This window comes from Eubalaena glacialis, chromosome 4 (assembly GCF_028564815.1).
Source record: "Eubalaena glacialis isolate mEubGla1 chromosome 4, mEubGla1.1.hap2.+ XY, whole genome shotgun sequence".
NCBI classification, from domain to species: Eukaryota; Metazoa; Chordata; class Mammalia; order Artiodactyla; family Balaenidae; genus Eubalaena; species Eubalaena glacialis.
Window position 1 is genome coordinate 128,689,855 of NC_083719.1, and position 71,546 is coordinate 128,761,400.

The following is a 71,546-nucleotide window of genomic DNA, read 5'->3' on the forward strand; positions in this document are numbered from 1 at the left end:
TTTCTCTAGTTGCGGCGAGCGGGGGCTACTCTTCGTTGCGGTGCGCGGGCTTCTCATTGCAGTGGCTTCTCTCATTGTGGAGCACGGGCTCTAGGCGCGTGGGCTTCAGTAGTTGCGGCACGCGGGCTCAGTAGTTGTGGCTCACGGGCTCTAGAGCACAGGCTCAGTAGTTGTGGCACACGAGCTTAGTTGCTCCGCGGCATGTGGGATCTTCCCGGAGCAGGGATCGAACCCATGTCGCCTGCATTGGCAGGCGGATTCTCAACCACTGCGCCACCAGGGAAGCCCTGGAGTCAGTTTCTGTTGCTCACAACTAGAGAATCTTGACTGATCATTGACTTTTAAGGAACAATATCCTGTATAATTTCTTTAACCACAATGCCCCCAAAGAGCTAAAATAGGATTTGATTTCTTAAAATGCAGTTATCCAAAAGTTGAAGGACATCTCAGATTCATCAGTTGAAATGCTGCCTTCCATGCCTGCCAATGCGGACACACCGCCGGGACCACCATTATCCTTGTTTCTTAGTTCAGCAAATACCCCAGCCCTCCCCAGCTGTCTGTCATGCAAGCCCCTTGCCCTCTCTGGGTCTCAGTTTCTCCATCTGTAATATGGAGGGAGTGCACAGTCATGGTGACTCAGGTTCCATCCAGCGCCAGGCTTTTATCAGGGTCTCCTACTATGTGCTCAGCACCGTGCCTGCAAGGAGCTTGATGATGAACTGGGGAGAGATGTAAGGCATTGATAAGCAGTGGTGACGCGAGGCTGCCTGTGCAAAGTGCCAGGTGAAGAAAACAGCCATTGGCGCTCAGGGGGAAGAGAGCTGCTATGGGCTGGAAAGGACTTTAACTGAGGCTTTAAGAAGTGATAGCTTTTGAAAAGAGAGAGAAGAAGGAAAAACTCTATGCACTTTGGAGGCCCCCTCAGCAGCCCTCAAACTAAGGTCTGGCAGCAGGTCCTGGCTTCATTTCCCTCCCTGGAGGAGCAGAGGATGAATGGAACAAACCAGGGGATGCTCAGGTCCACTTCCACTGGTGATATTATTTGTTCCATTGAGTTTCTTATAGGTGTTTCTAGCTGTTGACTGCAGGGAGCCGGGTGTGTACAGTTCTGAGCTTTTTAGCTAGAATATCAAAGTCTTGCTGAACTTGCTTGTTTTCTGCCTATTCCAGCTGTCCAAGCAGTTATAGACAGCCCCCTGCGTCCTCCCCACCCCACCCTCCAGGAGGGCAGGAATGAAGAGGGGCTCTGATTGTGTGGTCCAGCCCCCCAGGAGGTGCCTCTGATGCAGACTCTTCCCTCACCACAGGGATGCTGGGCAGGGTGGCACAGGGCCGTAGGGGACGACCCTCTCTCCTCCTCAGCTTTCTAAACGCCATCTGTTCCAAAATCCAAACCTTGCTTTCCGCTACACCCAAACCACCCGTGGGACTGGTTATCCCCAGTACAAACACCTCTTTGTTTGCTGCTTGTGTTTGTTTGTCGGCATTTGAACAGTTCTCTGTGGTTCAGCTTTGAGGCCAGCCTGAGGCAAAATGAGATTGGCAGAGGTAGGCATGGGTGCCACACCTCTCTTCCACTCTCCTGCCCAAGTCTAGACCCCAAGCTCCCCTTTATAACAGACACCACGACCACCACCTTTGTAATGTCCTCCCCCCTCAGGGTGTCATTCTTTGCTTTTTCACATGGCTTATCTCAGAAACAAATCTCTTCTAAGAGATGAAATTTTGAAAAAGTGTTTCTGTTTCAATAGGAATCTTCTGGAGACATAATACCCAGGCACTGTGACAGGTTTCTCAGGGCAGATCAGGTTGCCCCTCAAGTATACTTCCCCCTCCGTTCTTTGTCTATGCAATGGACACTGGGGAGCTCTGGCCCAGCAAGAAGGGGACCTGAGCCCCTAGTCTCAGCTCAGCTATCAACGTTGGTATCTTCTGCCCCTTGGGGAGAGCCTCAGTTTTCCCATCATTATGGCAAAGGGGTTGGATGGAAGGATTACCACCAGCCCCACCATTTACCAGCCTGTGTAAGTGGGGCGCTGGCGGGGGGGAGAAAATGATGGGCTGACCTCCCCCCCGACCCCGCCACCAAAAAAAAGTTCTCTGCTTTTTAAGAACTGCCCATGAAACTAGGAGACGGTAAGTTTTCTCTAACACTCATTGCTTTTCTGCTACTTGGGATGGTTTTCACCGAGGTGTAGCACTTTACAGCTTCCAAGGTGCCATCACTGCCCTGATTCAATTCAATGCTTGTTCTGTAAAAAATCAATAAACAGAAGCCTTAATGAAATAGAATTTGGAGACCTGAAGAGGGAGCTCTCACACCCAGCACCACTGCAGAGCCCAGCAGGAAGAAGAAAGACTCCTCTTCTTTGCTAGCAAGGACTCAGCCAATGAAAAGCCATGGACTCTTGTTTAACTACAACCCTTCCACCTGCCTTTTCCCCTCTGTAGAAGAGTTCTTCTCTCCTAGCTGTGCAGGGACTTGCACATAGCTCACCATGGTTGCAGTTCCCAAATTGCAATTCTTTGCTGATCCCAAATAAACTCATTTTTGCTGGAGAACTATCCAGCAGTCTATTTGTTGTAGGTCAACAGTTCAACAGATAATTTTGAGCATCTGTAAGGTGTCAGGCATTGTCTTGGCTCTATGGATATAAGCATGAGTGAGATAAGTGGTAGGGAAATAATATGGTAGGGAAAAGGAAAAGCGAATTGGGAATGGTTACTTGTGGCTCCTTGTGGATAGAACTTTGAATGTAAGATGAGAGTGAATAGAAAGAGCCCATGTCCGAAAGCAAAGTAAGCATTTATTAACAAGAAGCAGCCAAACTTGGGAAGGTCTAGAGACAGCTTGTGCAAAGGCCCTGAGGCAGGAACTAAGTGGGCCACTGGGCCACCAGGGATCAGAAAGACGGGCAATGTGTTTGGAACTTAGGGAGCCAGGGTGATGGCAGGACATGAGGTTGGAGAAGAAAATGGGGCTGGATGGTGCAGAGAGATGTATGGATTTTGTTTTGAGTATAACAAGAAATCATTAGAGTTCTTTTAACATTAAAAAAGTCACGCTGGCTGCTGTAGTGTTGTCATTAACACCACTTTGTACCTCTCCAGGGCACCATTCACTGTGTAGTTAATGTAAACAGAGCCCCCTGGAGTTGTGCAAGGTGAAGCAGCCCTGACTGCATGAGCAGCTCAATCCGCATGAGCCTTCAGGCTCTTAGGATCCTGATGCTAAGTGACTTAGGAGTAGAAAGTCTTCCTCAGGGGCTCTGATGATGTCAAGCCTCTGTCATCTTTGAGAAGCCCAAGGGGAACTCTGGCCCCTCTAGGGTGTCTGCACTGATCCCCAAAAACACTCCCTTCTCCCAAACTCTTTCATCTGAGAGGTCGAACCAAGTGGCGGCAGACGCTCCCTCACTCTCTCCTCCCTTCAGGCTGACACTCTCTAAGCCTTTAAGCAGCTCATAACTCCATCATCTCAGTGCCCCTTGGAAGGGAGCAGCCGGCAGATTAGGCGATTCTGGGATCCAGGCGCTGAGGAATTCGGGGCCTCTCAGGTTTCTTGGCAGGAGTTACAAGTACATGCAGAGACTCTTCTTCAGAACAAGTGAAAATAATTCCTTCCAGGGGCAGAAAAAGGCATGCTTTTGGCACAGGACTTCATAAGATGTTATCTCAAGAGACCCGCATGGGAGCCCTGGGAGGGAAGGCAGAAGTTGCTGAACCAGGTGGAGAAATGGACAGACAGGCGCAGAGAGTCTTACAGGGCTCCTTCCCACAGCGATTCAGGGACTGGGTCTGCTACCTGGCAGCCTCTTGCATTTTCCACTCTCCTGGGACTGGAGGGAGGGAGGCGAGGGGAGTGGAGAGGAGCAGAGACCTGCTGAAGTTCCAGGCTCAGTCCCACTCCCCAAGCTGGACATCTTGGAGGAAAAAAAAAAAAATCACAGATTTAGAAAGTTAGGGCTGCAAGGGACCGTGGGTATCATCCAGTCCAACCTTTATCCCATGGATGAAAAGACTGAGACCCCAAAGGTGAGTACTTCCCCTTGCTGGCCAGCAGGGGAGGTGGCCTTCTATGCCAGAGGAGGAATTGGAATGGATGCATTTTCAAGGACACTTTGGCAACATCTGTCAATGTTTTAAACACACATATATTCTTGGACCCAGAAATTCCACTCTATGAATTCATCCTACAGAAATCCTTGCACGTGTGCACAGAGCTGTATGTACGAGGTTCACTGTAGTGCACACTTTGTCAGTGCAAGAACCCCAGAGACAGCACAGGGTGTGGGTATCGGTAGGTGCAGCATAACCTGTGGGGCATTCGTTTTATGGAATAATGTGCAGGCACTCAGAGGAGGAAGGATGCAAATATACATCATTGCTATGGGAAGATTACTAGTGATATTTTAAATGAAAAATAAAGCACACAATAAAGCATATGGTATAACCCAATTTGTACAACAAAAAGTATATATACATATGTATGTACACACATATATTCTTGTGTGTTATTATGATATTTCCAAAAAGATATATAAAGAATATTAACAGCTGAGGAAATGAAATGGGAGCTGAGGAGAAGACCTTTTAATTACATTTTATGTCCTTCTGCACAGTTTGGAGTTTGCTGTTGGGTAGGTTTTTATTATGTCCATGATACTTCATGATACTTACAGGCACAGGAATGATGACATTATAGGGCTTTGGGATTCTGCTTCTGGAATTCCTTTTCTGGCTGTGCCACTAAGAGTAGATATGGAGCCACTTTCCCTTTTCCTCCCTGAGACTCAGTTTCCCCACCTGTAACATGGTGTGTTTGTGTGTGTGTGTGTGTGTGTGTGTGTGTGTGTGTGTGTGTCAGGGAGTGTGGTGGAGCAGGTGATCTCTCAGTGTCCTAGGGGCAGACAGGCCAGGCTGCTCCTGGCAAAGCTCCAGAGTTGGGGCGCACCAGCCTGGGAGTTCCCATTTGTTGTGTCAGGTTTCCCCCTGCTGGCCTCTCAGGAAATGCTCAGGAAGCTTCCAAGAAAGAGGTTCTCAAGGGTGGTTGTACAGCCCCTTGGGTGTCCTTTGGAGATGTGTGGAGTTGTTTGGGGATGTGGCGGTGTTGGGGGGGAGGGAGCAGCTGGCATTTAACGGGCAGGGCTGAGAGACCCTAGACATCCTCCAAGGCTTGAGACAGTCCTGCACAGTGAAGAATTGTCTCACATCCTGCATGGCTTTTGAATGAACCAATGAAGAAATCCTGTTCATAATTGTCTGAGCCTGAAACTCACTCTCCTTTACAAACATTAACAAAGTCTTTTGCGTTTTTGTTTGTTGCTGTTCTGTTTTGCACTGTTTTAGGGTCTACTGAATTGCAACCATCCTGTAAATCAATGATGCTTGCTCTTTGCTTTGTCTAGAACTTTACCAAGAGTTGTTCACCATCTCATAAAACCACGTCACCAGGGACACCTGTGTGGTCCCCATTTCCACCCACTTGTATCTGCGTGCATTTGTAGCCATATCCCTTAGCAAATCCGTAACCAGAGAGACCTGAGACTTCTTTTAACAGATGGAGAGCTAAATGTTACTAAATTAGCAGAGGTATATGAAATGCAGAGGTTTTATTTTGTTTGTTTTTTATTTTCTAATTTTTTCCAGCTTTATTGAGATATTACAGATATATGACATGTAAGTTTAAGGCGTAAATGTGATGATTTGATATACGTACGTATTGCAAAATGCTTACCACACTAAGGTTAGTTAACACCTCCATCCCCTCATAAAATTACCTCTTTTTTTGTGTGTGGTGATAACATTTAAGACGTCTGTTAACAACTTTCAAATATATAACACGTTTTGATTATATTCATCAGGTTGTAGATTAGATCCCCAGAACTTATAGCTGGGGGTATGTACCCTTTGACCAACATCTCCCCATTTTCCCCAGCCCCTGGCAACCACCATGCTACCCTCTGTGAGTTCAGCTTTTTTAGATTCCAGATAGAAGTGAGAACATACAGTGTTTGTCTTTCTCTGTTAGATTTATTTCACCTAGCATAATGCCCTCAGGGTCCACCCATGTTGTCACAAAAGGCAGGATTTCCTTCTTTTATGGCTGAATAATATTGCAGTCTGTGTGTGTGTGTGTGTGTGTGTGTACACATTTTCTTTTCTTTTTGTTGAAGTATAGTTGATTTACACTATTGTGTTAGTTTCAGGTGTACAGCAAAGTGATTCGGTTATATTTTTTTCAGATTATTTTCCATTATAGATTATTACAAGGTATTGAATATAGTTCCCTGTATACAGTAAACTCATGTTGCTTCTCTATTTTATGTATAGTAGTTTGTTTCTGTTAATCTCATACTCCTAATTTATTTCCCCTCCTCTAACCCCCTTTGGTAACCATAAATTTGTTTTCTATGTCTGTGAGTCTATTTCTGTTTTGTATACAGATTAATATGTATTATTTTTTAGATTTCACATATAAGTGATATCATGTAATATTTGTCTTTCTCTGTCTGACTTACTTCACTTATTATGATATTCTCTAGGTCCATTCATGTTGCTGCAAATGGCAATGTTTTATTCTTTTCTATGGCTGAGTAGTATTCCATTGTATATATATACCACATCTTCTTTATTCATTCATCTGTTGATGGAGATTTAGGTTGCTTCCATGTCTTAGCTATTGTAAATGTGCTTCTGTGAACATTGGGGTGCACATATCTTTTCAAACTAGGGTTTTTGTCTTTTCTGAATATATGTCCAAGAGTGGGATTGCTGGATCATATGGTAACTCTATTTTTAGTTTTTTTTTAAGGAACCTCCATATTATTTTCCATAGTGACTGCACCAACTTACATTCCCACCAACAGTGTAGGAGGGTTCCCTTTTCTCCAAACCCTCTCCAGCATTTATTATTTGTAGACTTTTTGATGATAGCTATTCTGACAGGTGTGGGCTGATACCTCACTGCGGTTTTGATTTACTTTTCTCTAATAATTAGCTATGTTGTGCATCTTTTCATGTGCCTGTTGGTCATCTGTATGTCTTCTTTGGGGATATGTCTATTTAGGTCTTCTGCCCAATTTTTGATTAGGTTGTTTGTTTTATCTATATTGAGTTGTATGTGCTGTTTGTATATTTTGGATATTAACTCCTTGTCGGTCACATGGTTTGCAAATATTTTCCCCCATTCTGTAGGTTGTCTTATCGTTTTGTTGATAGTTTCCTTTGCTGTGCAAAAGCTTTTAAGTTTGCTTAGTTCACATTTGTTTACTTCTGCTTTTATTTCTTTTACCTTGAAAGACTGATCTAAGAAAATATTGCTACAATTTATGTCAGAGACTCTTTTGCCTACGTTTTCTTCAAGGAGTTTTACGGTGTCATGTCTTATATTTATTTATTTATTTATTTATTTTACTATTTTTTTTTGGCTGCATTGGGTCTTTGTTGCTGCGTGTGGGCTTTCTCTAGTTGTGGCGAGCAGGGGCTACTCTTCGTTGTGGTGTGCGGGCTTCTCATTGTGGTGGCTTCTCTTGTTGCGGAGCACAGGCTCTAGGTGCGTGGGCTTCAGTAGTTGCAACACGCGGGCTCAGGAGTTGCAGCACACAGGCCCTAGAGCATGCAGGCTTCAGTAGTTGTGTCACGTGAGCTCAGTAGTTGCGGCTCACAGGCTCTAGAGTTCAGGCTCAGCAGTTGTGGCACATGGGCTTAGTTGCTCTGTGGCATGTGGGATCTTCCTGGACCAGGGATTGAACCCATGTCACCTGCATATAATGACACTTTTACCTCTTCCCTTCCAATGTCATACATTTTATTTCCTTTTCTTGTCTGGTCATTGTGGCTAGGATTTCCAATACTATGTTGAATAGAAGTGGTGAGAGTGGGCGTTCTTGTCTTGTTCCTGAATTTAGCGGGAAGGCTTTCAGCTTTTCACCATTGAGTATTAAGTTGGCTGTGGATTTGTCATAAATGGCTTTTGTTATATTGAGATATGTTCCCTCTATATCCACTTTGGTGAGAGTTTTTATCATGAATGGATGTTGAATTTTATCAAATGCTTTTTCTGCATCTATTGAAATGATCATGTGGCTTTTGTCCTTTCTTTTGTTAATATGGTGTATCACATTGATTGATTTGTGTTATGTTGAACCATCCTTGCATCCCGGGAATGAATCCAACTTGATCATTGCGTATGATCCTTTTTATGTATTGTTAGATTTGGTTTGTTAATATTTTGTCGAGGATTTTTACGTCTATATTCACCAAACTTATTGGCCTGTAATTTTCCTTTTTTGTAGTGTCTTTTTCTGATTTTGGTAATAGGGTGATGGTGGCTTCATAAAATGAATTTGGGAGTGTTCCCTCCTCTTCAGTCTTTTGGAATAGTTTGAGAAGGATAGGTATAAGTTCTTCTTTGTATGTTTGGTAGAATTCCCCAGTAAAAGTAAAAGTAAAAGTAAAAGTCCAGTCCTGGACTTTTGTTTGCAGGGAGTTTTTTTGTTTGTTTTTTGGTTTTTTTAAATTACACATTCTATTTCACTTCTAGTGATGAATCTGTTCAAATTATCTGTTTCTTTGTGACTCAATTTTCATAGGCTCTATGTTTCTAGAAACTTGTCCATTTCTTATAGGTTGTCAAATTTGTTGGCATATAACTGTTCATAGTATTCTCTTAATGATTTTCTGTATTTCTGCAGTATTGGTTGGTATTTCTTCTCTTTCATTTCTTGTTTTGTTTATTTGGGTCCTCTCTCTTTTCTTCTTGGTGAGCCTGACTAGAGGTTTGTCAGTTTTGTTTATCTTTTCAAAAAACCCACTTTTGTTTTTGTTGATCTTTTCTATTGTTTTTTTTAATCTCTATTTTATTTCCTCTCTAATCTTTATCTTTTTCTTCCTTCTGTTGACTTTGGGTTTTGTTTGTTCTTCTTTTTCTAATTCTTTTAGGTGATAGGTTAGGTTATTTATTTGAGATTTTCTTATTTCTTAAGAAAGGCCTATATTCCTATGAACTTCCCTCTTAGAACTGCTTTTGCTGCATCCCTTAGATTTTGTAAGGTTGTGTTTTCATTGTCTCAGGTATTTTCTGATTTCCTTTTTAAAAAAAATTTATTTATTTATTTATTTATTTATGGCTGTGTTGGGTCTTCGTTTCTGTGCGAGGGCTTTCTCTAGTTGCGGCGAGCGGGGGCCACTCTTCATCGCGGTGCGCGGGCCTCTCACTATCGTGACCTCTCTTGTTGCAGAGCACAGGCTCCAGACACGCAGGCTCAGTAATTGTGGCTCACGGGCCCAGTTGCTCCGCGGCATGTGGGATCTTCCCAGACCAGGGCTTGAACCCGTGTCCCCTGCATTGGCAGGCAGATTCTCAACCACTGCGCCACCAGGGAAGCCCTGATTTCCTTTTTGATTTCATTGTTGACCCACTGGTTTTTCAGTAGCATGTTGTTTAGTTTCCATGTTATCATTTTTTTCTACATTTTCTTTATCCGTTCATCCATTCATGAACATTTAGGTTGTTTCCATGTCTTGACTATTGTTAATAATGCTGCAGTGAGCATGGGGATGGAGATACCTCTTTGAAACAGTGTTTTCATTTCGTTCAGGTATATACCCAGAAGTGGGATTACTGGATAGTATGGAAGTTCTATTTTTAGTTTTTTGAGGAACTTCCATACTGTTTTTCATAGTGGCTGCACCAATTTACATTCCCACCAACAGTGTAGGAGGGTTCCCTTTTCCCACACCCTCACCAATACTCATTACCCTTGTGTTTTTACTGACAGCCATTCTAATAGACATGAGGTGATATATCATTGTGGTTTTGATTTGCATTTCCCTGATGATAAATGATGCTCAGCGCCTTTTCATGTATCTGTTGGTCATTTGAATATCTTTTTTGGGAAAATATCTATTCAAGCTCTCTGCCCATATTTTAATCAGATTGTTTGGTATTTTGCTATTGAGTTGTATGAGTTCCTGGTATATTTTAGATATTAACCTTTTATCAGATAGATGGTTTGCAAACATTTTCTCCCATTCTGTAAGTTGCCTTTTTATTTTGTTGATTGTTTCTTTCACTGTGCAGAGGCTTTTGAGTTTGATGCAGTCCCACTTGTTTATTTTTGCTTTGGTTGCTTGCACTTTTAGTGTCATACTTAAAAATTTTTGCCAAGACCAACGTCAAGGAGTTTTTCCCTGTTTTCTCAGACCCAGTGTCCACCTGCCCTTTTCCTACTCTGACCTTGCCCCACCTCTCATTAATTAATTAATTAATTATTGTAACAAATATTCACTGAAATCTTAATATGTTCCAAGAAATGTGCTCAGGGTTAGGGGCGCTGCAGTGAACAAAAGAGATCAGGTCCCTGTTTTCATGGACCTTACATTTTCATTGGGAGAGGGATGTCAGGTAACAAAAGTTAATAAACAAGACAATAATTATAAATTGTGATTATTGATATGAAGGAGAGGCAATGGGAGTAAGAGGGGTAGACCTGAAAGGTCTCTCTGAGGAGGTGACATTTGAATTGAGTCCTAACAGTGGTGAAGAGGCAATATTTTCATTACTAATGAAAAGCTACTAATGAAAGTGTTTTAATGTGCCTACTAATGAAAAGCTGGGGAAAGAGTGTAGTTCCAACGGCAGGGACAGCAAGTGCAAAGGCCCTGAGGCAGGGCAGACCTCGGCTGTTTCAGGAATACAAAGGAGGCCATTGTGGCTCCAGTATAGTGGCTGACCGGTGTGTGCTAGGAGACAGGGCTAGAGGGGTCATTTATTAGACACCATCTGTAAACAAGACACAACCCTGTCTCCTGGCACTTACTTTCCCATCTGCTCAGACTGCTTGCTTCCTGACCATGATACTTCCCTCTACTTCTCTGAATCTTATCCACCTTTCAAGACCAGCTCCTATCCATCTCCTCCCAGAAACTCCCCTGATTCTCCCAGCTCTTACACATGGGGGATGGGGGGGACGCCTAGTATGTGTTGAAGCAGGTGGCTCTGTTCACTCTCTTGCCAATGTTTCTCAAGGTCTTATGGTTTCTTATGGTCTTCAGACCACCTGTATCACAGTCCCCTAAAATGTTCCTAAGTTTTGAAAGTGTTTTTAGTGAAATGTTTAAGTTATAGCAAATAGAATTACGTATATTTATATGCTCACTGTCTGCTTTTAAGAACTTTACCATTCGTCCATATTTGCTACAGTTCTGTTTTTGTTTCTTAAGAAATAAAACACGTTACAAATACAGGTGAAGCCTGAGTGCTTGTCGAAGTGCAGATTCCAAGGCCCTAGCCTGGGTCTACTCACTCAGAATCTCTGGAAGTAGAGCTGGCAATGTGCATTTTTAACAATCCATCCTCCCTCTTCCTGTCTCACCCACCACGATTCCTATGCATAGAGAAGTGTGACAATTACTGATATATGCCAGTTAAAATCTGCCCCATCAAGCAGTTGCCTGTTCTTCCTTATAGCCAACTCAGGAGGTCTTAATCTTTGCTATGCATCAGGGTCACCTGGGGAACTTTTAGAAATGCAGATGCCCAGTCTCCTCCCTAACCTTGTAAATCAGATTGGGGCAGGGATGTCAGGCAGTTCTATGACCCAAACCTCAAAAAGGTGGATTTTTGATGGTTGCCAGGGGTGGGGAGGAGAGGGGCATGGAGTGGGGAGGACCCATCTGCCTTGTTCTGTTTGAAACACTGCTAGGATCATCAAAGTCATGTTCAGATATCCTTCCACTTGCTCTCCCCCAGAATAATGTCAACAAGTATTTTCCATGCGCCTGAGTGCTGGACAGAGCTGCTAGCAAAAGACGTTGGTCAGGTATTTGTGGGGAAGAAGACCTGACCCATATCTGGGCTGCGGTCCCAGCTCAGACATTAACTCAATGGGTAGACTGGAGGTTGAGTTGCCAGATTTAGCAAAGAAAATGACAGTACACCTGGTTAAACTTGAATTTCAGATAGCTAATGCATAATTTTCTAATAGAAGCATGTTCTAAACATTGCATGGGACATACACACACACAAAAAAAAATGTTGTTTATCTGAAATTCAAGTTTAACTGGAAGTCCTGTGTTTTATCTGGCATTCCTACCTGAGGGGGTTCTTCCGCTCCTGCAAACCTCAGTTTCCCCGTTTGGAAGATGAGGGGGCCTGGGCTAGATGACTTCTGTGGGTTCTTATGGCTTGGATGCTTGTAGCAGTCAGTTTAGATGCATCCCACTGTTCTGGGAGCCCTTCTCCCCTGCTCCACCAGAGGGCGCCCTGCCTCAGCTCAGCGGGCTCCAGGCCTATGGCTCAGGGAGCAGACTGCTGGGTCCCTCTGGCTCTGGGGGGCCATCTGGAAACTGGGTTGCGAGGCTTCGATGGCCCCAGGTCCTTACTCATCCCTAGGATAGCTTATTCCGAAGGAGAGATGGGGAGATCTCATAGAGTCTCTGAAGATGAGACCATCTCACCCAGCTCCCCCTCTACCATTATATAGAAGGGGAGACTGGACCCCGGAGGGGAAGGCACTTGTCCAGGCTCACACCCCTGTCCTGGAAACCAGACTTCTGATTCCCTATCCAGAGCCTCTTTACCTCCTTAGGGTGACCTTATTTCTGCTTCCTGCTGGACATATTTTAACCCTTGCAGTCTTAAAGCCAAAACCAACACAGACGCCAGGCAGCCCAGCACAGCCTAACAGCTGTGACATGCCTGAGTCCCTTCTCAAAGGGGATGTGGTCTTGAAACCTTACAAATGAGAGAGGACCAGGGATAAAGGACCAGTCCAGGCAGTGGGGAAAGAGCAGGCCCCTCACATTTAAGTTGGGAATATCATCATCATCATCCTCCTCCTCCTGACCGTTATCATCAGGATTTTACAGGTGAGGAAAACAAGCTCAGTGTTTGGTCATTGGACTGAATGGGGCTCAGTCCAGTTCTGCAGCAGATGTTGGGAGGGAGGGAGGGAGGCTGGCTTCTGTTACCAGGATCTAGATGATCTCCAAGGGACCCATACCCCCTTCAAGGAAAAGAGGAATTGCTCAAAGGGAGAGATACCCACCACTTCGGAGCAGGAGATGGTTTTAGGAGACTTACAGATTTGGCATGAATTAACATTGAATTAAGTGTAATTCAGTTCTCTTCTGGACCATTGGATTATCAAAGAGAAAGTCTCTTAGATTTCTTCTTTTGACAAGAAACAGAGCATCCTTCAAGCACAGGGGACATTCATAATTGGGTGACATTTTTTTCCATTGTATTTTTTTACATTTATCTTTAAGGTTTATCTCTATTTATGGTAAATGATACTGGTTTTCCACCCAAGGTAATGAGATAATTTCCTTTAAATAGTAAGTTTTTGTTTTGTTTTGTTTTTTGTTTGTTTTTAAGAGATTTGACTTAAAGGGAGGAGAAGCACAGATAGAAGGAGAATGTGAAAACACTGCCTTTAAGGATTCTGAGGGCCCCTCTCACCTCAGCTGATCAGTGTTGCTGCAGCCAGCAGGCAGTGAAGCCCCACCCTGTCCTCCCAGGGCCCCAGGCTGATTCATGCTCCTTGCCTCTTTCTGATGCTGCCTTTCCCTTGAAAACTCTGAGAAACTCCCTAGAGGGAGGCATCCAGATATGGGGGAGAAAGCTCTGGATTCCAGTTCCCCCCATTTTTCATTGCCTCGTCACATGGTCAAGTCACTCAATCTCCCTGAACCTCAGTTTCCTCATCTGTGAGTAAGTTGGTGGCAGAGCTGTTGTGATAGTGGGTGCTGTGTGTTGCATGGGTGATCTGCCCCAGGCTGACCAAGGCACAAGGACTGCATCCTACAGTCTCAGGGAAAATGTCACATCACATCTCCCGACCCAAAGGAACAACCCATCTAAGCCATGTTCCATCAGAGCTCTTTGCTTTATTTCCCTTACAGCACATGTTTCTACCCAAAATGGTCTGACTTGTGCATTTTCTGCTTAGCCAGGATGAAAGCCCCAGGGCAGCGGGGGCCATGCCCGAGCTTACTCATGAGAACATAGAACATGCCTAGCTAGTGCAGGCATCTGGTAAACATCATCGAATGAACGAATGAGCCGTTACCGAAATTTACCCTATCAGTCTCTGCCTAGATTCCCAGAGATTATGAGACTAGTGCTGGTCTTGAGTTCCTCAAATGGCCAGAACCAAACTGGCCAGTCTCTCCTCCTTCTGGTGTGAAAACAGAACACCAGAATACAAGTTTATGAGATGAGTTTTATGATTTTTTTAATGAGTTTGTATTATGTTAGTAGTTTGAAAATAATTTAAAATAAGTGAGGAATAAACCAGCTCTAGGCTTGGCATCTGAAGACCTAGCTCTGTGGTCCATTGCAACGGAGCACACTTCCTGGAACTGTTTCTCTGTCTCGAAGGGGTGCCTCAGAACACCAGCCTGAAATATCACACCAGCGTGGTGGGCACACAAGAGCTTTGAAATGTGCTCTGTGGACTTAGGATGCCGTTATCTTTCCAGAACCAGAGTGTTATTTTTAAAGCCATTCTAATCTTGTCTCTCTCTTTCTCTGGTTTAAAACCCTCCAACAATTTCCCATTGCAAACAAAAAAATAAAATCCAAACTCCATATCATGGCCTACCAGACTGCAGGGTCTGGCCTCTGCCCACCTCTTCAGCTTCATCCAGTATAAGCCCTCGTTTTGCACACCAGCCACACTGGCGTGGGACTCATAATGCTCCCCATCCCCTCAAGACCTTTGCCTGGGCTATTCCCCCTGCCTGGAATGCCCTTTCCCCAACCTCTCTCCTCTCTCACCTCTGCCCCTCCAAACATTTCATTCCTTCTCTTCCTCTGTGACTCAGCTCAAGTTTTCTCAAGGAAGCCCTAGAACAGCCTTGTCCAATAGAACCTTCTGTATTGATGAAAATGTTCTGGATCTACCTGTTCAGTAGGGTAACCATTAGCCACGTATTGCTATTAAGCACTTGAAAAGTTTCTAGAGTGACTGAGGGACTCAATTTTAAATTTTAATTAATTTAAATTTAAATCTCAATAGCCATGCATGGGTCGTAGCTACCATATGGGATAGTGGGACTCTAGAATAATCCCGTGTCCTCCTGTGACACACACTCCTGGTTTCTTATACTCTCCCTTCAGTGTACCTATCACATCTTGTAATTTATATTTATTTGTACATTTTTTAATCCATTCCATATTAGACTGTAAAAGCCAGAAGAACAAATGCTTTGTCTGCTTTGCCACATTTGTGCCTATAGCACCTGGAATGGGATCTGTCCAGAGTAGATATGTCATAAACATTTACTGAATGGATGGATGGTTGAATGAGTGAGTGGTTAGTGAAGGGAGAGAGTTGCTTAGCCTGGTGCTCTGATAATGAAGTGCAGTGATGAAAAAGGTCAGCCCCCAGGTCATAAAATTAAAAGTAAGCTAAATCTGTGCTTATAAGCACCATACCTTCCCTGTGTATAAGCAAGCCTGTGTGTGTGTGCACGTGTGTGTACAAAAGCATAAAAGTGTGTTTGCAAAACTTTGCATTTGTACAGTTGTGTATGGACACGTATGTCCATGCGTTGGCATGTCAGGGAAATGAGGTCACTAAGACACATGCAAAATCACTCAGGAAGGCAGTTTCTAAGTCAGTACTTTTTATTTTGAAAGATTTGTCGAACTCTTCACATCATGGTGAGAGTTTACATGATTAATAAGAAGCAGCTTTTTCATGAAATGCTTGGAGGTGAACGAGTTCTCAGCCTGTGAGATCTGACCATCCCATTGACTTTGAAGTTTCTTTTGATTAATAGAAAGAAAAGAGAGGGGTGGGGGAGAAGAGGAGCAACATGCTAGCAACCAAAGGAAAGATCCCTCATGACAGCCATCCAGATGTGAAAAAAGAGGAAAAAGCCAAAAAACCAAAAAAAGCCCTAAACAAAACCAATTCACCAGCTGCACTTTTTCTGTTTTACAACATTCTGAGCCTCACTTCTTGATTTTGGCCTTTCTGGCTGAAACACCCTCCTACTCCTGCATCTCCCAAAGACAGTTCGGAGGGGAGCAGCCCTGTACAATGTGGTGATCTGCCCCCCAGAGGTGTGGTAGATTCTAGAGAACTGATGGTCCACGGCTCTGAAAAGTTTGAACAAACAGCCTCATATGAAAAGAAACCACTGAAAAGTGAGGGGGGTGGGGAATGGTGAGGAACCGGGTTTATGTGAGAGTTTATGTATTCCCAGAACACAGTCTTGCGTTCTTTCTCTCAGTTACAGCCCCGGGCAAACAAGATTTGTTATCTGCGGTTCTAGCTGGTGGGTTCTGCAGGTTTTCCCCACCACTGATCCTCTAGCCCCAGAAACATCCTTGCCAACGTCACATGTCTATTACTTCCCTTTGCCCACCTTCAGGCTGCGTAGGGATGACCCCCTGGCAGCCAATACCCTGAAATAAAATTAACACAAAGTCTGATTCGGTGAGTATTAGTTTCAAACAGAAAAGTAGAAAATCTAAAGATGCAATGTGTGTTGAAGGCAGACTTGAACAGATCAAAATTTCCACATATACGCCACTAAGACGATGGGCAGAGGTGCAAATGTTAAGACAAAAGTGGGACCATTAGTAGATGAGCAAGAGGCCGTGATAGCTGAGTTACAGCTAAGAGTGTCATGACTTGGGTTAAAATTTCCATGTTTAGCACCGTTAATGTACTCATTTAAGTCTATATTAGCACCTTGACCCCAGGCAGAACAACAAACCATCCAAACATTTTAAACATTGGGGAAAACAGGAGGGGGAAGGTCAAAGAGAAAGAATCTGGTTCTGCAGGTGGAGATGTGGATTTAGATCACGAGATCCTTGTCGATGTCCCCTGTAAAGCAAGAAGAAGCAGCATTAGACTTGGAGGTCGGTGTTGATGAAGATGTGCTTCCCAAGGAGTTGGCGGATCCCACCCATCCCCGGGACCAGGGGCCAGGTGACCAGTCCAAAGTCACCCAGGGAGCCTATGACTGAGAACTTTGGTCTCCCCCTCCCTGGCCGGTCCTTGTCACTTAACACCCACTGCCAAGTTACACTCCCTGTCTCCTCTCCAGGTGCCTGCCACTTCCCAGAGTAGTGCTAGACACAGAGTGCGTGCTGATGCTCGAGGAAGGGAGAGAGAAAGAGACACCCGATGGATGGACAGAGAAGGATCAGGAAGCCTCCTGAGAGAGCGAGGCCCACCCAGGCGGGGAGAGCAGACAGAAGTTAATGAGGCACAGAGAGCAGAGATGGGCAGAGAGGGCAGCGAAGAGGGAGGGAGAGGACGGCAGCTCCTTTGCTCAGACACTCACGCTCCTTGATGCCGAAGCAGCCGGCCCACTCGTCCAGGGCGATGTATTTGTCGTTGTCCAGGTCACAGGTCTCAAAAAAGCGGGTGGTGCAGTGCTCCATGGGGATGAGGGGCGCACGCAGTGGGGCTAGCTCGGTGTGAGACAGGTACCTGCAGGGGATGAGGTGGGGGAGAGCCTGAGAGCCTGAGAAAGCCCCACACCCCTGCATGGGGAGACGGGGGCAGGGAGCCTGCCCCTCGGGGCCGAAGGAAAGGATGTTCAATGCAAGATGAGAAGCCAGAATCCTGGGTCTCCCCCCAGCTCTGCCACTGACCTGCTGTGTTTCTGAGAGCACAGCCCTGGCCCACCCTGAGCCTCGGTTTGCCCCTCCATCAAAGGGGGAGGAGTTGACCATAATGTCTAAGGGCCCTTCCAGTTCTGATGTCCGTGGGTTCATAACACAGGTCTCTTGGTGCATTTGTTTCCTAATTGGCTAAGATTTGAGGGCACAGAAACTTAAGCTGAAAATATTCAGCATTTCTGCTATTGGTAGATCAAAATCTGGTATGGAACAACAATGCATGTTTTCTGTGGACACACATTTATACAGCTGCAAATGCACATTAAAGAGGCTAAAAAGACATGCATCAAAATGAAGAAAGTGCTGACTTCTGGGGAGGAGCGTGGGAAGAGACTGGGATTGGCAGGGAGGGTCGATGGAACTTTATCATTTGTATACTGTGTCATGTGTGAGAAGGAGGCCTTTTGATTTCTCTCCCACTGTCCTCCATTCCTGTCCTTCCAGCTGGCCTGGACTCCAGAGCACATGTATGATTTTTTTCCTTGTTCCCCAGAGCCCTCAATTAGTTGTCCTCAAAACACTCTTCCCCAAGGGACTACAACTTGACTCCAATTTTCTCTCTGACCCCCAGGCCCTCCTGCCCCACCCAACTCATGGAAGGAGTCAATGTTTGAACTGAACCCTCCCCCCTTCATTATATACCAGTGAGAAAACTGAGCCCCAGAGAGGGGCGGGAACTCAAGCAAGGTCACCAGGCAGCTCTGGGACAAGGAGAGGGGAAGGATGGATCCCCTGACCCAGGCTGAAGCGCTTTCCCAGACTCAGTCCTTGCAGCTCCATCCAGAAGCCTCCCTCCTGGCCCCTTCCTTGCTCAGCCTGAGCTCCAGATGTTCCCCTGACTTCTCCCCTCCCCTCCACAGTGTGACTCAGATGGATCCCAGCCACGGAAAGAGCCTGGGAGAGAAGCAGCAGGGAGTTTCCCAGTGCTCAGGAGACCCCAGGCCCCCCGGATCACCCACAGGGTGGGCAGATTCCAGGCACAGGGGCTGGACCAGGAGGGAGTGGTGAGCTTCCCCGAGGGGAGCATTCCTGGGCACAGCGTGCGAGCAGGGTGGCCTTCCTTTTCGTGCTGCTCCAAGAACACACAGCAAAAGAAGGCCAGAAGGCGGTAGTGAGGGTGACCACCCCTGCTCAGCTGCAGGTGCGCCAGCTTCCACCTGCAACTTCCAGGAGCCTTCTTTACTTTTTCCTTCGATTGTGAAAAACTGATCATCACCCAGAGCGTGAGCTCCATGGGGGCAAGGGCCATGTCAGTTCTGATTACTGTTCAATCCCCTGCCTAGAATCGTGCTGGGCATGTAATAGACACTCAGTAAGTGTTTGTTCACTGACCAACTCCCTGCCTATCCTGCAGGGCAGTTACACAGCACTTCCTAACTCATTTCGACAAGGGGCAAGAGCGATCAAACCAAGGGCCTGCCTCGGGGATGGGGCTGGCTCTGTGAATTTCTTAAGCACTTCCAGGGCCAGTTTGCCTTGTTAGGGCTGGGTCTCAGGGTCTTGCTGAAGGACCGTGAGCACACAGGCTGCCCCACCTTGGCTCTGCTACCCCGAGGAGTCTGGCATTCCTTCCTAGCTCGCTCTCCCTCCGTGAATGGATACCCCAGGCCAACACTCACCGGGTTAAGGAGGGGTTTTCAGTTCCAATGGCTTCTGCCTCTTCTGGCAGGAGGGAGTGTCTCATGGCTTTCTTCCCCCCGGTCCTGCATCCTTTCTCCTACACCTCTCCCTTCCTGCCACAGCCCTTAGGCAAACCGTGGACTCTAGGGCTGGGAGCAGCGGAGGCCCCTGGGAGGGTTTCTGACCACATCTAGTGCACCTAGCAGCGCTGACCCACGACTGTCCACTCCAGGGCCAAGCCAGAGCAGCTCCCCGGGATCCGGGGGGCCTAGGGTCTTACCCATCGATGGGGTGCTGGTCCAGCTGCCCGAACTGCCAGTGCACAGGGAAGATGTACATGTTGTAGTTCTTCTCGAAGTCCCGGGCCAGCAGCTCCACAGGGTGGTCTCCGGCTTCCAGGCGCTTCTCATTCTCGTGGATCTTCTTCACCTGTGGGAGCAGAGACGTGTGTGACAAAGAGTCCGGGGAGGCTGTCCAGACCAGTCAAGGCCCCTGCCCCCTCTGACAGGAGGCCAGAGCTGGCAGAGACCAGCCAAGGCCAAGGTTCAAAATGAGGAAAGGATGTGGCATAGATGGGTACCAGCATCTCGTCCACAAAAATGAAGGCCTGGGGCGATCTCAAAGGGCTCCCCATAGGGCTGCCACATCAGAATGACTGGGGAATATGTGCAGATGCAGCTTCCCGAGGCTTGCTTCACAGAGACAGTGATTCAGTGGGTCTGAGGCGGGGCCAGGGAAGCTGCATTTATCAGTACTCCTAGTGCTTGGTATGTCCATTAAAGTTTAAGATCCACAGACTCAGAGGGAAAAAGGAATAGAGTTATTTATGTCCCTTATGGAGACAAACAAAGTGAGCAGGTCTTTTTGTTACAGGACTTCTCAGAGCCTTTAAGATGTGAATGTACTCTAGGAGCCTTCAAAGGCAGCAAGGAGGGGTCTGTGTCCTAGCGCCCAGAATACAGGCACTCGTTGGAGTGGGGATGTGGGCTTACGCTTGGGGATCTAGATCTAGGAATGGGACTGTGGATTCCAGCCAGCCTGGGGCCAGGAGGCGTCCAGCTCAGGTGCCCTGGGACAGGATGAAAAGATACCACTCACTCGCAGCTTCTGCTTCTCGGTCAGAAGGTTGTTGTCCTCATCCCTCTCGTACAGCGTGACCAGGACGTTCTTGAGCCAGTCCCGCATGCGCAGGGGGAATTCAGTCAGCTCGGAGTCCAGGCAGGGAGCGATGTCTAGGGCCCAACACACAAGGATGGTCAGCACAGACCCTGATTCTCCCTGTCTGAGGGCCAACCTGCTGGCTGGGCGGCTCTCCCCGCCCCACGCCCTCCTCCAGCAACAAGCTTCAATCAGCGACCTTGATTGAAGCACAGGGCTCAGCCTCTCTGGGCCACAGTGTCTTCACACCTTTTGAACAAAAGAGATTGTGTGGGGGGAAGAATACTCTGCAAGTGGACAAGTGCAAAGGCACGTCTGCTGTCCCCTTGGCCTTCATCTGATCCGCGGAGGGAAATGGTTCCCTCCAATGGCTCTTGCATTTTTCTGGGTGTTGCGCCCTGAAAACAGAGGACAGGACCCACGATGATGATGTTGACTCTTGAGGGGTGTTTGAAGCTGGGATACTGAGGAATAGCATCCACCCAGAGGCCCCGCTTAGCTGGGGTGGGGATTCAGGTATGCTTAATCACCAGAACATTCTTAGCGATACGATTCCATCCTGGTCTTTGGAACTTAGCATCCCAGAATGTCAGACCTGGAGATTTCATCCAAGTCCACCCTCTTGTTGGACATATTAGAGGTCAGTGTGGAGAGAAGGGGCTCGATTAAGGCCACACTGTCAGAGCCTCATCCAGCACCAGAGCATGTGGGTGCCTGAGGGCCTAGGGGTCCATCCTTCCCTCATCCTTTCACCTATGGAAAGCCCCCTCTGTGATTAGGACCACAACCTTCTTCACCAGCAGCTGGGGAAAGGAAGAGAAGATCTGGGTTGGAAACGCTAGGAGTTGGAGGGAGTGAGTGATACGCCCCAGAGGACGGGAGAGCCGCTCAGCACGTGTGTCAGTCTCACTGCCCAGGAATTCCTACCAGCATTCCTCCCACTGCCCTCCTTCTCCAGGCTGTGCCTTCTCATTTCACACCCTTGGCCCCATAACTGGGAGAGCAGGGCTGACCACAGGAGAATCTGGTTCCCCCTCCTCCACCTTTCTGCATGCTGCACACCTGAGGCAGGTGAGGGGCCCTCCCCAGTGTCATCTGGTGCCAGGATGTACCAGACACACCGCATGGATGTTGTCTTGGAGGGGAGCAGAGGTGGCCTTGGGTGTTTCAGATGATAGGGAGGCAGCCACGCTGAAGCAGGAGCCTGGGCCAGCTGAGACTGCACCTGGGATCACTAACAAAGGGCCAGACGACACCCTGGCATCCCTTCCGCCAAACACCTGGCTCCCAGGTTTCTAGAAGAAGGTGGTGAATCATATGTCTTATGCAGGCAGACAGGAAAGTAATGGAGTAAAATGGCCAAGGATATGACAATATTGAGTAACCGGGCCTAAGGGGAACTGACAGCCTTGCCCCAATTTTAAAGCATTCAAATTCAAGTATTTTTAAAACACTTTATAGGCCTAGGTAGAACATCACTTTTGCTTCACAATGTTGAAGCAGGAAAGATTGTGGTTAGCCCTATAGAAGAACTTCCTCACCTTTACAGAAAAGAAATGAGCTGTCTTGGATGCTAGTGAGAGGCTCCAGAAATCCTCCCTGATCTTGTGCTCCCACAACTGCTCAGTTCTTCCCTGGACATGTCCTGAATGCAGATACCTACTCATAGACAATCATCTCATTTTATAAATGGGAACCCTGAGGCTCAGGGAGGGGAAGAGATTTGCCCAAGATCACACAGCACAGGAGTGGCAGAGCCAGCCTTAGTGCCAGTTCAGTGCCTTCTCCCTGAGATGGGAGGCTTGGCAGGGTCTGAGGAGAGACTCACATTTGCAAGGCCCGATGTAGTCCAGGTGGAGTTTGTGGCCCTTCTTGGTGCCCTCCAGTGTGCACTTGGTGGCAAAGAAGTGGCAGGAAGAGTCGAAGGTCTTGTTGTCATTGCTGCACACCTGGCGGCAAAGCATAGAGGGCCTCACCCTCATTCCCAGAGCCCTTCGCTAGTACCACCATCCTTGCCCATTTCAGAGATGGGGACACTGAGGGCCAGGCAAGGAACGTGATTAGCCCAGGGTCATACAGTGAGTTAGTGGTGGGGCCCAGACAAGAATCTACTCTTTGGGCTCCCAGGCCAATGTTCAGCCCATGCTGAGAGCCACTGCTGGTCTCTGAGCAGTGGTATGACAGAGTCAGGGCTGAGACATGGGAAAGCAAACCTGGGAGATATGGAAAGGATGAATTGAAGGTGAGGATGGGAAAAGGGCAGGGTGTGCAGAAGAGTTAATACAGCAGGCCTGGGATTGTTATCCTTAGAAAGGCGCACTTATGATGTTGGCCCTTGGCTGGAGTCTGAAAACGTGGCTGGTAAACAGTTCCCTGAACTGTTAGAAAACTGTCCACAATGATGAAAGTGGCTCACTGTGCCTAGATTGCTTGTACAAATAATATGGTTCATGCTGAACATCTGTTTTCCTGCTTGGAGTCTGGACTTTGGGTACATGCTAGGGCGGGGATGTCTGTGTGACCAGCCCTCAATTAAACGTTGGGTGCTGAGTCTCTAAAGGGCTTCCTTGGGCAGAAGCCTTGCTCACATGTGGCTACATCTCATCTTTGTAGCTGGGGAAAGAGTGGGTTCTGTGAGACCCCTCATGGCAGGGGGAGAGTAAGCAAGACTGTGCATGGATTCCTCCACTCTCTGCCTGTATCTTGTTCCCTTTTCATCCAGCTACATACCCTTAAGTCTTAGCGGTGAGTGCAACTGTGTGCTGAGTTATGTTGGTCCTCCTAGTGAGTCTCTGCATGAGGGGGTGGCCGAGCAGAGATGCCGTGGGCTGAACAAAGGCAGTGGCAGAGTAAGTGGCTGTGTCAGGAGGAGGGGAGCCTTGCGTTGAACATCCTGCACACGCTTATTGCTTATATATCACTGCAGAGGGAGAACTGATGGGCATTGGTGACCAGTGCGGTAGGGGGTGAAGGGGTGACGAGGAGGGAAGAGTTGACAAAGATGCTAAAATTTGGAGCCCAGAGGATAAGTTGTACTGGGGAGAGATTGAAGATGGAGAAGCCAGGTGGGAGGTTGTGGGAATGATACTGGTACTCGATTTGTTGCCCTGAGCTAGATTACCACTAGCACAATGGTTGACATGCATGGGTGCTCAATAAGTATTTACTTGGATGGATGGATGGATGGATGGATGGATGGATGGTTGAGTCCTACTGGAGGTATAATGAACAGGTTTGAAAGATTTTTAAAAATAGCACATATTGAGAACTTAGTAAGTACCAGACATTATCTGACAAATCCCCACAATAGTCCTATGAGATAAAGTCTATTTCTGTCCCCTTTTTAGAGGTGAGAAAACTTGGAGAGGAACATAGCTAAGATCCCACACTAACAACTGGTGGAGATGGGGTTTGATGTCAACCTTCAGTCTGACCCAGAATGCACATTTTTGGACCTGATGCTTTGCCAAGCTGCTCTCACATATAGAAAGCCCCTCTCCTGGTGCCTGGTGGTGTTGATGTATTCCCTTTGGAGTCTGAGTAGAGTTGGAAGCTGGTGGCGCCATGTAAATTCTTGCTGGTTGCTGGAGTCCAGTGACGGGAAGAGCCTCCCCCCCCGACTCGCTTGCTTGCTGTAACTACACCTAGCGAGTGGACTTCTGAGACTGGAGCTGCCCCGTGGGACCACCAAGCAGCAGTGTTCTGGGCAGATGCTCTGTGTTCTGAGGACCCCAGCCCCCTGCCCTGCCCCTGTCCCTCAGGCTCACCTTCTCAAACTCGCCAATGGGGGCAGGGCAGGTGGTGGGGTCCTGGCACACGCACATGGGGGTGTTGTTCTCGTCCAGCTCGCACACCTTGCCATGTTTGCAGTGGTGGTTCTGGCAGGGGTCTGGTGGAGCGCAAGGGCACCCGGTTAGCATCACCCGGGCTAGCACGTCCACCCCACCCCACACGGATCCTTGGACAGAAGTCCTAGGCTGTGGCCCCCACTCGGGCTTTGAGCAGCCCTGCGTCCTCCCTTCTCTTCGGCTGAACCCAGCAATCGGCATGTAGGGGAGCAGCTGGCTCAGCCTGGGGATTAGAGATTCAGTCTGAGGTCAGGGCCAGGCACACTTGGGGGGCTGGGGGCTCAGTCTGGGACCCAGGAGCGCCAGGTGCCATATAGCTCCCCCAAGGATGGAAGCAACCATTGCGTCCTCAGCTGTCGGTGGATCAATCATCGCAAGGCATTTTGGGATTTTAGAATAGACTTTCTAAAATGACTTGGAAAGCCAGCTGTTGTCACGGAGCCAGGGAGCTGTGAGGCCCAACAAAACAGACTTGAGTGGCTGTAGCGGAAAAGGGAGCAGAGCCCCAAGGCCCACACTGAACAATAGAGCCTGCTTGTGTCTGGTAAACACTGGATGAGGGGCATGGAGGGGAAGGAACATGACTCAGTAGACGCCCCTCTGGTCCAACGAATATTCTGTGCCCTCAGGATGCGAGCCGTCTAGCCTTTTCCTCCTGGTGCTTGTCTGGGGGTATCAGAGTCATCCTTTGTTGGATGCCTGCCCTGCCAGGCCCTGGGCCAAGGGCGCTTCTGCTTTATCTCATAATCCTCTGACAGCCCTGGGGCAAGGATCTACCATCTTCACCCTTCCCCAAGTAAGACATGAGGAAGCTGGGCTCAGAGAAGCTTCGCAGGCTGTCGGAGGGCATCGCAGAAAGAGGCGGCAGTTTGGAGGCAAGCCTTGTTTGGTTCGCCTCCAGAGTGTGTGCTATTAGCCCCTGGGGTACGAAGCATCTCCACTGTGTGGGATGGGAATGCTGGCACTGTGGGTGGGAGACAGAGGCCCTGGGTCATTGCGGTTGCTCTGGCGCTAACTCCACGGGTAGCCTTATATGAGTTGTGTCAGGTTTCTAGGCCTTATTTCCTCACGGCTGTGTGAAAATCAAATAAGCTCATGAGTGTGAAAGCTTCTGGGGCCATCGAGTGACCAGATGGGACTGGGGACCTCAGTGGGAATGTGCAACCCAACTTTGGAATTACAGTAAAGAGCTATAAGGGGAGAAGGCCATTTGCAGCTTGAGAACTTCCCTTCCTGACACTCACGGCCCGGCTATAAATAGGTCTTTCCAGATTCCAGAAAATAATCCCAACCTTTCAGTCAAGGCAGTTTCTCCTCCACGGCCCATCCTGCAGAGAGGACCGCACCCTGCATTTCCTTGGGAAGGAACTTCATGCACGCTGGACCCACGCTTTAGGCCCAGGTGGCAGAGGGCAGAGGCTTCATGTGACAAGACACGGGGAAGGGACCTACTTTCAGCCACCACCTCCTCCTCGGCTTCCTCAGCACCTTCATCAAATTCTCCTACTTCCACCTGGACGGGGTTGGTTCCCACAGGTACCTGGGGTGGAGGGAGAAGAATGAGTCAAATGGCCCTACCCCCATCCCAGACCTGGAAGAAAGGGGCAAAGGCTGGAGGGGGCTTGCCTGGAGCCTCAGGTACCCACAAAGGGATGGGGAGAGACAAGCTGGAGAAGGGCACTGGGCCCAGGTCACAGAGAGTGCAATTGCCAGGTCCAGAAGTGAGACTGAATCTTATAGGCCGCTGTGACTCTAGGGCCCCAGAGCTCTATGGAGATGCCTCAGAGGCCACCGGGGGGGTCAGGGCAAGAGGGGGTGCCAAGCTCTCCACCCTTCCAGCCACACCAGAGCAGCTCCGCTTTCATCTGTTTGACATATGGGGAAGACCGTGGGTGATCATCTGCGAAAAAATGTCCCACAGCTTAAAAAGTAAACAAAATTCAAAATCATAGCTCCCAACTGTTAGGTTCCATGGAAGGTTTGGGGAGCATTCAGGAGTGTGTCAGGATTGGGGGATACACAGGATTTACATCTGTGCCATGCCCGTTCCAGCAGGAGACCCACAGCACCTGTTTGGCTTTCTCAGGGAGCAGATGTGGGCAAAGAGGGGCCGCAGGTCTGGGGTCCCTCCCCACCTACCTCGGACACCTCAGCCACGGTTTCCTCGACCACCTCCGTCTCATCAGGCAGGGCTTCCTGTTGCTGTTGGGAAGTGAAAATAGGGTTTGGAGAGGTCAGGGCCAAGGCCAGCTTGACTGCTCAAGTGCCTCGGCCTGGACCTCTAAAGCTGGGGAGTTAGGAGAGCGGCTCGTTGGAGACCCCCAAGGCTGTGCACTTGGGGGTCTCCAACGAGCAGAGCCCCTCAGGGACTTCTGTGAGTAGGGATGAAGGCACAGGAGAAGCCAAACATGGGGGCCCTGTGGGGCTCTGGAGCACCGCCCTTTATATTTATATCTGGAGCTTCTATCTAAGATTTGGCTTGGAAAAGCATTTCCGCTGCTTAGGCTCCTATAAAGTCTGAAAACCGCTAATGCAGAACAACTCCCTTCATCTTACAGATGGGAAAACTGAGACCCAGAGGGGATGAACACTGAATTTTAACAGAGGTCATTATCTTCCCCACAAGCGTGATATCATCATCATCATTATTATTTTTTGGCGATTCCTTCTTGGAGTCAACTTGTAGTTAGAAGAAGCAAGATAGCATATGACTTTGAGGTGCCTGGCTGGCTGGGGCTTCTTCTAAAAGTGATGCTAACTTGCCAAATCTTTTGCCAAAATCTCACTGCCTGATCAGGATTGCCAGCATCTACCATCGTCACACCTTCTAGTGAAGAGAGGGTGAGGGAATCATAGGTGAAAGAAACTTTTCTTTGCCCGCTTCACGTTTCTTCCTCCGTCTTCTGGTAACAGCTTCCAGCGTAGCATTGGATGACCCCTGCTGGCCCTCTCCATGCGATTCTTGGATGGCCTGTCAGTCAGGGTGCCTCACAATCCCTTGGCCAACAAGCAGGCCCAGGACCCAAGCTCAACTAGGTTGGCTCTCCTTGAATTTTTTTAATCTTCTTGACACATTTTCTCAAGATGTGAAAACTGTCGGAGTAGAGACATTCAAATGGCAACACCTCCTTGACCGTCCATTAGATCTTACCTCCCAGATCCCAGAGCTGCCCTTTTCTAGTTCTCCCCAAGGCCTTGGATTTTACAATCTACCCCTATATCCTTTTCCCTCCTAATTTAGTCAGATTGGAGTCTGTTGCTTGCAACCAAGTAGCCCTCACTGATTCAGAAACTAACACAGCCCTCTCTCTGTGGCTTGAATCCCTTCTAACATCATCCCCATCAGCATCCCCCTGCTCTGCTAGAATTCCTCATATGACAAACAGGTCACTTCCTTCTAAAGCAATTCTAGTCCCTTTCTGGGAAGCTCTGATTGCTAAAAAGTGCATCTTCATGTTACATGGAAATCTCTCTTCTCTGGAACCTCCACCCAATGGTCCTCATTCACTTTTTCTTCTGAGCTTATTAAAGAAAAAAAAAATTTTTTTTTTTAAATTAGACAGTTAACTCAAGATGGGGAAGTCTCTGTCCCTTCTGAGCATCTAGGGCTGGCAGATTCGATGCCCCTGGGCTGGTGGTGGGAGGTAAGACCAAACAGATGTGACCTTTAGGTACTTACAGGGGCTGCCAAGGCCCACCCGGCCAGGCAAAGAAGGAAGAAGATCCAGGCCCTCATGGTGCTAGGAACCCTGTGGGGAGGAGAGAGATGGAGAGTTCAGCGAGGGGGATGTTCCTTTTTGTTTGGGATCTTAGTTCCCTGACCAGAGATCGAACCCGCACCCCCTGCATTGGATGTGCGGAGTCTTGACCACTGGACCGCCAGGGAAGTCCCCAAGGGGGAGGTTTCTTGATGGAGAGTCCTTGACGCTGAATTCCTGTGATATGCAAGGTAATTTTAGATGGTCCATGTTAAAGGATAGTGAAAGACACGGGAGTAAGTTGCTTCTACTCATTTCTCTTTCAATCCTGATTATATGAGAGAGTCTCAGTTTGGTGCTAATGTGTCTTTAACACCTAACACTCATCCCTTTTGAACTGAGAGTATGCCTCTGGCTCAGAGCCTCCACAGGAAACTACATCCAGCTGGAATTCAATAAATTTGTTTTGTCTCCTTTGTGTTTAGTTTTACAGTTTCCTTCTATTTATGACAAAGGTACACAGATTTTTCCATTTATGGTAGTGATCTTAAGTCTCCTTTCTCAATACATTTATTTAAGTTTTTAAAAAGTGATTCGACAAAGGTGATTAGCTAATTAGTCAAGTCTTGGCAATGCGGAACCAGATCATGTTCAAGGGTCCCTTCAATCCCTGGTGTTATAGGATTCTTTTCTTCCTATACCCCAAACTCTCCTCCCCTCCTCCTCCACCTCATCCTTTTCCTCCTCCTCCTCCTCCCGTTCCTCTTCCTTCTGCTTCCTACCCATCTCTAATAAGAGAAGCTAATGGGCAGCAACCTCTTGCCAATTTGAGACAATGAGATCTACATTCTAAACAAAGAACAATAGTTTTTGAGTGTGGCCAGTGGAAACCTGTGGCCATACTTTCCTCCATTTACCCAGGAGGATGGCACTTCTCTGGATCCTGTGTGGGAACTATCCAAATGCTTACATATGTTGCATGTTACCTTCCCTTTCCCCTTCACAGTTAAAGGATGTTAGCTGAGATCTAGAAAATTCTCCTGCCCTGGTCACTGCTGTGACCTTCCTCTAGATGCTGAGCTCTCGACTCTAACAATCTCATGACTGGAAGGCATCTTGGAACAGAATCTCCTCTGATGGTTCACTGCCAAAATGCCATCCCTAACTGAGGAACTATGGTGGGGACATTTCGTTTCTTGTTCTAACTGAATGGACTTCCATTTCCAAATGGCTTTAGAAAGTTCTTCCTTATACTGTTCAATTTGGCTCCCTCAAGCGTCTCCTGGTCTACTCTGATGGTCCTTCTGTGGCCACACAGAGCAAGCATGCTCCCTCTGCCCCCAAGCAGCTTTTAGTCAAGGTGAGCAACAACCATATCTTCCCTCGTTTGTCCCCCAAAACTTCCATATCAGTCCCATTATCCCTAGTTCCTCCCAAGACTTCTCAAATGACCAAGCACCTTGGTGGGAGGTACCCTGGCATCGTGGAAGAAACACTTGGCTTGGAACTAAATGCCAGGGATTCTGGTTCTGTCTAAATACTAACTTGGTGTATTGGTTCAATCCTTCGTCCTCTCTAGACCTTGGTTCCCCCTTCTATTGAGAGGGTTAGACTAGGTGAACATTGAGGTGGTAGCCTGGGCCCTTAAGATGCCCTTAAACTGTCACAGCACATGCTGGTCTAGGCATACATCCTCCCCTCTGATATCCTCCATTTTAACTTGGATTATGGTATTTGGGGAAACAGACAGGGGAAGGGCAGACTTCATAATGATCCTTTATTGGATTGAAATAGACACTAAACCTCACTATTTCATAGAGTATACAAGAAATAAAACCAACAGAAATTTAAAAAAATCAACCTGGGAGCTTGGCTTTGCTTCACGATGTCCCCAACTCCCAGAGGAATCCAGTCTTCCCTTTCCAGGCAGTTTTGGGAATGTTCCTCCCCTCACACAGCTGTATGCTTTCCTTCCCCCCTCTCCCCTCAAGCCTTGAGGTGGAAAAATCTCCCTTCTTGCTTCTGCATTTGGAAGATACAAGCAAAACAACTCCCACATGTGGCTTTGGACGAAGGGAACAGGAGAGAAAGCATGAATGAAGGGCTTGTCTGAGATTGTTTGAAGTTGAAGGGTCAAAGTGAGACTCGTAGCAGGAACAAAAAAAGTCATCTCGTCTGGGCTCCAATTGCAGAGAAGACATATCGTTAGAGAAACAGCCCAACTAGGACTGGAAAGGCAATAAGCTTCAGGTTGGAGAGCCAGGAAGACTGATGTCTCCAGAGCCTGTGTCCTTCGTATGAGCAGAGGAACTGCCCCTTCTCTTTGACCAGGGAAGGGTTTGTGGGTCGGCTCTTCTGTCTGTCCTGCCTCACCACCTGTGCTCTTTCCCAGTGGCACACTGACCCTTTCTGCCACCCCCATCCTAGGTGCTGCAGCCGGAAGAGAAAAATAATTCTACATCTTACAGTACGTTATAGTTTCTAAAGGCCTCACATATAGTACTCTTTCCCCTTGGAGCCTCTGACACACTGGCAGGCAGGCATGGGAGGGCTCTGAGTCCTGCTGTCACGATGAGGAGTCTGAGGTTGAGAGGGAGAAAGTCACGCAACATTCAGGCCCCTTCCAAGCTGACAAACTCCCTTCTCATGGCGTTGGTTTGGGCCTCATAGGGGTCATGCTCGGAGACGGGAGTGGGGTGGGAGAGAGAAGCGGAAAGTGAGAGTGTTAAGAAAAGGACACAAAATCTTGGAGGAGGAGTTATTTTCCAAATTTGAGGTTTTGCCCAGTGCCCAGTGCTACCTCACCAGTCCCAGAACCCTCTCCCTCCAGATGATGGGATGGGAGGGAAGGGGGGCAGCTGGACTGTTCTCGGATGCGTGACCATACTCCCTGCATACCTGTGAGCTCCCTCTTGGAGGTTCTGTAAACCATCACTGGCCGAAGAGGCAAGGCACCCATCCTGCAAAGCTAAGGGGGTGCATCAGTAACGCCAGCAAGGTCAGAACACAGGGTCAAACCCCAGCATCCAGAAATTATCAGCTGTGCACCCATCCTTTGCCAATCAAACCTAGGTCTGGTGTGCCCAGGGAAAATAAAAATACTTTTGTATAAATGAGCAATTTTAAATGAAAACTCCCTTCTTTGTATCTCTTTAGTTTGTAATGATACCTGTGTTTATCCTTTTCAAAGTGTCTTCATAATCCGGCATCCCATTGGGGGCTGAAGGCATGTCTTTCTGCCTTATAGTACGGGAGAGAAGGCTGAGGCTCGGAGCATGGAAAAAACCTGCCCAGAGCCCCAGGGAGCCAGCGGCAGGGCTGAATGAGGACCCAGGCTGCCCCCCTCTGCCACTGGCATGCCCTCCACCTCACAAGCTGTTTCCCTTTGTGGCAGCTCCCTCCCTAGGTGCTCACCTGAAGGGGGCCCAGTTGGGCTGCCAACTGGTCCAAGGTACAGGGAAGGAAATGAGCCTGGGGGGGTGGGGGGATGAGGGGGGCAGGAGGTGTGTTTCCCTTGGCTCAGTGGTCATCAGATGCAGACACCGCTCACTCCCACCCCGCCGCCTGTCCTGCCTCCTGTTCCGTACATCCAGTCCCTTCCTTTTGCCTTTATTTGCTCTGGAGATGGCTGAAAACCCATCCTTGGCTGCCAGCAGGACCCGAAGCTGAGGTCACTTCTCTGGGGATGGAAAAGTACAGCCAGCGCCCCCAGTTCATCTCCCTCAAAATATAACGGGCCTCCTTTGGGCTCTCGCTGGACACTGAAAAGTCCCTGAACATCAGAACTGGGGGAAATCTCAGAATCATAAAATTTTAAATCGTGGGTCTTGGAATCATAGACCCCTAAGAACATGAAACACAGCATCTGAGATGCAATCATCAAATCTTATTTGAGTAGAAGGGTTTATGGAGCAATGCAGTCTAATAGAACTTTCTGAGATGATGAAAATATTCTATATCTGCATTGTCCAATATGGTAGCTACTGGCCACCAGTGGTTATTGAACACTTGAAATGTTGCTAGTGCAAATGAAGGGCTGAAGTTTTCACTGTGTTACATTTTAATTAAATCTGTGTAGCCATATGTGGCTAGTGACTACCATATTAGACAGGGTGGTTATCAACTTTTATAGAGGCAGTATGGCAGAAAGGTAAGCCCAGGGGCTCTGGAGACAGAACATACAGGATCAAATCCTGGCTCTGCCACTTAGCATTTGTGTGACCTTCAGAAAGTGACTTTCCCTCTCTGGCCATCTGTAAAATGCAAATAACACACCTACCTTGAAAGGCTCATGGGTGATTTGCCCGAGAGAATACAAGAGGTTAGCAATGGAAGAGCATCTTAAAATCCAAAGATTCCAGAATCTCCATCCCCCTTGAAAATCCAGGGCAAGAATACCAGCTCTTTGTCTGTGGCCCAGGGAGAAAAGGTGTTGGGGTGGAGAAAGGAGACATTGCTCCTCTTGGTCTCAGGCACACCAGCCCAGCCCCCAGTGGGCACAGTGACAGAGCCGGCCCCAGGCTGCCCTCTCAGTTGAGCTGCTGACGCAAACCAGGCGTCTTGCTTCCACTGTTTGGCTTGCAAACAAGGGTTCCAAAAAACACATGTTCCTGGTAAACAAGCCCAAAGAGAGGAAAACAAGTCTAGAGGCTAATAAAAGAACCCGTGAGTGAGCCAGACCCGCCAGGGAGCTGGGACTCAGAAGGAGGGCTGAGCCAGGCCAGAGAGGCACCATCACGGCCAGTGTGGCTACATGGGCACTCACACCCCAGGGGAGCAGACGCAGCCAGTCAGAGGTGACGTGGAAGTCAGGTCCTGGGTTCGAGTTTTGGCCATGTTGCTCCCAGCTCACCATGCAGATGAGGGTAGCCTCCTCTACTCCCTGGACCTCACCTAGCACCACTCATCTGCACAATGAGGGGGATCTTTTAGACCAGGGTGTTCAACATACAAGCCAGGAGCTCTTTCTCTCAATGAAGTCTTCTGCAAAAGTCCAAATTTGAAACAGCTAAGAGCCTCTTGCATTTGTTGAACATGTGAATGTACTATTATCTATTCAATGAATTAGCTTGAAATTTTAAAAAAACAAAAGCAGGTGAAAGCGGTGTTGAGTTGGGGGCTGGAAATCCTGTACACTTGGACACCCCGTGAGACACCTTGGAATGCCTCTAGGTTCTTTCATGAACAGAGTTTGAAGACCTTGGGGCCAGGTGGTCCCTAAGGTTCCTTTCAGCCCTGACATTCTGAGTCAACTGAGGCAGAAATCTTTCAGAGTACCACCTTTCCCAACTTGCCCCTTGACTCCCTGCTTCCACTTCTAACATTTCTTGCTGGAAGGGAAGAAGCTAAGGGAAACTTTTATGGTATTATGGGCGCTCAAGCCTAGCTTTGAAAAGGTTCAGAGGCAACTCAGAAGTAGCCCCAGAGTGTGAGACTAGAATCAATCTGACTGAGGTTCTATAAACACATATGAGATGCCACGTTTCACCGTGGTTAGGAGAGGCCCCAGGGTGGAGCTTCAGGCTCTCCTTCTTGGCTCCCCCTAGGGGCCACTGCTGCATCTGGGTGACCACAATGAAGGGGATGAAAAATAACATCAAAGTGTCCAAGCTGTCACATCCTAAAGATAGCAAATCTGTGGCATATATGCCTCCACCTGCCCCTCCTGTGCATGTGGCAGACATTACTAATCAATCATATGACCTTTTCCTCTAAAGTCCAGAGTGGCATTCAAATCCTGAACACAGTTCTTCTGGCAGCTGCTACCAATGGATTGGCATTGTCAAGCCATGGGAAATCTCTTTGCCATGCTTCTGATTTTAGAGATAGGGAAACTGAGGATCAGAAAGGGAAAATAATTCACTCGAGGTCATATGGCAAGCTAAACTTCCAGATGTTCAGAAACATCCAGATGTTTGCGTTTTTATTTTTTCATCTGATCAAGTCAGGATCCTAAGGCTATAACTAACACAAGATGGCCCAGAAGGATCCACAGATGAGATGGGTTAATACCAAGTTTCTGAAAGAACCCAGCTCTGGAGAGAGTTGCTATTTCCATTTGTATTTTCCCTATAGATATCAAGCTCTATAGCTTGATGAGTGAGGGCAGAGTTAATTTCCTGTCTAAGACATCTTCTGGGTGAGAAGGAGGCTGTTTTTCTAAATAATTCTGTCAAGTCACTGGTTGCTGGCCTTGGGCTTGCACAGCCCAGCTGTCCCTGAGTTCAGGGTTGGGGTCAGGACCCAGGCTCTGTGCTGTAGAGAAAAGGTAATTTCTTTCATCCCCAGGGTTGGCTGAAAACTCAGCTCCAGCCTTCCCTTTCCTCCTTTAAAGGAGGTTAGGGAGGGAGCCAGCAGGAAGCAAATGAGCAGCTGCCTCTTAGCCACATCCTGCTGCCCTAATGACAAAGCCATGCGGGCTGGGTTAGGCCATGGCAGGCCAGCAAAGGAGAGAAAGAAGTCCTGCTCATCACTTATTATTCACAGGGCTCATTGCCTCTAGAGAGAGGAGTGTATGGAGGATGCCAAACTGCTCAGATGAAACAAACAAAAAACACATTGAACATCTGGATGTTTCCAAACATCTGAAAGTGTGGCTCAGGCATCAGTTTGCTGTGTGACTTTAAGTGAGTTATTCTCCCTTCCTGAGTCTCAATTTCTGTCTGTAGTATGTAACAGGTGGTCAGGAGTCTGTCTCCCTGCCATGGCCTATAGTTAGATCTGGCTGTGCACATCTGTGTGTGGCTACGAACAGCAGTTGTGTATCTGTATGAGTGACCTATGGACCTGAGGACCTCTGTGTGAAGCTGTGTATGCGACTCTGTGCATGTCTACCTGACTCGGCATCTGTCGGTTTCAGCCTATGTAGGTGAGGGTCAGAGTTTGCATATGCATCAAAATGGACCTCTGGGACTTGTCTGTGAGTCAGGGTATCGTTCAGGGAGAGCTTTGAGTGCATGACCTTCTGTGTCTGCTCATGTATTGAGACATTTATTTTTAGCTGTGCCAGTGGGTGCCTGCTGGTGAAATCAATGTTTATATATTTGGCATCCTCGTGGGTTTTTTATCTCTGCACACATAGCTACCTATCTAAATAACCTCAAAAATAACATATTTTTCTGTTTACCTCACATCCTCAGCTCTTTCCTTTCCTCCACCATCCTTTTCTATTTATAGCTTATTTTCAGCAAGGAAGACTGCTCTTGTGAATAGCAAACCCCAGCCATGCTATTGGTTGACAAGTCTCTACGGATGTATAAAGATTTTAGCAGGACTGTTATGTAACCCAAGACCCCCAGCCCCTCCTCTCTTGTTTCCTTTTCAACTAGGGGGCCAGGAGGTGTTAAAAATGTAGCCCAACTATTCCCTCTAATGAAAGCAGCACCTGGCATTTAGGTTCACAGGACTTCAGAGCTGGAAGGGTACCTGGAGACCATCTAGGTTACATTCTCCATTTAATAGATTGGGAAACTGAGGTCCAGAGAGGGGAAGTGTCTTTCCAAATGTTACTCACTGTGAATTAGGATCCACCCCTGCCATTGCCTTGGCCAATGCTCTTTCCACACTGGAGGGTACAACACTCTTGGGAAATACTCAAGAAGATGCCCAAATCAAAAGACTTTGAACAATATTTATTTTGTTTAAATGTGCCTGTCAGCACTTTTAGGAAAGGGAAGTTATATCCAAACCCCAAGATGATGAAGCTGCCAGACAAAAAAGCTGGGGATGATTTCACCAACTCTTTGGATGCCATAAATTCATCAGTTCTAAAAACCCATCTCATTAAGTGGGAGGGCCACAGTGTAGCAAGTGCTTCGCTGTGCATCACCCTGTTTTGTCCACACAGTATCCCTTTGAGGTGGTGCTGTTATTGCTTTTTAACCAAAGAGGAACCTGGGGCTCAGAAAGGAGAAGCCATTAGTTCAAGGTCAAATGGCACCTTTGAGGCAGAGGTGGAATTAAAACTCAGGTCTTCAAGTTGCCTGTCTAGGAAGCGGGAAGCATATCACAGCCTCACAGCTGCCCTGGGGTGCTGGGAGATCAGAAGGGCAGGACCTAGAGTTTGCTGTCCTGGTGTTTGGGGACAGAGTGGAGTGGGGGACATTCAGACTGAGCCTGATGTTCTAAGTGTTTCTAGAGTCCCCAGCCAGCAGGCAGAGACCCTGAAAAAAAGGTTGCCTTGGCAACTCGCATTCCTCATAGAGTGAGTCATAGCAAAGAAGAGCCTTTTGGTGGGTGGGACTTGGAAAAAGTTTCAAAAGTTGATTCCTTCCCCAGGCACCGCCCCCTTCCTCCCCACCCTCCCTCCCTCCGATCCAGGCTTTGTCGATGTGGCAGCTGATGGCTGAGTTAACTCTCTCTTCCCCCAACCACTCTCATTTCAAAGTTTTTCATCCTCCTGCAAATATACCTTTGTTTCCAGTCCCCACCCACTCCATCTTCCACATCATGCCCTCCGGCTACCTGGAGGGTCAGCATCCATTTGAGAATATGTTAAGACCAAAGGCTGTGAACACCCTCTTGTATACACTGCTGCTGTCTCTGCCTCTTTCTGTCTCTGTTTCTGTCTGTCTGTCTCTCTCACACACACATTACTGTATATACAAATTTAAGGGGTTTGCAGGTGCCTTTAAGCCTATGCAAAAGCTAGTCTGTGGATTCTGGTTTAAGAGACCTTCCTTTGAAAGTTTCAGAGGACGTCGGGCACCCCAAAGACCATCAATCAAGTCCACCCCTCTTACTTTACAGACAGGGAGACTAAGTCCAGAGGAGACACTTACCTAAGATGACACATAAAATGTGTGCCTTCGGTCTGCCACCTTGCTTCTGATGTGCTTCTCCCCCTACTGTCATCACTTGGGGTGTATAGAAATTTAACCCCACAGAAAACACTTTCTCTATGTGTTCTGCATAGAATAGAATTTTCTGGAGGAAAATGTGCGCCTCTCTGTTCCTTTTGGGGCAGACTGGGCTTCCTAGAAGACATGCCTCCCCCAATGCCCCCTTTTCTCTTGGTGTCCTCAGGGACTCAAGGAAGTCCACTTCTCAACCAGCCAGTGGAGCCATAGACTGAAGAAGACCTAACACCAGCCTGTGTAGAGTTTGAGCTTCTCATAGCAATGTGTGAGAAGGTTGCCCTGGAACCCTCTCCATCTTTCCTCCTCCCTTCCACTCTTTACAGCACATCCCCCAACCCAGCCTCCCATCAGACCCAGTGCCTCAGCTGGACCATATCAGATGTCTGGCGTCTTCAGATCTAGATACACAGAGGGCTACTGCTGGCCATTTCCTGTGCTTACACCCCAGGGAACCCAGGATAGGAACAATGCCTAACCCAAGACTGACTGTCTGATAGTGCTATTTCAGGGTGAATGGCACCGGAATCAGTGTGTGTGTGTGTGTGTGTGTGTGTGTGTGTGTGTGTGTTGGAGGACGGGGTTTGAGAGGGGAGAAATTCCAGGGAAACAGGAGCCTTCCCAGAGGTGCTGATTAAAGATGAAGACTCCCCCTTTGCCTTCCAGAGATCAATGTATCATTCAGGCAAAGTCTCTTCTGGAAAACAGAGCCCCTGACCAAGAACTAAGTATAGGAAGTTTCTTCTGGAATGGGAAGCAGGGCAGACTCTGGCTGCCGGCCAGTCCCTCTTGCAGCTGTGCCCAGATCAGATTCCCAGGAAGGGAAGAGGCTGCCGCATTTGTAAAGGCAGCCTCTGAAACCAGAGAGACGGACACAGAGAGAGACAGAGAGAAAATACTCCCTCAAAGACAGTCTGATTATTTTCTGCGAACCTAAAAGGGAGACCAAGTTATCCTGAAAAGCAACAGGCAGCAAGTCCGTGGTCCTTTAAGGGGAGCAATGATGGAGCCCAAAGGAGATGCACATCCCTGTCTATGATCCAAGAGACCTCCCAGCATAGCTTCCCCTCCCTTGTACACAAAGTTGAGGAGTGAACCAGAGTGCAGGGGTTATGGGACTAGAGAAGGGACAGGCAGGGCAGGGGTCATGCATACCTCAGTGGCAGGCAGGCAGACAGCAGGCAGCAGGCAAGAGCTCCGGGCGGTCTGAAGGTCTGCAGGAATGTGAGGGGTTTAGAGCCTGGTAACAGGAAACCACTCAGAGCTCTGGGCTGGGTCTCCCCCTCCACCCCGCGGTCCCTCCTCCTCCTGTGTCTCCTCCTTCCCCTCCCCTTCTCCCCACAGCCAAAGCTGTCTCTGTCTTCCATTTCTTTCTTCCTCTCCTTGCGGTGGGCCGTCCTGACCCGCCTCCCCTACCCCCGCCTGCCACATGGGTTCTGGAGCTGTTGCCTAAACGACTGACGGAGTGGTGCGCCAGGGCTAGAAGGGGTGGCAGGAATCACCTATAACAGCCTTCTCCTTGTTCAGAGGGGGAACTGAGGTCTGGAGAGGCAAGGGATCACCCAAGGTTCCCAGGGGCAGAGCCAGGCCCAAGGGTCTTGATTGTATGACCAGTGATCTTTACAAGAGTCTCCCTAACATTAGTCAGTGCTGAGGAGGGCAGAGCAATTGGAGGGGGTTGTATCTGTGACAAAGGCAAGGCTAGGACTCGCCTCTATACAGACTAAAGAAGCTGCCATTGATGCGTCATCGCTGATGATTCGGGATATGGTCTAAATATAGCCACTCAAACTCTAGCTGCACCAGCAATGGACACAGAAGGGGTTAGCTTTCTAGCTGGGGGATCTATGTCATCAGTATAGAACAGATAAGGTAATTGATGATATTGACTACAATCACAGAGGTAACAATGGCCAAGGTTTACTGAGGACTTAGAATTTTCATAGATATTGTTATTATGCCTATTTTACTAATCAGGAAACAGAGGCGCAAATAGACTGAGTTACTTGCTCAAGATCACGTGGCTAGAAGTGGGGTAGGCAGGCTGATTCTACATTCAGCTTGGTTCACTCTTAGGCTGTATGAGCTTCTCGGTGCAACAGGTCTCAGTTGAATATTTATGAGAATATTGATGAGTGTATGAATATTTATGAGTGCAGGCCTAGCACTTTGAGAAGTATAAGAATTAATATCTGGTCCTTGTCCTCAAGGAGCTTTGAATCTTGCTGAGAGGGCATGCCTTAGGCATCCACCCACTCACATGAGTGGTACAGACTCTGAGGTTTATCCCCAGGGGTTCAGAGTGGCAGGATATCTGAGCTGGAGCAGGCAGAGAAGGCTTCCTGGAATAGGTGGCTCTCAAAGCATGAACTGGGTTTGAATAACATGGAAAGGGAGAAGGCAGAGAACATTCTCATAAACTTCTATAGAGTATGGCCTCCACCTCCTTGGCCATCCTCTCCTGCTGCCACTCTCTTCCTTTTTTACTCTACTCCAGCCACACTGGCTTCCTTTCATTTCCTCAACAACCACAACGTTATTCCCACCCCAGGATCTTTGCACTTGCTCTTACCTCCGCTGGGAACCTTCCTCCATCTGATTTTGTGTACCTGGAGTTTTTTCACCCTTCAGGTCTCTGTTCTAATGTCATCTCCTAAGAGAGGCCCTTCCTGACCCCCTCTCTCACAGGCATAGTTCAACACCTTACACTGTTTTGTTTCCTTCCTGGCACATGTCACGATCAGGAGCTATTTGTCAACCGTACTAGACAGACACTCCATGAGGATAGGGGCTTCTCGTGTCTTAGTTGCTGCAGTGCTCCAAGTGTCTAGAGCAGTGGCCAACACGAAGCTGGCTGTCAATCAGTGTGTGAGCTGTCTTTTACCTAGGGTTCCACCCTGCAATAGTGCCCAACACTGGTCTTCACTGGTCTTCAAGTGAAGTAAGTCAGAGAAAGACAAATATCATATGATATCACTTATATGTGGAGTCTAAAAAAAAAAAAAAAGATACAAATGAACTTATCTACAAAGCAGAAACAGACTCACAGACTTAGAGAAGGAATTTATGGTTTCCAGGGGGGAAGGGTTGGGGGGAGGGATAAATTTGGAATTTGGGATTGACATATACACACCACTAAATATAAAATAGATAACCAACAAGGACCTACTGTAGAGCACAGGGAACACTGCTCAATATTCTGTAACAACCTAAATGGGAAAAGAATTTGAAAAGAATAGATATGTGTATATGTATAACTGAATCACTTTGCTGTACACCTGAAACTAACACAACATTGTTAATCAACTATACTCCACTATAAAATAAAAAGTTTAAAAAAAAAAAAGAGAGAGATCCTCAAACCTGCAAAAGTCTGGGCGTCTGTGCATTTTTCTTCAGAGAAGGTCCATGGCTTCCTTCAGGTTTCCAAAGGGACTGGTCAGGAATCCATGAAAGTTTCTCTGTTCCAACTGGCCCCCAAGACCCCTCCCTGGTCCAGAAGCCAAAAGTGCATTCTCTGCCTCGGCTGTTCAGTACAGGGTGCTGGCAGATTCCTCGGGTACCTGTTTGCAGTCTGGACAGATGTATGGTTTGTTTGTTTTTTTAAATTTATTTATTTATTTTTATATTTATTTTTTTTTTGGCTGTGTTGGGTCTTCGTTTCTGTGCGAGGGCTTTCTCTAGTTGCCGCAAGCGGGGGCCACTCTTCATCGCGGTGCGCGGGCCTCTCACTATCGCGGCCTCTCTTGTTGCGGAGCACAGGCTCCAGACGCGCAGGCTCAGTAGTTGTGGCTCACGGGCCCAGTTGCTCCGCGGCATGTGGGATCTTCCCAGACCAGGGCTGGAACCCGCGTCCCCTGCATTGGCAGGCAGATTCTCAACCACTGCGCCACCAGGGAAGCCCCCAGATGTATGTTTTTATAGGATCGGTTGCTATAGCTCCCAGGGATCGCGGGGGCTAAAATTAACTTAAACTTCCTGTTTTCCTTCATGAACTAAGATAATGATGCTGATGAGAATGAGCTGATGAAACCATTCCCAGTGTTTGGCTGGAGTTCCCATATGGCCTTCGGTTCAGGAACTGGAAAGCCGGTTGGGGCCAGGCTAAAGCTCTGGGACAGAGATCCTGTCTGGGGGCCACTCCCAAGCCCCTGTGGGGGAACCCTGAGCCCAGATCCCTCCGAGGAAAACTTGGTAGGCTTTCTATCTAGGGGTGAGAGCACCCTGGGAGGACAGGAGCCTCTGAAGCAAGATGACTTTGACCTAGGGAGGGAGACCATTAGGACTAAGGCTGGTCCTCCTGCCACCAGCAAGGGCACCACCAAGAGAAGGGAGCGACGTGCAGCTGGGCCAGCTGTGCTAGATCTGGGTGCCAGTCCCCGCTCTGCCACTGAGTCACCAAGTGACACAGGGCTCATCCCCGTTCCCGTCTGAGCTACACTTTTTCCATCGGTAAGTAGATTGGACAGCATAACAGTAGTAATGAGAGCCAGCATTTATTAAACACCTACTATGTGCCGAGCACTGAGCTAGGTGATTGGCACGTATTTTCTGACCTAACCTTTATAAAATAGGAACTATTATTATCCCCATTTTAGAGATGTGGAAAGTGAATTTCAGATCAATAATTTGCCCAAGCTCATACACCGAATACATGGTCAAATCAGAGATTCAAATCCAGGTTTAAGGGATACCAGAGCCCAAATCCTTAACCACTACACTCTACCCTCTCCTAAGTTCTCCTCCAGCTCTGCTATCTGTGGACTCTGGACTACACAGCCACTTGGTGCCCATCTCCCTGGCTGAGTATGTTGCTGACCCAGCATCAGATTGGATCAGCTTTTCAGCTTGCAGAACGAGAAGTCAGCGCCTTGGGGTCCCTGCCAGCTGCCCACCACCCCTTCCACCCTCTCACCAGCAGTGTTCCTTTAGGTACCACCCCCGCTACCTTGATCCCGCCCTTCCTGACTTAGCACCCAGCACAGCTTTAGAACGCCGGGGCAATACCCACAGGTGCATGGCGTCCAGGCTCCCCACACCTCCCAGGACATCAGCTGGCCTCCATCACTCATTCGTGGACTCCACTGCACGAGGCCGTAGCAATAAGTAGGACAAAGGCTGTCCTCGTGCCTTTTACATTCTCACAGCCGGAGGCAGGTGATAAACGAGTTTCAGGTTGTCATCAATTCTATAATGAACTAAACAAGATGACTTGAGAAAGTAGTGGGGGGACTATTTAGATAGAGTAGTCGGGGTAAGCCTTTGGAGGAGGCCAATTCTGAGAAGAAAAAAGTTGAATCATGAGTCAGTGAGAAGGGCTAGGGGAGGAGTATTCCAGGCAAGGGTTGAATAAGCGCCAAGACTCTGGGCGGGGAGAGCTTGACTTCTTCAAGTGACTGAAAGTGTAGCTAGAATTACCAATCAGAGATTTCCCTTCTCCTCCTGGCCTTCCTCTTCCTTCTCTCCATCCTCTTCCTCTGCTTCACGCCTATTATTTTTACACCCTTTCGGCCATTCCAAAGTACTTCTTCGTCTACTTTCTCAGTGAATGACAGAGCCGTCCTGTGAGGGAGTCAGGCTAGGGTTTAGAACCTATGTTGTAGATACGGGGAAACTGAGGCCCGAATCACCCAGTGGAGCTGGGGCTCAAAACCAGGTCTCCTGCGCCCTGGCTCAGAGGCAGAGTCTCAACCCCACTGAGAACCTGCTTGTCTTTCTGCTCGTAACTCCAGAGTCTGTGTCACCTGCACCACCTGATGGACCATCTCTGGGAGCTGGACTGGGGCCAGGTGGGCAACCAGTGTTCCCATGTACAGGCAGAAATACCAGGACAGGGAGAGAGATGTCTGATCTCTGGAATAGATCAGGGAGGCTCTTGTGGATTTAACTTCTCTCAGGAAGGAAGGCCACCAAGCAGAAAGTTAAATAAATAAAAGCAGTGCCAAGAAACATCCCCTAAGGCCTCACAGCGGAAACAGTGTCAGGATCTCAGTGGTTCAGATCTCCAGGCTGTAAATCCTAAAGGGGCTTGCAGGTAAAAAACTTATTGAGTTTTGCATGTGGGAACTTGAGGGCCTATGCGGGGACCATGTCCCGTTGGAAAAATTATGAGTAAACTGGGAAGAGAGAGAATAATATCCAATATTTCTCAGCAGACACTGGGGAAGACACTTATGTCCATCCTCTCATTTAATCTTCACTTAATATACACACTTAGGTAGGATGTTAGTTTTCCATTATTGCTGTAAGAAATTACCACAAACTTGGTGACTTAAAACACACATTTATTACTTTACATTTCTGGAGGTCAGAAGTCCTAAAATCAAGGTGTCGGCAGGGCTGTGTTCCTTCTGGAGGCTTGAGGGGAGAATCTGCTTCCTTGTCTTTTTCAGCTTCTAGAGGCCACCCTCATTCCTTGGCTTGTGGCCCATCCTCCATCCCTCCAAGCACATCATTCCAACCTCTGCTTCCATTGTTGCATCTCCTTTTTCTGGCTTTGACCCTCTTGCCTCCCTCTTATAGAGACTCTTGTGATTACATTGGGCCCACCTGGATAATCTAGGATAATTTCCCCATCTCCAAAGCCTTAACTTCACCTGCAAAGTTGGTCCCTTTAGCCATATTTATAGTTACAGGAATAAGAAATGGACTTCTTTGGCGGGGGGGGGGGGTGGTGGGCATGATTTAGTCTACCATAGGTAGGTACAATGACCATTTCCATTCCAAAGATGAGGAAACAAAGGTTCAGGGAACTACATAACTTGCTCAAAGTCCCACAGTGGTAAAGCCAGGAATCCACACAAGTAGCTTAACTCCAGACCTCAACTCTCCATAGCTTCCCTAATCAGAACTCTGCCTATGCCATGCTCTTGGTGAGGCTGCCTCCCTTCCCCCATCTGCCCCAAACCCACCCATCCTTTGAGCTCAGGCTGACTCTCTCCTAGTCTTTCAAAGTTTAGAGCTGATAAGGCCTTTCAGCCCTATCCAAACCTACACCTCCTTGTATGGCTGGGGAAATTGACGATCGTAGAGCCCAAGGTCACAGTGTAGACAGCTAGGCCTAGAGCCCTGGTCTCCCAACTCCAGGCCCAGGTGGAGGCCAGCTCTGGCTGCTCCAAGTCTCTGGAGTCAGGGACTGGACCAGCTGATCCTTTGGGCTGAAGATTATGTATCAAAACTCTGAAATGCACCCTTTGTGCATCTGGCTGAAGGTCAAGGCTGCCAAGCTAAGACGGCCTGGGCACATGGAGACTGACTCAGCCTGTCATCCTGTTACTGTATCTTTTCCTGGGCCAGCCCTCCTATTGGCTGAAGGGCACAAAGACCCAATTGTCATCTGGCCCTTGATCCCCTGGGCAAAGTGGCCACTGACCAGGGCAAGGCCAAAGGGAGAGGAGGATGAAGTTTCATGTCAGCACCCCTCCCCACTTGCACACTCCCACTGGGCAAATTCAGATTTTCCCTCAGCTCTTTGCTATTCACAAAGGACTCTTATTCACATAGTCTTATGGAGCGGCACAGTCAACCTCTCAGGTAGAAAAGTCAGAATTTACTAAGCACATTCGGGGCTTGAGCAGACAGGATGTCCTGCTCATGGTCACCCTGGTGGCCCATGTGGAGCTGAAATGACAATTCCAAACTTAACCCTTGGTCCGAGGCTCTTTCCACTAACCAGCTGCCTCCACCCAGGGTCCAGGGAGAGCTTACCGAGCCAACTCCTTCTTTGTTGAGGTGACAAACGGTTCACGATGTGTTGGCTGCACTTCCTCGCGCTGACACAAACCCACCCAAGGAGAAGTGATTGAGTTCCAGTTAGGTTCTGCCCTTAGTAGGACCTGTGCCCTGTGGCCCTACCTGTAGTCTGTCCTTGAGTGGCCCATCTTTCCTCTCCACCTCAGTTTTCTTTTTCTTTTTTTAAAATTTATTTATTTTAGTTTTGGCTGCACTGGGTCTTTGTTGCTGCGCGCAGGCTTTTCTCTAGTTGAGGTGAGCGGGGCCTACTCTTTGTTGCGGTGCACGAGCTTCTCATTGCGGTGGCTTCTCTTGTTGTGGAGCATGGGCTCTAGGCGCCCAGGCTCAGTAGTTGTGGCTCGCGGGCTCTAGAGCACAGGCTCAGAAGTTGTGGCGCGTGGGCTTAGTTGCCCTGCGGCATGGGGATCTTCCCGGACCAGGGCTCGAACCCATGTCCCCTGCATTGGCAGGCGGATTCTTAACCACTGCGCCACCAGGGAAGCCCCCACCTCGGTTTTCTTGTCTGTTAAATGAGCATAATTTTCTGACCCTCCTGGGTGCAAAGTCAGTGTAAGATTCAAGCGAGCGTGGGTTTCATAGAGTCAGTTAGCGAAAGCAAAGTCAAAAGTCCCAGCCTTGGAGTCAGATCTCTGGGCCTGGATCCTGTAGCAAGTGACTTAACTCTAAAACTGGGGGCATGTTATTTCACCTCCACGTTCAGTTTTCTCAAGTGTAACGTGTAACTCTCCCCTTTATCTTGTGAGGATTAAATGAGATCATATAGGTAACGTGTTTGGCTCACTGTTCATATCCTACACTATCAATAAATGTGAGCTATCTTACCATTAGATCATTAAACATTTCCCAAAGCATGTCCACAAACTATTAGTCCTCAGATAAAAAGGGGGACCCTGGGTTCAAGCGAGTTTGGGAAATGTGGCATCTGCCACCTTCCTCATAGCTATTCCTCAGGCACGTGAGAGCATTAAAGCCTCTGAAAAGTTCTGCAGAAAAGAAACCTGTTTAACTCCGTCTAACATTTACACATCTCTGTTTTCCATGAACTTCTGAATGCGTCCCACAGAACTCGTGTTCCATGAAAATACCTTTGGGGGAATGCTTATTTGATCCAATGTGCCTGTCCAAAGAAGAAACTAAAGTCCAGGAAGGTGAAGTGACTTGTCCTGGGTCACGTGGCCAGTAAATGGCAGAGCCGGGACTTGACCCAAGCTAACGAATTCTTTGGGCTATTGCTCTGTTAAAGCACGCTGAGAAAACCCCTTCTGCTGTTGGTGTGGACAAGCGCTCTCTAAATGTCAATGATTTGTATACCGGTTTCATAGCCTTTTATTCTTTCTCTGAGGTTCTGTACCCATGACTGAGGATGCCAGGCTCCCTCTGGCCTGAGCTGTCTCCTCGCAGCCCTGGGTGGGGTTGGAGGAGCTCGACGATGGATTAGTTCTGCCTCCTCCCACCCCTGGCTCTGTGACATTGCAGCTGCTGGTCCAGGTCCAGGGAACACTCCCACGCAGGCACCAATTTTCTTCAGAAACCCCACACGCCTGGAAATCTTTTCTGAAGGAGGGGGAAAGCCCAGTAACCCAACCCAACAACGTGGCAGCTCTTACATGTTCCCTGACGTGGCCCGCAAACCAAGCCTCTCTTCAGTTTTAGCAGCTGTAGACCCAGGAGTAATGACAGCCCCGCCAGCCCAGCGACGTGGCAGCCGGTGCTGTGACTCAGCCGACCTGGGGGGCAGCCTGGAGCCTCCATTGGTCTTTTCCGGGTCCCAGGGCTGGGCAGATAGGGGACATGGAAGGGAGATCTGGATTAACCAGTAGAACCTCTACCCCCATCTCCAGCACAAGTCTCTTTTTTCCCCACCATTGCCTGGATAAGGCAGGTCGCATCACTCTCTTCTGAGACTGATCTAACACCGCCCCAATATGTCACCTCTCCCCACTTCTGGCTTCTGTTCTCAGACAGCAACTTCTTGTAATGAATCTTCGAGACTTTCCAAGCCAGTGGTGTTCAAACTGCCTTCTATAGGAGTTTCATGCAGGAGTCTTAAGGGGACGGAAAGAAGGCCAAAGGGGCAGGTCTCTAGGTGCCAGTGCATCCCTGCCTTCAACCAGAGCAGAACTACTTTTTTGGGGGGAGTAGAGTTGATTTACAATGTTGTGTTAGTGTCAGGTGCACAGCAAAGTGAATCAGTTATACATATACATATATCCACTCTTTTTTTTTGTAGATTCTTTTCCCATATAGGCCATTACAGAGTATTGAGTAGAGTTCCCTGTGCTATACAGCAGGTTCTTATTAGTTATCTAGAGCAGAACTACTTTTATCTGTCTGACACATCAGACTTTTGCCTAAGATTTCATTTCCTAGAATGGGTTCGCTGCTTAAAAAAAAAAAAATTGAAATGTACAAATTTATTTTTAGCCCACTGGCTTTATGGGTGAAGAAAAAATGAAGAGAGAGAAAGAGGGTAATCTGTCCCAGACACGGAGTATCACAAACTCACAAACTATACCAGGCCCCGTGGGAAAGGGGAGGTTTCCAGGAGCCACGCATGAGCCCTGGAGGATGTCAGACCCACTCCCTGGAAGCTTGCAGTCCGCTCACCCCAGGTAGGCAGCCACGAGGAAGGGGCTCCATCCACCAGCCCGGTACATCCCTGGGGGAGAAACAAGGGTTACCAGGGAGGTAAATTTATCATCTTCAGGGGCAGGCAGGTGATGGATGTGAGCAGCCCCTCTAAGGATTGGCTGGGCCTTGAGCAACCTGGAGAGAACATGCCCCGTCCAGAGGCTCTCAGATCCCTTCCGCCCTTTTAATTAATTAATTTATTTATTTTTTAAAGTCTTTATTGAGTTTGTTACAATACTGGTTCTATTTTATGTTTTGGTTTTTTGGCTGCGAGGGATGTGGGATCTTAGTTCCCCGACCAGGGATCGAACTCGCACCCCCTGCATTGGAAGGCGAAGTCTTCACCACTGGACCACCAGGGAAGTCCCCTTTCTGCCCTTTTTAAAAATGTTTTGCCCTCCAAACAAAATCCAACTTCAGGAGGAATCTCTCCACTGGCCACCAGTTTCGCACCTTTACTGATAAGGGCTGGCTCACCTTTCTTTAAGGGAATGGACCATCCCTCTCCTGTATTCTTCTGGGAGAAAGGCCAACGTCTTACTTTCTGGTTTTGAAAACGTTAAAGAGACATAGCCTCTTGCTTCCTTCTCTCTGCTAATCTGTTCCTCTTCTCCTCCATTTTCTCATTTTTCTTCTTCCTTTTTGCCTGGGCCCCTCCTCTTTCAGTCCTTCCCATCTTTTTTTAAGTTTTTTTTTTTTAAATTAATTAATTTATTTATTTTTGGCTGTGTTGGGTCTTCGTTTCTGTGCGAGGGCTTTCTCCAGTTGCGGCAAGTGGGGGCCATTCTTCATCGCAGTGCGCGGGCCTCTCACTGTCGCGGCCTCTCCCGTTGCGGAGCACAGGCTCCAGACACGCAGGCTCAGTAGTTGTGGCTCACGGGCCTAGCCGCTCCGCGGCATGTGGGATCTTCCCGGACCGGGGCACGAACCCGTGTCCCCTGCATTGGTAGGCGGATTCTTAACCACTGCGCCGCCAGGGAAGCCCCTTTCCCATCTTTTTGAAAAGAGCAGTGGACCAAGAATCAAGGGGCCTGAGTTCCTCACTCTGTAAATGACTTGGGCAAGTCATCTCCCCTCTCTGGGCAGTTAGCTCACTTGTAAAATGAGGCTGTCGGGTTAGGTCGTAATTTCCAAACAGCAGGGGATGAGGACCAAGATGAGGGCACTCAGGTTCCCTCCTTAGACCCCCAGAGGCAGCTGTTTGGCTATTTTAATCAGGTTCTGCAGCTAAATAACTCTTGAAAATAACAAGTCATTTAACCCAAGGCCTTCCAGCCTTTCAGTTCAGTGTTTCCTCTTCTTTTTCTATTTTGTCTCCTGCTTCTCTCCCTCCCTCAGGTCCTCAGGTTTGCTAGTGGAGACTTATGATCCTCCAGGGTGGCAACCCTAAGTCTGTCCCGCTGTCTCTCGAGAGACCAGGCTGTGCGCCTTCACTTGCAACGTGGGAGGAGAAATGGTTTCTTTCCTGAAATCCCAGGGCCGTGAGGAATTGTAGCCAGCCACCCATCTTGGCCCCTGGTTGCAACACTGAGATCTCCACCCCCTGCCCTCCCCCACTAAACGGCCCGCTTCCCAGCCGTATCCCAAGTTGGATTATTCTCCTGATTCAGACATTTTTGTGGTGTGAAATCATCTCTGCCCCAGCCAGCTGAAGCCAGGAGCTTGCTACAGCCCACGACAGCTCTCCGGCCCTCCCTTCTCCTGCCACGTCCCACACCCTCAGCTCCTTTCCTCCAAGTGCTCAGAATTTCCATTTGATGTCCTTCCAAGGCTAAAAAGAAATTCAGGCAGAGTGGCAGGGGCATGTCAGCTCTGGGATTCAGCTCTGGCCTTTCCCTGTATCTCCTGTGTGGGTCCTGGCACATGGCTGACTCCCAGGTAAAGGTGACTAAAATGAGTTTGTGAAATCAAGACAGAGGGACACAGTCAAAGCAAGAAAGGGAGACAGGCTCGGACAGGGGAAGAGAGAGACACCGGCAGAGTCTGTCATGATCAAGAGAGAGACAGAGGTGAGGAGAGAGGGGAAGAGGCAGACACAGAAACAAATGTGGAGAAAACGACTCAAAACTTAGCAATAAGACAAAAGGGTGACTGCATATCCTCTTTTTTTTTTTTTTTTTTTAAATAAATGAATGTACTAAGCTAAGAGGTCTTTTATCTTTTTTATTTAAAAAAAATTTTTTTTGGCTGTGCCGCGTGGCTTGTTCCCCAACCAGGGATCGTACCCGCAACCCCCTGCAGTGGAAGCACAGAGTGTTAACTATTGGACCACCAGGGAAGTCCCTGCATATCCTCTTGACATTAGACTGAAACTTGGGTTAACACGCCTGTCCAAAGATCTGCTTCTCTAGGGGATATATTGTTGTTTGACTTGCTGTTTACTATTGATTAGGGGTTTGGCTCTGAAGTTACATATTAACTCATAGATTTCTGTCCAGTTAAAGAAAGAAGCCCAGAGGTTACAGTTTTAATGCCTTGTAGGACATTAACCAGTTTTGTATATGACCTAGCAGACTTTTTCCAGCCTTCCTTCAGTGCCTGTGTAGACATGATCTCTCTTTGAACTCTCCTTGAATCAGCTTTACCACCCTGCTTATTCCCTCATTAACAGGTTAAATAAATCACTGACATGTGCCCATTTTTTGTTTTTATGCAAGTTGTGTTTTTAACTTTAAAAAAAACTATATTTTTAACAAGAGAAGCAAAAATAGAATGAGGCAGATAAAGAAAGAGTGAGAGTGAGACGCAGAGACAGAGAGAGAAAGGGAAAGAGAGAGAGACACAGGCAGACCGGCAGGAGAAAGCAACACAGAGAAACAGAAAGAGACAAAGGCAGAGATGGGAATTCCCTGGCGGTCCAGTGGTTAGGACACGGTGCTTTCAGTGCTGGAGCCTGTGTTCAATCCCTGGTCAGCGAATTAAGATCCCTCAAGTCATGGTGCAGCCAAAAGAAAAAAAAAAAAAAGAGATAAAGGCAGAGAGACTGAGACCCAGCCAAACCCATACAGAGAGTCAGAGAGAGAGGAAAAAAACAAAAGAGACAGAAACACAGAGAGACACAGACAGAGATAAAGGCAGAGGGACTGAGACCCAGTCAAACCCATACACAAAGTTAGAGAGAGAGAGAAAGAGAGAGAGACATAAGGGCTAAAAGCAGAATGCAGTGTTGGCCATGCATCGCATGAAACTGTAAATAGTGGTGGCTTCTGGAGAGGGGATGGATTGGAGTGGAAAATGGAGGTGAAAGGGACTTTATGCTTACTTCTTAATACTTCTGTATTGCATTTTTTTATGGACATGTCATCACCTGTTATTTTATGCTTTTAAAAGAGGGAATCAGACATAGAGGGAAAGGCAAAGAGAGACTGTGAGAGGAAGAAACCACCAAAGAGAGACAGACGGCATCAAGAGCTGCACAAGTAGGGAAAGCAACGTTTGAAGGAAGGCCCTTGAGGCAGGACCGAGAGTGGTGCACGCCTTTTCCTTGTGCTCACTGAGCCCGGAGGCTGGCACGGGCTGGGCGTGGTGCTGTTGGAAGTCTGGCTGGGAGGCTGGGAGGGAGCCGGAGAAAGCAGAGAAGAGGCAGACGTGGAGGAGACAGATGGAGCAGGAACAGGCAGATCTGGGGCAGGTGGAGGGGCACACAGGAGCCAGGGCCGGGCCTTCTCCCTCCTTCCGGAACCTGGGCGCCAAGGCCTGAAGGCAGGTGCCTTTCAGAGCTGTAGGGTTAAGGAGATAGAGGACAGGAGAGCCTCCCAGAGATGCTTCTCCAGGGCATGGAATCTTCCTTTGGAAATCTCCAGGCCCACAGGCAACCATCTCTGGTACGTCAGCCTCCTAAGGGGAAGGGGACTGAGTGCTTGTCACGTCCAACCCAATTTAAGAAACGAGGTAACTCAGGCCCAGGCAGGAGGAGAGACTTGTTCAAGGTCCCATGGTTAATTTGAATATCATCGAGACGAGGAACTGAGTCTGCAACTCCCTCTTTGATATTCTTTCCACTCTTGCCCCTTCCACCCAGCAACTAAAATGACTCCTTTAAAATGCACATCACTTCATGTCCCTGCCTTGCTTGAAACCCTTGCAGAATTCTCTCCCTCAGTATCCATTTTCTAGCCAATGAGATGTATGGAGTTTCTGAGAAGGATCCTTTCAGGAATTTGACTCAGCTGGGAAGTCCATCTCTTTCTTTTTAAAAATATCAAATTATTTATATAGATAAGGGCTGTAACCCACCCCCCAAAATTTGGCCAAGGCCATGTACACCCTAGAGGCAGCTCTGCTTGTGGCTAAACCCAAATGTCTTATGTATCGTGTCCTCAATAGACTCTTGACATGGACTCCCCTCCTCAGGTCCTTCAATGATATTGTAATATCTTTTTTTTTTTAATTTGGCCATGCTGCACGGCTTGTGGGATCTTAGTTCCCTGATCAGGGATTGAACCCGGGCCCTCGGCAGTGAAAGTATGGAGTCCTAACCACTGGACCTCCAGGGAATTCCCCTCAGATCCTTCAAATGCTCACTCTTGGCAGGCAGAGCAGACTGAGCTGGTCCTCTTCATCCCTTCTCCTTCCCAAGGTGGTGAAGTTCTGTCATGTGGTAGACACTCATTTCTGGTGGGATAAAAAAGGACTCCAAAGGACAGAGTTGTTACTTCCAGCAATACTTTGATCTAGCGATTGGAAAGCTATCCCTTTGGCCTTTCCTTCCTCCCTTCTTCCTGCTGCCTGGAATGCAGACATAATGGCTGGAGTGCCAGCAGCTATATTGGACCACAAAATGACCTTAAGAATGGAAGCCATTAGCTAAGATAGAAACAGCCTGGGCCCTGATGACCAAGGAGCTGCCATATCAACTGTGGAATTTTACTTGATAGAGAAATCATTTCTATCTTGTTTAAGGCACTGTTATTTTGGGGTTTCCCATTATATGCAGCCAAACTTAATTCTAATTGATTCACCCTTAATGTTTCCTAAACATTTGTTTTAATCCAAATTCTTTTTCTTGGCCCCCAAAGCCCTATGTAATCTGGTCCCAGTTATCAGCCTCCAGCTCAAACTACTCACTCCCTTACTTTACACTTGTTACCTGCACTGGTCTTTCTGTGAAGCAGATCCTTGTTCTACCTTAGGGACCTGGCACTTGCTGTTCCCATCCGGAATGTTCTAACTCCAGGAATTCACAGACATGCTACCCTCCAGCCATCTGATCTCAGCTCAGCTAATTCCTGAGAGAAGCCTTCACTAACGACCTAATCTCAAAAAGATTCATGACCCACCCCCTAATCTCCAGTCACTCTGTCATTCCACCCTGGGGGGATTTTCTTTATAGCACTTATCACAAGATAAATTTACCTTATGTGTTTATTCGTGGGCTTGTTCTCTATCTCCCTCTCCCCAGAATCTAAGTGTCCCATGAGCAAGGACCTTGTATGTCTTGATCACCAGTACAGCCCTGTGGCCTCACACAATGCCTACATTTGCTCGACAGTGATGATTTTTCCATTTTCAAGAACTCTCCATATGAATGTTATGTTTGTTTTATCACAGTTTTTAAAAAATCAGTCTTACTAGGTGCAAAGATTAGAAGGCTTAAGGAATAACGATATAATTATTTTTAAGAAATTAACACTAATGAATGTTAAGGTTAACTGGAATTTGATTTGGGTTTTTTAGTGTATTTTTAAAATTGAAGTATATGTTGTGTTAGTTTCAAGTGTACAGCAAAGTGATTCAGATATATATATATATATATAAATCCTTTTTCAGAGTCTTTTCCATTATAGGTTATTAAAAGATATTGAGTATAGTTCCCCTGTGCTATACAGTAGGTCCTTGTTGTTTACCTATTTTACATATAGTAGTGTGTATAATAGTTTGTTAATCCTGAACTCCTAATTTATCACTTCTCCCCGCACCTCCCCTGACCTGATTTGGTTTTTAACTACTGGCAAAGTCACACAATGTAATTTTTTCTAAAGACTCTACATTATTTTTTTTTTTTTAATAAATTTATTTATTTTATTTATTTATTTTTGGCTGCGTTGGGTCTTCATTGCTGCGCGCAGGCTTTCTCTAGTTGTGGCGAGCGGGGGCTTCTCTTGTTGCAGAGCACGGGCTCTAGGCGCACGGGCTTCAGCAGTTGTGGCTTGCGGGCTCTAGAGTGCAGCCTCTGTAGTTGTGGCGCATGGGCTTAGTTACTCCGTGGCATGTGGGATCTTCCCGGACCAGGGCTCGAACCCGTGTCCCCTGCATTGGCAGGCGGATTCTTAACCACTGCGCCACCAGGGAAGCCCCTACATTATTTTTTTGAATGTATACTTTCCCCCTTATTCACAATAAAAATGATTTCACAGAAAAATGAATTCACCATATGCCAGGCATGTGCTATGAGCAGTAAAGGCATGAATCAGACATGAATTGTGCTCATAGGTGGCTGATGGCTTTGGGAGTGAAAAAGCACACATACACATAGCTGAGAGACACTATAGTCAGCAGCCCACAGAAATCTTGAAAACAGTATGCTAAGTGACAGAAGCAGTCACAAAAGACCATACATATATCGCATGATACCATTTATATAAAATATCCAGAATAGGCAAATCTATAGAGACAGAAAGATGGTTAATAGTTACCTAGAGCTGGAGGTGGGGTTTGGCGGTAGGGGGGGTCCTAGGGAGAATGGACGCTAATGAGGTTTCTTTTTGGCGTGATGAAAAGATTCTAAAATTGATTGTAGTGATCTGCACAACTGCACAACTCTGTGGATATACTGCAAACCATTGAATTATACACCTTGAAGAGGTGAATTGCACAGTGTATTAGTTACTAGGGCTGCCATAACAAAGTACCACATGCTGGGTGACTTAAACAACAGAAATTTGTTTTCTCACAATTGTGGAGGCTAGATGTCTGAGATGAAGGTGTCATCAGGGTTGGTTTCTTCCAAGGCCTCAACTCTTGGGTTGTAAATAGCTGTCTCCTCCCTGTGTCTTTACATGGTCTTCCCTCGGTGTGTGTCTGTGTCCAAATTTCCTCTTCTTATAAGGGCAGCAGTCATATGGGATTAGGGCCCACCCTAATGACCTCATTTTAACTTAAGCACATATTTAAGGCCCTATCTCCAAATAAGAGCACATTCTGAGGTACTGGGGAGAGAGAGGGAGGGAAGGAAGGAGGGAGGGAGGGGTTCACCTAGAGCAGAAGCACACCATGCTGGGGGGTTCAGGAGGAGAACTTGCTGTTGCAGGGATCCAGGGAATGACAGTGAGGATGGAAATGTCAAGGCACTTTTGAGGGCTACCTCTAGGGTAGCATGAAGAGTCTCTTGAACACAAATCTGGTGTCACTCCCCTGCCTAAACACTTCATTCCCCGCAGAATACCCTTCAAGCTCCTTCAGGCAGCTGAGTTCCTGCATAGCCTGGCCCCTGCTTACCCTCCAGCCTCATCCCTCAACACCTCCCATCCCTTGCCCAACACCCCCCGACACACACACACATTCTAATAAACTGACCCACTTGTAATTGCTCTATGACACCAGGATCTCTTGAACCTGCAGCTGCCTTTGTGTATCCTATTTTCCCTGCGTAGGAAAATTTCCCTATGGACTTGCTCATTCCTACCATCCTTCAGTGCTCAGCCTAGACATCACTTCCTTTGGAAAGCTTCTCTGATTCCCAAGGACTGGGTTAGGTACCTTCCCTACAGGCTCTGTAACTGTTTACTCATCTCTCCTCCGCACTATACTATGAGTTTCATGCCGGGGGAAGGGGGCGGTGGGGGGAGGGGGGGCGTGTGGAAATGATACCTTGTTCTCCATTGTGTCCCTAGCGTTTGCACAGTGCCGGGCCCAGAGGAAGAGCTCAATCACTCGTTTGAGTAAATGAGATTATACCTAGTGGTGGAAGGCAAAGAAAAGGCAGGAAGTCTCCCTCCTTTTAGAATGGTCTCTTTTATCCCTCCCACCCTGGAATCATACAGCTTTCTGGCTCCCCCATCCTTGGAGAGCTCTTCTCTGAGGTCCTCACTTAGCCCTCAGGCCATGGCGGCTGTGAGCCAGGGCCAGGTGGGGCTTGCACTGAATACAGGCAGGGGATCCTCCACCTCTTTAAGTCCTTCTCTTGTTTCTAGCCCAGGGTTTCAGCCTCAAGGACAGGCAGCATCCACCTTCCCTCAGTGGCTCAGCTGATTAGGGAATAAGAAAGAGGGCCCTGTGCTCCCCGGAAGAGCAGCCAAGGGAGTGGGTTTAGGGTGCGGGGAGCAGGCAGTGGAAGGCCCAGGGGAGCACAGATCCATTTCAGGGGCTCTCAGAGTCCTTCACCCAGTGACCTCCCAGGGCCTCTCCTCTCTTTCCAATGAAAAATATCATTTCTGTAATGTTTCTCAGCAGCTCTCAGAGGTCCAGAGGAAAGGCAGCCGGCGGGGAGCCAGGAGAGAGAGGAGGCTATCTCCTAAAATACAAGGACGCAGTGTGTCCTCCTGAGCGGGGCTTCTCAGATTCAGTCATTGAGCACCACCTTCACCATCTCTGCCGTGTCCTCCTAACACCTATCATGTTATTTCAACTTATTTTTTAAAACCAAAATAAGTGAAAAAGTGTCTCACTAACTGTGCCTGGGATCCACTCTCCGCCCCTCCCCCTCTGCACAGAGGTTGGTCTTTTTTTGGTTTGGTTTTTTTTTTTGTCTTTTTAAAAATTTTTTAATTTTTTTAACATCTTTATTGGAGTATAATTGCTTTACATTGTTGTGTTAGTTTCTGCTTTATAACAAAGTGAATCAGCTATACATATACATATATCCCCACATCTCCTCCCTCTTGCATCTCCCTCCCACCCTCCCTATCCCACCCCTCTAGGTGGTCACAAAGCACCGAGCTGATCTCCCTGTGCTATGTGGCTGCTTCCCACTAACTATCTATTTTACGTTTGGTAGTATATATTAGTCCATGCCACTCTCTCACTTCGTCCCAGCTTACCCTTCTCCCTCCCCGTGTCCTCAAGTCCATTCTCTACATCTGCATCTTTATTCCTGTCCTGCCCCTAGGTTCTTCATAACCTTTTTTTTAGATTCCATATATATGTGTTAGCATACGGTATTTGTTTTTCTTTTTCTGACTTCCTTCACTCTGTATGACAGACTCTAGGTCCATCCACAGAGGTTGGTCTTAAACCCACCTCAGTGGGTGCCCATGGCCTGTTTCCATTTGGGATGGGCCAGTGGGGAGCACAGTAGGAGACTGGGAAGAGGAGAAAGAAGAGCGAGGTTGGCTGGCATATCAGTTCCCCCGGCTCCTGCCCTGGGGTTTCACAGCAGACTGACTGTGTCCCTCAGCCCAGAGGCCCAGCTCCCATCCAAGGCCCCTCTCTTGTTCCTGTAACCACCTCTCCCCTTGCCCCTCAGGCCCCGTGCTGTTGCTGGCCCTGGGGACCTGTGCCATCCCTGTGGTTTACCTGCCTGGACCCACATTTTGAAAGTGCCTTCTGTTTCCTGCCAGGAACCTGACTGATGAACTTGTCATAAATAGAAAGTAATTGACAAAGTGCTAATAAAATGATGGTATTAAATTCTAACTCAGTGTAAAAGAGAACAAGGGGAAATTTCTTTTTTTTTTTAATTTTTTTTTTATTGGAGTATTGTTGCTTCACAGTGTTGTGTTAGTTTCTACCGTACAGCATAGTGAATCAGTTATACGTATACATATATCCACTCTTTTTTGGATTTCCTTCCCATTTAGGTCACCACAGAGCACTGAGTAGAGTTCCCTGTGCTATACAGTAGGTTCTCATTAGTTATCTATTTAATATATAGTAGTGTATGTATGTCAACTCCAATCTCCCAGTTCATCCCACCCCCCCTCCTCCCTTGGTAACCATAAGTTTATTTTCTAATCTGTGACTCTATTTCTGCTTTGCAAATAAGTTCATCTGAGCCATTTTTCTAGATTCCACATATAACCGATATTATACGCTATTTGTCTTTCTCTTGCTGACTTACTTCACTCTGTATGACAATCTCTAGGTCCAGGAAATTTCTATATAATGCTATAAAATGATCTCCAGGACATATTAGCTAAAAAACAGATAAGCAACAACAAGAACACAAGGTGCCGAACAGTGTTTAGAGTACAAGGGAGAGACAAACAAAAATCTGTATAGGTGTTTGCTTATATTTTCAAAGAGAAACAAAAGACAAACCAAAAATTAATAGAAGTGTTTACCTTAGGGAGAGAGAAAAAGATTATTGATAAAAGCTAGCTTTCTGAATATACCTTGTTATATAATTCTAACTTTGAAACTATTAAATGTTTTACATAATTTAAAATGCTAAATTATATCAAAGGGATAAAGTAAATTCTAAAAATAAAAACATACAGGAGCAAAAGAGCCTCACTGTATATCACGTTGGTGGCATAACCATCCTGAGAACCATTATTTCAAGTAAATTTAATAGTATTTTGGCTGTTCATCCTTAAGGAGATATATACTTAGGAAAAAAAGTATATTCCATAGACTTATTTTTAGTATTAATATTAGTATCTGGATACGATAGGATAAAGAAATAAATTATATAGGTGGTAGAGGAAATAACTTGTACTGATATCATTAGCAACCAACATTTAGAGCCTAAGAGATACATTTTTAAAATAAAACAATTAAACAAAATGCTTGTAATCACTTGAACTGGGAATTTAAAGCCCTGAGCTTGTCGTTTTCTTTCCTTGCCTCTGGCAGCACCCTTAGAAGCAACCAACCAGCTGCAACACCCTCCTTAACTTCACTAAGATGTTCTATGACGGCAAGTATTTGGTCACTTAGGGCCTTGGCTTCTATAGGTACTTGGTTATGGGAATCTGTAGCTAATAATGTGAGTAACTGTTGTACCACCACCTGCCATACACTGCACGTGTCCCCTTTAGCCCTGAAAACAAGGTCATTAGTGCCTTTAAACCTAGTCAGACTAGAGAACCAATTCGGAAAACTCATCTTAAGATTCTGTTTCTCAGGAACCACTTTCAGTATCAATTTGAATCTTCATCTAACTACCAGTTTACAGGAAACAAAGGAATAGAGGAACATATTCAGAAACACTGCAAGAATCCAACCAGCCAAATCCAGAATGTGAGAAATTCTTCAGGACAAATAAGATGGTTTGTTCAATAAATGGTGTGAAAAAAGGTGGGGCATGGGGAGGAACTCCAATAAATTGAATGGGACATAAAAGTAGTGTAGGGTATGGGTTTCTTTGTATCTTGATTCAAATCAGCCAAATAGAAATATTTTTGAGATAATTTGGAAAATACAGACTGGGTATTGGATGACACTAAAGATTTACTTTTGTGTTAGGTGAGATGCTGGAATTGTGGCTCCACTGAAAAGAAAGTTCTTATCTGTTAGCTTTACATACTGAAATATTTATGAGTGTGATGATGTAATGTATAAGATTTGTTTTGAAATACTTCTGCAAAAAAGTGTGTGATGGCGCTGGGTGTGTAAACAAGCTTGATAAAATCTTGAGAATAATTAGAGCTGGGTGTTGGTACATAGGAGGTTAATAATATTATTCTTTTTGCTTTGAATTACGTTTGAAATTTTTCACAAAACATTAAGATAACAATATTAAACTAAATTACTTCTGTTTCTTGTGAAAGCTCTGAGCCTAACATGGACTCCACTGTTGTTAAAAAAAAGAAAGATTAGCAAGTGAGGGGTGTTAGCAATTTAATAGCTTCAAACCAAGACTTTCTCCTCCATGTGATCAGAAGGCTTGGAAAAATATTTAAAAGCAAATAATTTACTGAATCAGTGGATTCAGTGTAATTTCATGCGAAAAATAATCTTCAGAACAAAAAGTGGTCAGCGTCCCATCTTGAAAGGCTCTGGTATTATAAAGTGAGACCAGGACTGCGGGCAGGAGGCCTGGGATCAAATTCTCACTCGTACTGTCTCATGGGAAGTCCCCTCACCTTGGTTTCTTCCTCTGTAAAATGGGAGAAATCAGGCTAAAAGATCTCTAGGATCCCTGCAATTATGTCAAGCTGTGATTCAGTAAATGATCAATGTGTCTAACAACTCATTCAGTCATTCAAACAATTAGGGTCTAGCTGTAATCTGCCGTTTCCAAGAGAATGTTAGTTATTCTGAAAAATAGACACTGGTGTAGGGGTACATTTTGGAAGGGGTATGAAGCAGTTTTCTCCCAGATCTCCCGCCTGCTCAAATCCTGACATTTCCTCCCCAGACCACCGGCATTTCAGAATAGCTGTTGCCTCCCTGGGACCAGGGGATGCGATGCCCTGAGTAGCTAGGCAGGGGGGGCATTCTTATCCTGAAGCAGGGGGTAGAGTCTTCCCACCCCACACAGGTGCTGAGAGTGGGAGGAGGGATGGTCCAGGGGAAAACTCAGGTGCTGTAACTGGAGAAAGGGTCAGTGGATGCTGAGGGACAAAAGGTACCAGCCCACTGCCTCTCTTATCTCACTGCAACTGCTAGAATAAATATACCACACTTCCCCATTCCTCTGTGGGGAGATAACATAAAGAAATGTCACTATACTACTCTTTTTTAAAATTAATAATTAATTAATTTTGGCTGCGTTGGGTCTTTGTTGCTGTGCGCGGGCTTTCTCTAGTTGTGGTGAGCGGGGGCTACTCTTTGTTGCAGTGTGTGGGCTTCTCATTGCGGTGGCTTCTCTTGTTGTGGAGCACGGGCTCTAGGCATGCAGGCTTCAGTAGTTGTGGTGAATGGGCTCAGTAGTTGTGGTTCGCAGGCTCTAGAGTACAGGCTCAGTAGTTGTGGCACACGAGCTTAGTTGCTCCACAGCATGTGGGATCTTCCCAGACCAGGGATTGAACCCGTGTCCCCTGCAATGGCAGGGAGATTCTTAATCCCTTTGCCACCAGGGAGGTCCCACTATACTACTTCTTAACTAACCCCGTCAATAGGAATCAGTCCAAAGATTGTCTCTATCTCAGTTTTCTCCTCTGTGGAATAGGGATAATGGTATCTATCCCCATAAAGCAGTGAAGAAGATCCAGGCAGATACTTCATGTAAACAGCTCAGCACAATGCCTGGAACATAAAAAAAAAAAAAAAAAAAAAAGCTTAATAAATGTCAGGTCTTTCAACGTTAAATACAACAACATTCGCATTATAGGGGTCCCAGAAGGAGAAGAGAGAAAGGACCCAAGAAAATATTTGAAGAGATTATAGTCGAAAACTTCCCTAACATGGGAAAGGAAATAGCCACCCAAGTCCAGGAAGCACAGAGAGTCACAGGCAGAATAAACCCAAGGAAAAACATGCCGAGACACATAGTAATCAAATTTACGAAAATTAAAGACAAAGAAAAATTATTGAAAGCAACAAGGGAAAAACAACAAATAACATACAAGGGAGCTCCCATAAGGTTAACAGCTGATTTCTCAGCAGAAAACTCTACAAGCCAGAAGGGAGTGGCACGATATATTTAAAGTGATGACAGGGAAGATCCTACAACCAAGATTACTCTACCCAGCAAGGATCTCAATCAGATTCGATGGAGAAATCAAAAGCTTTACAGACAAGCAAAAGCTAAGAGAATTCAGCACCACCAAACCAGCTCTACAACAACTGCTAAAGGAACTTCTCTAAGTGGGAAACACAAGAGAAGAAAAGGACCTACAAAATCAAACCCATAACAATTAAGAAAATGGTAATAGGAACATGCATATCGATATTTACCTTAAACGTGAATGGATTAAATGTTCCAACCAAAAGACACAGGCTCGCTGAATGGATACAAAAACAAGACCCATATATATTCTGTCTACAAGAGACCTGCTTAAGGCCTCAGGACACATACAGACTGAAAGTGAGGGGATGGAAAAAGATATTCCATGTAAATGGAAATCAAAAGAAAGCTGGAGTAGCAATTCTTATATCAGACAAAATAGACTTCAAAATAAAGACTATTACAAGAGACAAAGAAGGATGCTACATAATGATCAAAGGATCAATCCAAGAAGAAGATATAACAATTGTAAATATTTATGCACCCAACATAGGAGCACCTCAATACATAAGGCAAATGCTAACAGCCATAAAAGGGGAAATTGACAGTAACACAAAATTGACAGTAACACAGTCATAGTCGGGGACTTTAACACCCCTCTTTCACCAATGGACAGATCATCCAAAATGAAAATAAATAAGGAAACACAAGCTTTAAATGACACATTAAACAAGATGGACTTAATTGATATTTATAGGACATTCTATCCAAAAACAACAGAATACACTTTCTTCTCAAGTGTACATGGAACATTCTCCAGGATATAGATCACATCTTGGGTCACAAATCAAGCCTCAGTAAATTTAAGAAAATTGAAATCATATCAAGCATCTTTTCCAACCACAACGCTATGAGATTAGAAATCAATTACAGGGAAAAAAACGTAAAAAACACAAACACATGGAGGCGAAACAATACGTTACTCAATAACTAAGAGATCACTGAAGAAATCAAAGAGGAAATCAAAAAATGCCTAGACAGTTTATGAAAATTCATTCAGCTTGTAATATTCATTGTAGACTTGTAATATGGGTGCATTACTGTGTCTATACACAAAGTTTTTTTTAACTTGATTAAAATAATTACTTTCAAGTTGCAAAAAAAAACCTAGAGACAAATTGCAACAAAAACACGATGATCCAAAACCTATGGGATGCAGCAAAAGCAGTTCTAAGAGGGAAGTTTACAGCTATACAAGCCTACCTCAAGAAACAAGAAACATCTCAAATAAACAAGTTAACCTTACACCTAAAGGAACTAGAGAAAGAAGAACAAACAAAACCCAAAGTTAGTAGAAGGAAAGAAATCATAAAGATCAGAGCAGAAATAAATGAAATAGAAACAAAGAAGATAATAGAAAGATCAATAATACTAAAAGTTGGTTCTTTGAGAAGTTAAACAAAATTGATAAACCTTTAGCCAGACTCATCAAGAAAAAGAGGGAGAGGACTCAAATCAATAAAATTAGAAATGAAAAAGGAGAAGTTACAACGGACACCGCAGAAATACAAAGCATCCTAAGAGACTACTACAAGCAACTCTGTGCCAATAAAATGGACAACCTGGAAGAAATGGACAAATTCTTAGAAAGGATAACCTTCCAAGACTGAACCAGAAAGAAATAGAAAATATCAATAGACCAATCACAAGTAATGAAATTGAAACTGTGATTAAAAATCTTCCAACAAACAAAAGTCCAGGACCAGATGGCTTCACAGGTGAATTCTATCAAACATTTAGAGGGCTTCCCTGGTGGCACAGTGGTTAAGAATCCACCTGCCAATGCAGGGGACATGGGTTCGAGCCCTAGTCTGGGAAGATCCCACATGCTGCGGAGCAACTAAGCCCGTGCACCACAACCACTGAGCCTGCGTTCTAGAGCCCACGAGCCACAACTACTGAAGCCCACGGGCCTAGAGCCCACGCTCCGCAACAAGAGAAGCCACCACAGTGAGAAGCCTGCGCACCGCAATGAAGAGTAATTCCTGCTCGCTGCAACTAGAGAAAGCCCATGTGCAGCAACGAAGACCCAATGCAGCCAAAAATAAAATAAATAAAAATAAACTTATAAAAAAAAAAACACATTTAGAGAAGAGCTAACACCCATCCTTCTCAAACTCTTCTAAAAATTACCAGAGGAAGGAACACTCCCAAACTCATTCTGTGAGGCCACCATCACCCTGATACCAAAACCAAAGATACTACAGAAAAAGAAAATTACAGACCAATATCAGTGATGAATATAGATGCAAAAATCCTCAACAAAATACTAGCAAACAGAATCCAACAACACATTAAGAGGATCATACACCATGATCAAGTGGGATTTATCCCAGGGATGCAACGATTCTTCAATATATGCAAATCTATCAATGTGATACACCATATTAACAAGTTGAAGAATAAAAACCATATGATCATCTCAATAGATGCAGAAAAAGCTTTTGACAAAATTCAACACCCATTTATGATAAAAACTCTCCAGAAAGTGGGCACAGAGGGAACCTACCTCAACATAATAAAGGCCACATGGGACAAACCCACAGCAAACATCATTCTCAATGGTGAAAAACTGAAAGCATTTCCTCTAAGATCAGGAACAAGACAAGGATGTCCACTCTCACCTCTATTATTCAACATTGTTTTGGAAGTCCTAGCCATGGCAATCAGAGAATAAAAAGATATAAAAGGAATCCAAACTGGAAAAGAAGAAGTAAAACTGTCACTGTTTGCAGATGACATGATACTATACATACAGAATCCTAAATATGCCACCAGAAAACTACTAGAGCTAATCAATGAATTTGGTAAAGTTGCAGGATACAAAATTAATGCACAGAAATCTCTTGCATTCCTATACACTAACAACGAAAGATCAGAAAGAGAAATTAAGGAAACACTCCCATTCACCATTGCAACAAAAAGAATAAAATACCTAGGAATAAACCTACCTAAGGAGGTAAAAGATCTGTACTCAGAAAACTATAAGTAACTGATGAAAGAAATCAAAGATGACACAAACAGATGGAGAGATATACCATGTTCTTGGATTGGAAGAATCAATATTGTGAAAATGACTATACTACCCAAAGCAATCTACAGATTTAATGCAATCCCTATCAAATTACCAGTGGCATTTTTTACAAAACTAGAACAAGAAAATCTTAAAATTTGTATGGAAACACAAAAGAACCCGAAAAGCCAAAGGAGTCTTGAGGGAAAAAAATGGAGCTGGAGGAATCAGACTCCCTGAATTCAGACTATACTACAAAGCTACAGTAATCAAGACAATATGGTACTGGCACAAAAACAGAAATATAGATCAATGGAACAGGATAGAAAGCCCAGAGATAAACCCACGCACCTATGGTCAACTAATCTATGACAAAGGAGGCAAGGGTATACAGTGGAGAAAAGATAGTCTCTTCAATAAGTGGTGCTGGGAAAACTGGACAGCTACATGTAAAAGAATGAAATTAGAACACTCCCTAATACCATACACAAATATAAACTCAAAATGGATTAGAGACCTAAATGTAAGACCGGATACTATAAAACTCTTAGAGGAAAACATAGGAAGAACATTCTTTGACATAAATCACAGCAAGATCTTTTTTGATCCACCTCCTAGAGTAATGGAAGTAAAAACAAAAATAAAGAAATGGGACCTAATGAAACTTAAAAGCTTTTGCAAAGCAAAGGAAACTACAAACAAGGCGAAAAGACAACCCTCAGAATGGGAGAAAATATTTGCAAATGAATCAATGGACAAAAGATTAATCTCCAAAATTTACAAGCAGCTCATGCAGCTCAATATCAAAAAAACAAACAACCCAATCAAAAAATGGGCAGAAGACCTAAATAGACATTTCTCCAAAGAAGACATACAGATGTCTAAGAAGCACATGAAAAGCTGCTCAACATCACTAATTATTAGAGAAATGCAAATCAAAACTACGATGATGTATCACCTTACACCAGTTAGAATGGGCATCATTAGAAAATCTACAAACAACAAATGCTGGAGAGGGTGTGGAGAAAAAGGAACCCTCTTGTGCTGTTGGTGGGAATGTAAATTGATAGAGCCACTATGGAGAACAGTATGGAGGTTCCTCAAAAAACTAAAAATAGAACTACCATACGATCCAAGAATCCCACTACTGGCATATACCCTGAGAAAACCATAATTCAAAAGGAGTCATGTACCACAATGTTCATTGCAGCTCTATTTACAATAGCCAGGTCATGGAAGCAACCTAAAGGCCCATCGACAGATGAATGGATAAAGAAGATGTGGTACATGTATACATTGGAATATTACTCAGCCATATAAAGGAACGAAATTGGGTCATTTGTAGAGACATGGATGGATCTAGAGACTGTCATACAGAGTGAAGTCAGAAAGAGAAAAACAAATACTGTACATTAACGCATATATGGGGTACCTAGAAAAATGGTACAGATGAACCAGTTTGCAGGGTAGAAATAGAGACACAGATGTAGAGAACAAACGTATGGACACCAAGGGGGGAAAGCGGTGGGGGCGGGGGGGGGCTGGTGGTGTGCTGAATTGGGAGATTGGGATTGACATGTATACACTGATGTGTATAAAATGGATGAGTAATAAGAACCTGCTGTATAAAAAAGTAAATAAAGTAAAATTCAAAAAAAAAGTTTTAATTCTGGAAAAAAAAAATGGCAGGTCTTTCACTACTTCTTGTCCACTCAGTCCATTCACCAGACCCAGAAAGCAACTCCCTCGCTTGCCCAGCCTTCCTGAAGTGTAACCTTCTTGTTGATTATCTGTGACCCTTGCTCTCAGCCACCCATAGGACCCAGCAAACCCAACCTCGGCCCTAGTCATTTAATTTATGGCCCCTGAGTCATTCTCTAGGTTGAATGGCCCAAGCAGGTATGCTTGGAACTCTCAGGAAACCAATCAAATTCCTGTTTATGAGTGTTCGTTGGAACACTAATGACCATAAAAAACAGCGGAGAGGCTAGGAAAGACCTGACCCATTTTTTTTTCCAGAAGACTTTCCCAGATTCCTTTGGCAGACACACCCAGTCCTTCTCCCTGTTAATACTAACCCCAGGCCATCCTATTTGCCTTGTTTTAACCTGCCTAGTCTCATCTCCAGAATAGATTATTTTACCCTTGGTTTTAAAGAAACACTTCCTAGGACCTCCCTAACAATCCTAAACCCCTTAAAATTTAACATCCGGTGGATTGCCATCTCCCACATGGTCAAGGCCAGAATTCTCAGCTCACCTTCAAGATTCTCCAACATCTGACCTCAACGTGTATCATGATCTTTTATGCAACTTGTACTTACTTCATACTTGAGTGATTATTCTCTATAAGAGTGCTCACCCACCTTCTTGGTTTTTCCCAAGTTCGACAAATACTTGTTGGACTTTAGACAAGACCTTTCCCTCTCTGTATAATCTGGTAGAAATTTCAGGTGCCTTGAGGCAGAGGTTAAGATTTGGTTAAATAGCCCAGTTTAACACAAGAGAGTGGGATGGAGCCTTAGTGAACTGGACAGTATCTGGCCTGTATAAAGACATTCAAATTTAAAATGCTTATGAACGAAGTGGTAGCCAGACAGAAAACACCTGTAGGCCTGGGACCTTCAGAAAATCTTTGCTATCAATTCTTTAATAATACAACCCCAATTCCAAATGAAATTGTACGCACACTTTCAATATATTAATAAATAATAGTAGTGTCTTATCAATATAAGTTTATTTTCTGATTTTAAACATCGTTTTGGGAATTCCCTGGCAGGCCAGTGGTTAGGACTATGGGCTTTCACTGCCGAGGGCCCAGGTTCAATCCCTGGTTCAGGGGCTAAGATCCTGCAAGCTACTTGGCGTGGCCAAAATAAATAAATAAATAAACATTGTTTCATGTGTTTGTTAAAACCAGTCAATGAAAAGAATAGGCATTGATGATCACAAAAACTTGAAACTGAAACTGGAGTTTGGATGAAAATTGCAGACTTGAATCAGCCTCAGCAGCCAATTCATTGAACAATATATATTTTTTATGCCATAATATTGAGAAAATACCAATTTACAGAAATGTAGTTGAAACTAGGTGCAATTTTTAAACAGCTCTCTTTGAAACACAGAATATTTTGCAGTTAACCAGAGAATAAAGGAGAAGTTTGATTCCAAGGTCTACACACACAAAAAAGTTAACCTGATAGTTGACCACTGATATTTATAGACTTTTCTTTCTCAGAAATAGAAACTCTGATTTTTAACTGGGTGTGTGACAAACAGAATTTTAAAAACTGTATTTCCCAGACTCCTTTGCAGGTAGTTGTGGCCATATAACTAAGTTCTGGCCAAAAGAATATACATAGTAGTGTCATATGCAATTTCTGGGAAATGTCTTGCTGACAGAATGCAATTGGGGTGGGTGGAGCTTAAGCAGCCATTTTGGAACATGAGGTTTAAAGCCAATGTTGGGTGTGGCAGAGCAGCAAAATAGAGTGAATCCAGGTCTTTCATGATCATGAAGCCAAAATCCCAGCCCTTGATAACTTGCCTCCAAATTTTGTTTATATGAGAGCAAAACAAATTTCTGCATTGTTTAAGGCATTGCTGTTTTTGGTTTGGTTTTCTGATACTTACAGCTGAAACTGTGATATGGAAAAGTAAACTGATGATGGCCTTGAATGGGTTAAAATTTGTTACCTAACACTTATAAGTGTGCCTGTTGTTCCTTAAGATTTTCAAGTGAGCCTAATATCTAAAACAGCTGAAAGGTAGCAGAATATGCCACTCCAAAATATGCCAACACGGCATGGGTGGCATATTCGGCTGCCTTTCACGATAATTCTCAAACTTTTGGTCTCAGGACCCCATTATTGTCTTAAAAATTGTTGTGAGGGGGACTTCCCTGGCGACGCAGTGGTTAAGAATCCGCCTGCCAGTGAAGGGGACACGGGTTCGATTCCTGGTCCAGGAAGATCCCACATGCCGCAGAGCAACCACGTGCCCGTGCGCCACAACTATTCAGCTTGCACTCTAGAGCCCGTGAGCCACAACTACTGAGGCCGCATGCCACAGCTACTGAAGCCCGCATGCCTAGAGCCCGTGCTCCTCAACAAGAGAAGCCACTGCGACGAGAAGCCCACGCACCGCAATGAAGAGTAGCCCTCGCTTGCAGCAACTAGAGAAAGCCTGCTCGCAGCAAGGAAGACCCAACGCAGCCAAAAATAAATTAATTAATTAAATTATTTTAAAAAAAATTGTTGTGAGGGAGTTCCCTGGTGGCCTATTAGTTAGGATTCTGGGCTCTCACTGCTGTGGCTCAGGTTCAATCCCTGGTCAGGGAACTAAGATCGCACAAGCTGCACAGCACGGCCAAAAAAAAAAAAAAAGCAAAGTGTTGTGACTTCAAAGAATTGTTATTTAGTCAGTTATATCTATCAATATTCACTGTGTTAGAAATTAACACTAAGATCTTTTTAAAACACAAGAATATACAAACATACAACCCATTAGGTATCAGGGCAATGACAACATCATATGTCATGTAGCCACATGTCATGTAACCTCTGAAAAAACTCCACTGGATGCTTGGGAGAGAATGCGAGTAAAAAAGGCAAGTAACATCTTAGTGTATTATGAACCTATAGTTTGGAACTCGTGGACCTTAAAGGGACCCCCAGGACCCTGGGGCCACACTTTGCAAACCACTGACTAAAACATGAAATTTTAATCAAATATTTGGGGCGGCTGGACACACCTTCAGTGATTTCAGAATCTCGGAACGTGATGATGCCTAAGATTCAGCAGTATATATTTGTTGGGGTTTTGGGGGGCCACCAGCACCCATTTCCCCTTCTTTGGGAACCATGTCTTGATTTCCCTCTCAGGCAATAATACCCTCTCCTGCACGCTCAGCCCAGCTTAGAAAAAGAGCCTGTGACTAGGCTAAGCCATCCCATGCTCCATGGCCACAGTGACCCTTTCAAGGAGGAGCATGAGGTGGAAGGCAGGCCTGCAGCAAAGGATCTGACCTTTCCTCCTGGGCTGGACTAGGAGTGGATGGGAGATCCAGAGTAGCAGCAGCCTTCCTGAGATCGCATGAGGAGGCCTGTGTGAGCATGAAGCCAACATGAGAGAGACAGAGACAGAGACAGAGACGGAGACCGGTCCTGGGACGTTGGTCGGAGCCCCTAAACCAGCCCAAGGCAGACACTGCTATTTGTCTGCTCTTCTGCTTAATCTGCAGACCCTCCGTTTTGCTCAGGGAGCTCTCTGTCCACGTCCAGCCAACATACTGAGCTTCCTAGACCTCCTTGCTGTGCAGGGAGGCCGTGTGACATGTTTCTGGTCAATGACTTGTAGGCAGAAGTCCGTGCCTGGAAGCTTCTGAGGAAGCTTGTGAAAGGAAGGAGACTTTGCCCTTTGTCCCTTTCTTCTCGGATTGCAGGCATGAGACTAGAAGGAGGGCAGCAGGGGAGTGAAAGGCACCAGGAAGGCTGACGGGAGGAACGGGTTGCTTTGCAGAGAGAGATCAACGTGTTTGGAATCAAGCTTCTGTGACACACAGCAGAGTGCACTCCCTATGTGATATATAGCCCTGCTCCTGGCCTTTTTGTTTACAGGAGCCAATCAAGTCCCTTTGGGGCTTATGCTGCTTTGGATTAGGTATTGTCACTTTCTTTCTTTCTTTTTTTTTTTTAATTAATTTTTATTGGAGTACAGTTGCTTTACAATGTTGTGTTAGTTTCTGCTGTACAGCAAAGTGATAGTTTCTGCTGTACAGCAAAGTGAATCAGCTATACGTATACATATATCCCCTATTTTTTGGATTTCCTTCCCATTTAGGTCACCACAGAGCACTGAGTAGAGTTCCCTGTGCTAGGTAGTAGTTTCTCATTAGTTATCTACTTTATGGGTGTTCTGTCACTTTCAAGAGAAGAATTCAGATTTCTAGCTCTGAGGAGATCTTGTGTTTACTCAAGCAGGCGGCTAAGCTTTTCTCACGTCTCTGAGACAAGGTGAGCCCCAGTCATAGTTTTAAGAGAAAGGAGATGAAATTCATTACATGGCAGAGGAGAATCACCCTATGGCTTCAGAGAAACAGCAAAGCAGGACGAGAAAGGAAGAAAGTCACGGGAGAGGGCAAAGAGGAGCCTTAAGGAGAGCAGAAAACATGTTCTGGCTTTAGAAAGGAGCCGAAAGAGTGTCTGGGGCCACTGTCTGGGTCACACGCGTAATTCTGATGACTCTACAGCCAAGCTATGTAGGGGAGGCTCCTCCAATTTTTAGCAAACTGCAGTTGGCCCTTATGCTTCTGAGGCATGTGGAGAACTGCATTCTTTCGGGGGCTGGGCCTCTCTCTTCTGGATTTTTCCTCTCTCCTGGGGAGGGTCAGGGAGAAGATGGAGGGAGAATATGAATTCATGTGAGCATGCACAAACTTTAGAGTCAGAAAATCTGAATCAAAGTCCTAAGTCTGCACCAAATTGCTGGGGATCTTGAGCAATGTATTTCATTTCTCTGGGACTCAGTTTCTTCCCATGTAAAACGGTCATGGTAATAGTCATCTCATAGAGTTGTTGCAAGGATTAGATGAGCTAGTAAAATGTAATATGAAAGAATTACATAAGGAGTAGCCATTGGGGGAAACCAGGTAGAGGGTACGTGGGATCTCTGCGTACTTTTGCTACTACCTCTTCAGCTTCTTGTGAATCTATGATGATTTCAAAATTAAAAGTTCTAAAAAAAAATTTTTTTTAATTAATAGCAAGGAAGGAAAGGACAAAAATCTACCAGTCCTGAGTGTCGGGTTTTGTAGAGTTTCCTAGTGGTTGGGCAGTAGCAGCGAGGAGATGAGAGAATTTGATGGGGACGGGAATGGATTAATTCATTAGCTTAATTAATTAGATCCCTTATAATGCTCCTAGAGATATAAAAGTAAAGATTATAGAGCTTTTAAATGACTGGTGACGGTGGGACTTTGTTTTCTTCGATTGTGGCTCTGCCCAGACTGGGCTGCGCGAAGCTTTGGGATTTTCCGGGGTTATGCTCTCACAGAGGCAGGTCAGCTATGTTGATCCCCTTTCACTGCTCTGGCCCTGCTACCCTCGCAACAGGCTGCCCAGCAGTCCCACCCCTCACAGCATTCCTCTCAGAAATGTGGTCAGAATCAGGACAAAAACAATACTTTGGCCCCTGAGTCTTTCTAGAACCTTCTCTAAGATACCAAGTCTCTCAGGCTCATGACCTCACCCCATCTCTCCTCCGTCTCTGGAATAGATTAAAAGCCTCTGGTGCTGGAGGACATTACATTAGCATGTAATGTGCTTAGCTCAGAGCCTGGCACATAGAAAGTGTACGTTAAACTCAAGCTATTACAGTTAATGGAAAGCATCAGGACAAGTCAGTACATGGCCCAGCCCTGCTGTAAGTTGCTGGTGACTTCCAATAAATCTCTCCGCCTCTCTGGATCAGGTCTTCCTCCTCTGAAAAAATGAAAGAGTTGAACCAAAGATAGCCCCCTCTACTCTAAAGATCACTGAAACCCTTGAGGGAAAGTCTAAGCCACTCCCTGCTAAGAAGCTGCCACGGCTTCATAACACTGAGTTATCAATGCCTCAGTAAACTATACCTCCTCTAGGGAACTCCCAGCCCAAGAGGGAAGGCTGCTGAACGACAGAGAGCTTTTCAAGATATTTGGCTGGGGCTGTGCTGACTCAGAAGAAACAAACAGTACAATTCTCAGTCCTGAAGGTAACAAGAAGTCCC

The 71,546-nt window shown here is 46.3% G+C and overlaps 1 protein-coding gene across 1 annotated transcript; it reads right to left on the reverse strand.

The window, feature by feature from the left end:
* Window positions 1–15,622: 15,622 nt before the first annotated feature.
* On the reverse strand, window positions 15,623–38,099 carry SPARC (secreted protein acidic and cysteine rich). Its single transcript, XM_061189888.1, has 10 exons — window positions 37,991–38,099; window positions 27,962–28,031; window positions 26,422–26,484; window positions 25,735–25,822; window positions 24,202–24,323; window positions 22,263–22,383; window positions 20,375–20,508; window positions 19,557–19,705; window positions 17,317–17,465; window positions 15,623–16,853 (listed from the first exon to the last, which is right to left on the reverse strand). The coding sequence occupies exons 2-10, from the start codon at window positions 28,016–28,018 to the stop codon at window positions 16,825–16,827; spliced, it is 912 nt and encodes a 303-aa protein (XP_061045871.1). The 5' UTR covers window positions 28,019–28,031; window positions 37,991–38,099; the 3' UTR covers window positions 15,623–16,824.
* Between the last annotated feature and the right edge of the window lie 33,447 nt (window positions 38,100–71,546).

What these genes read in the sequence shown, in the direction of transcription:
- SPARC (XM_061189888.1), bottom strand. Translation starts at nt 28,018, where the DNA reads ATGAGGGCCTGGATCTTCTTCCTTCTTTGCCTGGCCGGGTGGGCCTTG. An exon ending in CCGTGGCTGAGGTGTCCGAG is followed by an intron (nt 25,823 to 26,421) that starts GTAGGTGGGGAG and finishes CCTCCACCCCAG; the next exon opens with GTACCTGTGGGAACCAACCC. An exon ending in CCATTGGCGAGTTTGAGAAG is followed by an intron (nt 22,384 to 24,201) that starts GTGAGCCTGAGG and finishes CTTTGCCGCCAG; the next exon opens with GTGTGCAGCAATGACAACAA.